The following is a 71,068-nucleotide window of genomic DNA, read 5'->3' on the forward strand; positions in this document are numbered from 1 at the left end:
TTCCCGCGCCGAGTAAAATTTGTGAAGTTACACAGGAATGCCCTTAAGGCCGTCGAAAATTCTTTGAAACTGGGCTCTAGGCAAATCGTAGAACAAAAATTATTGCTTATTGCATCCAACAATTCAAATAATTTTTAGCTGTCGCCCTGCTGTAGCGATCAACTTACAAACGTTTCAAACATTTCACAACGTGGTGTGGAACGCGCCAGGAGGCCCGTCCGGCGGGCAGCAGAGCGGCCCGTTGGGCGCCCGCGCAGGGCCAAGTGGCGCCAGCCACTTGTAATTTAATCATTGTAATTATTTTTGCTGGTTAAATGTTTAGTAATTAAATACCAAATTAGAGTTATTCACGCACCACGATTTATTTTCATCTATAGAAATGTACATGTTTCTTCTGATGAGCGGATTTTCCAGTAAGAGGCGGCGATCGTGATGTGCGCGCGTATTCTTTTACTTATTCATATGTACTTGCGTTTGATGTTTCTTTAATTCTGTTGGGGTCATGAAAAATGTTTTGCATATTTTGCACTCTCTCCCTTTGCATCTGGAGCTATGGTGTTGCCTTATATGTGCTGCCAACTCTATACCTGTCTTCTTCTTCATACCACAGAAGTGGTATTGTGCCGATTTCATTTGGAAAGGCATTTTCCCTATAATGGATAATAAAAGTTTAAAATATAATCAAAAATAAAAAAATAAAATACTGACACGAAGCTTCTTTGGGATTGTACTATTCCGTGTGTCTATTTGCCGCACTCTGAATACTTCTCTTTTACTGCATGATTTGCTACAATTTCCAGTTCAAATTTTTTGAATTCTTGGCTGAATTCAAAGCCGAAGTCTCGTCATGCTTTGCGTCAAAAATATTTCATACACAGAATAAATGAATTATAAAATAAATACATATTTAAAAGATGAATTCCATTTGATCACTTTAACCCTGTACGTGGGAAATATTTCTAGACTCAATAAAGCATTAGAAATGTCTCAATCTTTGAATCATAATTAAAGGATCTCATGCCAGTCATGACTGGGAATTTTTATTTTTGGGGAATCTTGAATGTACACGCAAAACAACTTTTTTTGTTTGATTATCTCTTCCTCTCTCTTAAATGAATTTTTCAAAAAATGGATTTATTTATGGCTAGAGAGTTGAAAAGTAATTTAATAATTTTATCTTGGAAAAAATATCGCATATAAAATAATATATTCTATCTCAATGGGTTTTATTTTACTTTTGGGATTTTTTCGCATTTTATGCATGCTTGCGCCAAATTTTTTTGATATTAAAAAATCCTTATATATTTTGATGCAATTATTTTTTAAAATTATATATTTGATCATCCAACATAAAATAGTGAAATGCATGTATCAGAAAAACGCCTCAACAAACAGTTTATTTTTGCAATGCAGTGTGGTTTCTTTTACGAACTACCCTGTAAAAAAACCTGATGATTTAAAAAATCAAATTAATTTATTCTTTTATTTCCGCCGAAATTCTTTTTGACCATTGCAACGCAAGTTTTGCTCTCAACCTTAATAATTTTCACCTTTCTGTACGACTTGTACGAGAGCCGAGCGCGCGTGGTGGTCGCGTTTCCATGGCGATGCGCAGCGGTGCGTGTTCGCGGCCGCGACCGCGGCGTCCAATGGGGGTGGCGCGCGGCCGCATTCCGCATTCAAAAGGCAGACAAGATGCGAAGATGACGATGAGCGGCGATGGCAGAGGTTCACGTGCTCGGTCAGATTCAGGGTGCCAGGCACTTTGAACGCAACTCGCTCTTCTGCAGATGGGAACTAAGGACGGGTATAACCATCAAGCAATTTTATTTCGGGAAGATTATATATTTGTGCGAAATAACGGCGTGTTTTTTTAATTGTGATCAGGGGTCGGCTGGAAAGTGGTGACCGGGCTGACAGAGGGCCAAACGCAGAGCGACACCCCTTCCTGTGGAAATAACTCGTGCGTCTGGGCCCACCCCATCGACCTGCACCTGCACACCAAGGGCCTTCAGGGTGAGTTATTAAAATTAAATAAAAAAATATTAAAAATGAAATTTGCTGAGTAGCATTTATCTAAATTATTTTTCTATTCATTAATTGTTTTTCAAGAGGGAAATTTACCGTCAGGATGAAATAAATGTTTTTTTTATTTACAAACAAATTATTTTGGTCAAAATTAATGTAATTAATTATTGTTTTCCGATTTTAAAAGGCAATAAAATTGAAAATAATACTCTTGATCGAAGAACAGGGTGATTTTAGTTAAAATTTTCTAGCATTTTGAATTTTCTCGAAACTGAAAACTGCAAAGCGGCCAATATTTAAGATTAAATTCAGAACCACAGGGTTGGGTAAGATTAAAAATATTTTTAGGAATAATTTTTAATGCACTGTTGGCAGTGTAAAGATAAGTTTTACTCTCAGTATAACAATTAATACATTTTGTTTATTGCTGGCTCTTAAATTGAACATTCTGATTTTCAGATTGGCCAAAACTGTTGTTTGAGGTGCACCAGGTGGACAAGTACGGGCGGAGCGAGCTGGCCGGCTACGGCTTTTGCAACATCCCTTCAACGCCGGGTCTCCACAATTTGGTCGTTCCAACTTGGAGACCGAGAGGTAATGAACAATAAATAATTTATAGTCACAAAATTACAATTTTGCTTACAAGAAAGGACCCAAAATGTTCTTAGAAATAATGTTAAAAAAATAATTATGTGTCATAAAAAAATATAGATTAATATTAAAACTCTTTTTGACCGATAAAAATTTGATCTGGAAAAATTTCCCGTACCTAAATTTATCACAGATGTCGTTTTTAAAATTTGATTTGTATTTTATGAATTAATATTGGTAAAAAATTTGAAATTGGCCCAAATAAAGCTTGATATTTTGTGACAACTATCCAAGAAAAAAATTAAATACTCTAACTGCGTAGCCGTTACATTTCTACTCGCGATTTGCTGATGGGAAATATCGGATAAAATCCCAATATTTTATTCAAATCTAGCAGTTTTTTTAGAAAAAATTGTTTTTTTTTATGGAAGCGAAGATATCATAAAAAACCAGAATTTCTGCTCAATTGGAAATTAAAGCATCTCACTGAAATTTTAAATAAAATCTCTTTCTTGATCATTTTAAACTAATTATTTTTAAATATGAAAAAATGTACGATTATTTAAAGACTCATCTTCACTCTCCAGGTTTAGATAATGAAATAAATAATTTTCCTTCCATTTTAAAATTAAGGATCACCGCGGGACCGATTCCGGCAGTTCTTCCTGGGCGGCAGCACGCAGCTGAGCGAGCCCGAGTTGGTTTGCAGCAGCGAGGACCGCTACCAACTGAGCACCGAGTCGACAGGCACCGTGCTGCTGCAACTCGCACTCGTGCTGCGCAATTTCAAGAGTCAGGGCGTCGAAATTTAAAAATGTGGCCAAGGGCCACTCTCCTCTTGCTGCTCGGCGCGTTGTCCGCCGGCCAAAACGTCACCGAATTGGACGACGAGATGGTCACCAACACCACTGCTGAGTATTACGAGGACGAGCTGGCGCAGAACGACACCCTCCTGCAGACGAGCACTGCTGCTGACAGCGAGGAAGTCGCGACGACAACTGCCAATGCGTCGACGGCGACGCCGGTCACGACGGCGGCGCCGACCACCACCACGCCGCCGCCTCTGTTCTTTCCGCAGAGGCTGCTCGCTGACTGGTACTGCACCTGCGATCTTCAGGTATGAAGTTCAACTGTTGTTCTAATTTTTTTTTAATTCTTTCAGATAAAACAGCCGTAATAAAATAAATATTTTTTATTTAAGCTAAAACGTTAAATAGCTTTTTGTTGCTTATTTTCATGCTAATAATATTACATTTTTAGAAGGTAAATACATTTTTTTCTATAAACTATTTCCTTCAATTGGAATTTTTCTATCAACAGATAAGTTATAATTTTCCAGAAATCTTTCCGTGCAAGCACAAGCAACCAGGGCTCGCAAAAAGCCGCATTTTTCTGGAAAAATACTGTCTTTTTGCGGGGTTTTTCTGCAATTTTCCCGAAACACAAGCATTTATATTTACAATCAAAAATTCACATTAGGGATTTTTACATTATCAGTGTAAAATAAGCCACTGCGGTTTCACCAAAAGACCGATAATTTTAATCAAGACTTTTTGGCGCGAAATGCGACACTCGGAAAACCATAAACTGGTGCTTTTAACAGAAGGTTTTTGCGCAAAAACCAGTGGTGCAATTTTGCGCATTGCAAAATTAAAATTAGTGAACCCTGCAAGCAACTGACTTCATTCATAGTTTAAAAAAGGATTGAAAAAATCGGGTTGGAAAACATTTCCCTCGATCCAGCACACTATTTACTAGATTAAATCATGAGTTTAAAATTCCGGTTCTGATTTTAAAAGCTACAAAATTAAAAAAGATGTGTTTTGGAGCCAAAATTTTGTACAAATCAATTTCATTTTAACAGCTAAAACGGCTGAAAATTGTCTAATCTCGAGATTAAATATTGGCTTTAGTAAAACAGTCAAATAATTTTAAGTTTTGGGGGGATTTCTTATTCAATTTGGACGTTTTTCGTTGCATTGTTATTAATACCAAATATAATTAACACGTCGCGCGTACCTCTGTTATTTTTGTTCAAGAAATGTTTATTTGAATTCCTTACCGTTTTGAAAATATAATTTTTCTTGGAGAACGTTAATATTTAGAGTTTTGAAAATAGTTCTACAACAGTATCAATTTTTATTAAAAACTGTAGAAAATATTTTGTAATTAAATAAAATACTTAATAGTTATTTAATTAGTTTTGTGACACATTTTAATTATTCAAATAATTTAAACCATCATATTCACGCGTTTTGAAATTTGCAAGGAAGAAAACTTAAAGAATCAGAAAATAATCTTTATAGATCTAAATAATTGTGCCTCAAATTTTAGAAATTGGAAAAAATATTTGATAAAAACCAGAATTTTTAAATTATTACATGAATTGTTGCTGTTTTCCACTGTCTTAGATAGTTTTGGTTGTAAAACAAGGTTGTAAATAGTATTAAAATAGTTTCAAATGCTTAAAATAATTTTTATCGTATGAATTAAATTCAATATTTTTGTTTTTCTTTATCTTGAATTAAAGTTAAGAACATAATACAAAAATATTTACACCTCTCAGATCGGCGTTTGCGACATTGACTGCTGCTGCGACCGCGATTGCTCCAAATTCGACCTGTCCGCCTTTCCGCGCTGCCAAAAATCATCAGATGCGACCAACAACGAGCAGTGCAACACAAACGGATTTCTCTGCATCTTCAAAGACAATTTGCCCGAGAGAAACTGGCTGCACAGCCCCAAGGTGATGAGACAAAAGATAATCCCCATGATAGCAAAAACCCTAATAATTTTGACTGCAGGTTGCTCTGACCCTGAAGGAGTTCGATTCCCTGGCGTCCCGGTATCAGAAACAGTGGTCCTGGAGGCATCCGCGCTTCACGCCTGCCAAGCCGCAGTTCGAGCCGGTGAAAAGGTACATGGCCGGCGACCTGATTTGGGTCACGAAGGACAACAGCACTCTGCAACCTTTTGGTAGGACGAGAAATTTTTAATTTAATTGTGTATTCTAGAGTATTAATTGTCAAATATAAACAATTTGTTATATTTAACTAAAACTATATTTAAATATTATATTTTTATTTTATTGATTGTATGAGTTTTTAAGTTAACATTAATTTTATTTTAATTTATTGCTCCTTAAAACAAAAATTATGCACACTAACAAAATTCTTAAGAATCGAATAAATTTTGCCGTGTGTACAGATTTAATTTATCAATAGAGGTTCCTCAGAAGTTGTATAAATATTATATATTTATTTGCAACATCATCCCCAAACGTTGCAATATTAAGGTAATTAAAAGGTTTTGGTGAATAATTCAAATTAAAATTGATCAAAAATGAAAAGAAAAACGATAAATTTAATAACGCTTTTTGCTAATATGCAATTATAATTTCATTTATACAATAATTATCCAGAGTCAAAGTGAGTAAATATTAAAACAATTATACGATCTATCGATTTATTGCATAAATAGTTTTATTGTCCTTTAGTTCAACATTTTAATCATTTTTAATTTAAATTGATTTTAAACATTACATACTTTTGCATATATTAACAAGAAAAGTTGTGGTGCAGTGTTGCCGCTTTTGGGCCGGAACTGCGTGGGTGAGAAGAGCGTGCGCTTCCTGCGCGAGGTGAGCGTGCGTTGCGTGGTGGGGCTGCGCCACCCGCTCGCCACCGGCGCCGCCTTCGACGCCCTGCGCCTGTTGGGCAACGTGTCGGCGCCCGTGGCCAATCAGAGCGCGCCCTGGCTGCCCCTGCGCCGCTTCCTCTGCCCCGTTGACGGCAATGAGAGCTGCGTCGAGAGCGGCGCCGCCACGCACGCCGCCCGAGTGGCGCTGCACGTGCATCACAACGGCACCAGCGGCATCGCCGCCGCGAAACTGCTCCTCTGGCCCGCTAAACAACATCAAGGACAGCTAAATACTTTGCTGGTAATTAATTAATGAGAGGAAAACCAAATAAAAATAAAAATAGCAGATTGATTATTATTACAAGATTTATTTTTAAAATTTGTCGAAGCTTGGCATTTTTTTAAATATTTTAATTGTCCCAAATTTAAATTGATTTACAAGGTGTCCTCGCAGTTAAGAAAAGATTAAATTTTTCAAATACTTTAAAAACTGATCAGAAAGATGTTCGTGGGGATAAAAAAATGAATATTTACAGATATTTCTTACTGCGTTGAATGCCTTCATGAAAGTCTTGTTCTGTTTTTTGGCAAAATTAATTGATTATTAAGGTTTTGTTTATTTCAGGTGAAATTTGGCCTGTTAAAAGGTGTTTTGAATCGATTATTAATGGGATATATTTGAAAGCAAAACAAACAAAAATCCCTCTGTGGGCTCCGTAATATGATCTATTTATTTAAATTAATATCAGAAGAATTAAATGCAGCTTCCTTGGTATGCTTATTGCGAGCTTTTATTTCCTCCTTATTTCTACAAAAGGGCTTTGCACTCTATTTTGGTTCATGAGCTAAAAATGAAACATGAGTTTTAATTAGAGTTTGTCACAAATTTACTAAATCAATTAAATTGAAAGCATCGCATAGACGATCAAGCGTTTTTTTAGCGATTTTTTTAAATAGCGTTTATAGATTAATTTTGTTTAATACTTTTATTTTATTTAGCCTTGGGTTTTACTTGAAATTATTTCATTATTTGGTATTTAATTTGCTTTAAACTAGCACTTTACTAATATTAAGTAACTTGTTTCATAATTTAAATAAATTGAAGGTTTCGGAATGTCATATTCCAAAAATCCTGAGCTTGAATCTGTAGGAAATATTATTATTTTTTTTAATTAAAAAACAAGTTTTTTCTCTTTTTTCGACAAGAAATTTATTTCCCTGCGTCAGTTGTTTGAATTAATTATTTTAGGCACATTCAAATCGTGTAACCAAGTCTCGGTGAATTATAATTGCGAGCCTGAGTAACTGTAATTGCGAATAAATAGGTTTGCAGGAACAGAAAATCTTGAACCTAGTCTCGGTGTTCATAAATAAACTTTTATTGTTTAAGGCTACAGTAATTATTAGACAGCTTCATTCTTTTGAAAGTTATAATTTGTGAAATATCGATCATTTTTATTTTATTTTAGGAAATGTATGCTTTCTAAAGTAATTATGCAGCTACAGAAATGCATTTCCCTTGTTTTTAATCAAAAGTAATTAACTGAAACAAAAATAAATGGTTTATTTAAATAAATTAAAAAAAACCAACAAAACTACTTTATCAAGGATGAATTAAAAAAAAAATAAAATCTCTTTTTCAGGAGTTTTCCGTTCGATTCTTCTGGCAGGGGAAGACGGAGGCGGCAGCAGCGCCTCGGAGGAGCGGTTCGCCAGGGTACCTGCCAGGTCGTCCTGTCATCGCTGGCGTGCTGAACGGCGAGAAGACGGCGGTGGCGTCACTGCGGCCGTTTCTGCTCGCGTCGGCCGACGAGAGCGGCGCATGTGGCGCCGCCACGGCTCTGCTCTTCGGCGAGGACGCAGTGCGGACGTGCGACCTGGCGCTGAACGCGTCGGCGGACGCGTGTCCGGCGCGCACGGTTTTGGGCACCCTGGCGCCGGGCGGCGGAGGCGCCGCGGCCCTGGTGGCGGCGTTCGGTGACGCCACGATCGACGCCGGCCTCGTCGACTGGCTCCCGGTGGCGGTGCGCGAGCGGCCTAGCGGCGCCGACGCGTGCGGCGCCTCGCCGCTGTCGCTCGGCGTCGACGTGCTGTGGGCCAAGGTTGGCGCCGCGCACGCTCCGCAGAACAAACTGGTTGGCGTGGCGCTGGCGTTCGGCGCCGCCCGCCCGCTCGCCGGCGCCGCCACCGTGCGGCTGACCACGAGCGTCACCTTCCGAGAGGTCACCGCCGGCCTCAAAGGTCATTTCGCGCCGCCGCCAAAGTACGAAATCCGCCTGCCAAACGACTTTTTCTACCCGCTCTTCGGCCCCGCCGTCGCCGCCGCTGCTCCACGGTGGACTCTCGATTTCACCCTTTCTGTGTTCAGTGTGACCGTCTGGCTTGTCTATTTTGTGCAGTAAAATTTTTCCTCTGATGCGTGGAAGCGAACGATAAGTGAAAATAAAAAAAAATAAAAAATGTAGTTTAATTGTATCTCTTTGCGCAACGAAATTTAAAAATAAACGACGAATTTTTCGAAACTGCGACTCTTGGAACCCAGATTTTAACTATCCTGATCTTGGAAAAAGCGCGTTTTCATAAATTAAACAAATCAGATTTTTAAAAAACCGTACACTTCTGTTTGACCCTTCATGATCTCTCGTTTAGGCCTGTGTGGCCGAGTTTCAGTACAAGAATGTAAATATTTGACATTGATTTTTAAGTTTCAAAAATTATTTAAATTTTCAAACCACCCAGTCCTTTTTATTTGTTTGTTCGCCAACGGGAGTGTAACCGCATTGTAAAATATATATGCAGATAGCATTAGTTCATGGATTGAAACACAATAAAAAAAATCATCGATTATTTGATAAACGCATGCATTTTGGTGTTTTTTTCACTTCACATCTGACAATTGCAGATTTTTCGCAATGTTCGTATTTAGACACCAAATTTGTAAAAAAAAAGAGTTCTACAGACGGGTGCAGTCAAGTATGAGTCACTTGATCTCGTTTACAAACGGACACACTGGACATCCGGGATCCTTGCATTGCTTCCAGTGTTTGAATAACAAGCGAGTTGGCTGATAGTGAGGCATATCGCGGAACTCGCCTTTCTCACACCTTTCCATGTGATTAAAATCATCTCTCATTGAATTGCAGCATAAGTGCTCGCACTGGAGTAGAAATAAATATTTTAGAAATGTTCCTGAAAAACCTATCTGATTTTACCAGCATCCATCGCTTTAACTGTCGAGCTCCGTCTCCACTGCTGATTTCAATTGCTCGGAGATAGCAAATGTAGCCTACAAGCGTCACCGCCTGGCGCTTGTGCAAAATTGACATTCTTGAAGGATCTTCTGGGTCTAGGATCATGTGTCCGAGATCGTCATACCTTCGTAGCGTATCTATCACGCAGGCTGAATCGATTTCTGCGGAATCATATTTAATATTCTTTCAAGAAGTAAAATTTTTATTCGTTAGTTAGTGATAAATTCTTTAATAACAAATTGTCGGTTTGCTTAAGACGATTAGTGCGTCAACACCAATTAGTTGCACGTTTAAATGCTAGTATTATAGTGTACATACCTTCAGGAACTTTTGTACGTTGGGTCGTGCGCATGGTCGAGTCAGCAATAGCAACACCGCCGACAGTAGAAGTGAGTTGAATGGTTGTGATCAATTCTAACATTCCTGTAAATATATTGTTTAAATTATCATCCATACACATTTTTACACCAGTTTTATAAGTTGTTCGAATTCGGCAACAGATGGCGCCGTAATAAATTTTAAGGCACTTTTCGCGATTTCAGACTTAATCCTGCTGCCAAGCATTCTTTACTTATTATATTTTCTTTTAAAGTGCTGAAAAACAAAATCGCCGTGGAATCGTGAAAAACTATTATTTGAAATATACAAACTGGACTGATTTTGGGTTTCAGCACTTCAAAAGAAAGCATATTTGGCAAGCCTGATTACAAATAATTGTATGACTGTAAGTGAAGAATATACTGCAGCCGAAGGATAATTGAGTCTGAAGTCCCAGCGGAAAGTGCCTTAAAATTAAATTTATTTCGAAAGTATACGGTGGCACCATCTGTTAGCGGCTTGATCCAACACTAAGGGCTTCTACAACTGGTGTAATAAGGAAATATATTTAAACAGCTGATAAATTAAATTAATTTCCAACATATATTAGCACACTCACCATCTATCTTTCGGCAAAAATTGTACGCTTCCATTGTTTGGCTATGGTAGTCTTTAAACTGTGAAAATGTGTTTAAACAAGCTAATTTTTTTTATTAAAAAACACTCACATCAGAGTTCGTGATTCGGCTAATATCAGAATTTTCCTCTGGAACTGGATCGCCGTGTTCACCAACAGCATTCTCCTCAGCCTCTAAAACAGGGCTCGAAGACTGCTGGTCACGCTGCAGGGATTCAATCGGACTCAGAGGTCCAGCTGCGACTTCGCCCGTTCCTTGAATAATATTTTTATATTACAAACATACAAAAATCGCTGCTGATAAGGACTCAGTGTCCCAGGACTTTCTGGGCGCAGCAGATTCGTGTCCAAGAGGTCATACTTTTTATAAGATCTATCATGCAGGACGGATTAAATTATCCTGCATTTATGCGGAATCAGTTTTTAGTTATTGTTAATTTATAAAATAATTTTTGTTATTATTTAATCCACGAGAGCTATAGTTGCCACTTACTTTCAGAATTTTCTGCTTCCAAGGCCATGTTCCTAAAGAATGTGTCAATGTCTTGGATGATGTCCTCGAAATCGTCCGCCTTTTCATTATTCTTTTTTAAGACTTCCTTCGAGCCGTCAAAGGACTGTATGAGTCCAGATAAAGCGGGTTCTACGTCTGAAAAAACTGTTATAATTTTTCATGTTGAAAAACCGTCATCCTGAAAAGAGTTTCATTCAACCGCATCAACAATTCTGATGCGAGATTTATATTTTCTACAACAAATGGCGCCAGAATACACTTTCTTAAAAATTTATTTTTAAGACATTTCCTCTGCGATTTTAGACTCTATGCATTTCCACTTTAAAATATTTTCTTTTGACGTGCTGAAAACCAAAATCATTCCAGCCATTTGCCGTAGAAACATTGGAAAAAATGTTACGTGTCAAAAACTAGTTTTTCAAATATTTACAGCGATCCCCAGTGGCCATCCACGTTGCCACCACGAAACCTCGTCCGTGGATTTTACGTGGATGAATTCCACGAACCTATTTTGCCATTTTTTCTAGTGCACTCGTTTGGAAATACTTTCCCTTTCGATATTTGACCATTTTTGAGCAGATTTAGTTTGAATTTTTGGGTTTTTAGGGCAAAATTAACGTCCGTGGAACTCACGTGGATATGATCCCCAATTTCCCAAATTGAGTTTTTGAAGCTCTTTTTGTGCCTAAATTATCGGTAAATGAATTAAGTGCTCCTCTAAAGCTATTTCATTTAATTTTTTCTTAATTTTTTTGTAAATTTTACTTCGTGGAAGGGTCTCCGTGGATGCTCCGTGGATGTTCCGCGGACGATCCACGGAACTCCGTGGATGCTCCGTGGAACTTACGTAGATGATCCCCAATTTCACCAGTCATGTTTTTCATTACTCTTTTGTGTCTAAATTATCAGTAAATGAATTTTAAGTGCTCATCCAAAACTAGTTTAGTTGATTTTTTTAAATTTTGTAAAATTCCCCATCGTGGAAAATTTTTCGTGGATGCTCCGTGGAACTCACGTGGATGATCCCCAATTTCCCTAAATCGTGTTTTTAATTCACTTTTTGTGTCTAAAAATTATCGGTAAATGAATTAAGTGCTCCTCCAAAGCTAGTTTATTTAATTTTTTATTATTTTTTAAAATTTTACTCCGTGGAAAAGTCTTCGTGGATGCTCCGTGGAACTCACGTGGATGATCCCCAATTTCCCAAAAGCATGTGTTTATAATCAATATATGTGTCTGAATAATAATCGGTAAATGAATTAAGTGCCTCTCCAAAACTATTTTATTTGATTTTTCTTTAAAATTTTGTGTAATTTCACTTCGTGGAAAGGTCTCCGTGGATGCTCCGTGGATGATCCGCGAATGATCCACGGAACTCTCTTAACGCAAAAATGAAAAATAGCATGTATTTGAAGCAAATTGTTCAGTTCATGAGCTGCCCCTTTTCGCTTTTTTAAATTCATTGGTCATGTCATTCTTGTTTAAATTTCTAAATTTTGGAAATTGGTTAAGTGTCCGTGGAGTTTTCGTGGATGAATCCCCGGACACTTAAAACATTTTTGGTTCGTTGGTATTTCCTATAGGTACGTTAAATTGTTAGTATTATTTAATAAACCATCATCAAAGTTAATTGCTAGCTCAGAAAACTCAATATTTCCAAATATATTCTGAAATCTACACTCGCCACCTCGCCAGAATAGCCGCAGCCGTGTTTCAAACTTTTGAAAAGCGCGCGCACTCTTACTGGCCGCAGCAAGCCAATGAGCGCTGCCGCTTGCCTGTTGCTGTTTGTTGACAGACGACCGCGAGCGCGCGGACGCGCGAGCCGAGCGCAACGAAAAAGCCGTTGGACGACGCCGCCGCGTAATTAATGTCAGTTTTCGGCCACAATTTCGCCACTAAGTCGACCAGCAATGTTCTTAAGTCGGTGATTGCAGTGAAATCCGAATCCTGTCCTGTTCAACCCTCCCAGCAAAGATGCCGCAAATCAAAGGTAAGGACTTGGAATTATTTATTTGTTACGTCATGTTCTCGCCGCTGTTTTAAAGTTCAACTACATAAATATAGTTAATTCAGTTGGTTTTAAGCCAATTTGTTCCGTTGTAATTAATTATCTGGCCGTGTTTTTTGCAGACCTGTGCCAGAGGCTGACTTTTTGTGTGACAACAATGCAACTCGAGCAAGCTGTGTCCTGAAACTTTGCGATCCCCACACACTATGTAATGTAATTATTGAAAGGATGTCTGGTTTGCAGCTGAAGTGCAAGATCAATACAAGCTAACAGGTACACCGACACCAAAATTATCATTTTACATATATTTACAATCATCCTCTCTATGTCTGTGTCTGTAGGCTTGTATACTCTGGCTGCGGCAGATCAGGCCGACGATGTCAAGACACGGTCATGGATGGGAAAAGCTTCCAGCACGATGGATTCCAGCCTGCACTGAACTTATGCTGCATTTTCCAGGTAATCAGTTAAATTTTTTGCGCAATAATGAACATGAATACTAACAATTTTAATTTATTTTTCAGTCTTAAATCTGCTGGTGCTATTTATGACTCGGATGGAATCGACGCGACTTCGGAGCTCAAAGACGAATAGCTTACATAATTATGTGACAGGACTTCTGATTGCTGGACCACAACTTTGACGAAGATTGAGTGGTTCATGTGTAATTTTGTTTTTAAGTGAGGCTATTTTTTAGCTAAATTGTTATATTTTATGTATAGAGAATTCATTTTAAGGCTGATAGCTATTGCATACACATACCTGTGTTCACTGTAATGTTGATATTAAAATTAAATTAAATTCCAAACATTATTTTAGTGAATACAGGTATGTGTGCAATAAATTTATGTTTAAGCTGACATTCATTCATTGAATTTTCTTTGCCAGAAACGTTTAGGCAGCTGGAAATTTTAAATTAAATATTTTTGATAGTCATTATAGGATTTAAATTTGCCATTTGTGTAAGCCTTCAGTGTTCGAAGTCGGCGTAGCCGTATATACTTCCAATTTAAATTCCCATTGACTTAAGTCAAGGATTTAATCATGCTATTTTATGGGTTTTAAATAATTTATTTTGATTCTGAGAACCTAAATCAGTTCAGCCAATCTCCGTAGAAACATGGAAATAATATTTTTATCAAATCTGACGTTTCGAAGGTGATTTGCTAGACTGACTTTTGCTTTTAGTACATCAAATCAAATCAATTAAAGGGTTTTGAATGCAGAGCGGTAAGATCGTGTGTCTTTATTTTCTCAGTCTTATTTTCTCAATTAAAAGAAACAGCTGGCACCATTTTTTGAGAGCATTATTACACTAAGGGGTTTTCGAAGCTTGTGAATGTTACAATTTTTAAGCTTTCTTAATTAATTGTCTTGTTTCTCATAACTTTATTGACACTACTGTAAATTGATAAAAATTCTCTGTATTGATCTATTGTTACTGTACATGTATTGTGTCATCTTTTTGTAATCAAAATTGTATAATAATAAATAAATGAATAAATTTAAAATAAATAAATGAATTTTATTTGCGATATTATTACCCAGAAAAATGAAACAATATCCACGAAAAATCCCCAGCGATTCCACGTAGCCGTTCCACGGGGAATCTCCATAGATCATCCCCGTGGAATCTTCATAGACTATCCCCGTGGAATCTTCATAGATCATCCACGTGGATACCACGTATTTCGGGCGGACAATTTCTACGGGGAATCCACGTGGATCATCCACGTGGTTTCCACGTGGGATCCGTGGATCATCCACGTAGGATCCCCGTGGAGTCCACGTGGAATGGCCACTGGGGATTGGCTTCACCGATTTTGATTTTCAGCACGTCAAAAGAATAAATATTGAGTGAAGAATGCACAGTGGCAGGATTGAGTCCGAAATCGCAGCGAAAGTTAATTAAAATTAAATATATTACGAGAGTATACGTTGGCGCCATCAGTTAGCGGCTTAATACAACAATAGGGGCTTACATAACAAGTTTAGTAGAATATATTTTAAAATTTTAAGATGGCTGATAAAAAAATTATTTTCCTATGAATTAGAACTTACCCTGCTGGCAATCATCATACATTCTCATTATTGTAATTGCTTCTGTACGGGGCAATTCAATCTGTGAAAATTAGTGTAAACACGCTATTTTTTTTAAAAGAAAAATTCTTACATCAGAGTTCATGATTCGGCTAATATCAGAATTGTCTTCTGAAACTGGATCGCCGTGTTCACCAACAGCATTCTCCTCAGTCTCTAAAACAGGGCTCGAAGACTGCTGGTCACGCTGCAGGGATTCAATCGGACTCAGAGGTCCGGCTGCGACTTCTACCATACCTTTAATAATAATATTTTTTACATTATATAAGCATAAAAACCGGACATACCTTTCGAGTTCTCCGTGCTCTCGTTTGTCCGTCTCAAAGGCGAACAAAAGGCACAGTCCTGTTCAGTGCATTCCATCCAGTGCGACAAATCCTTTTTGGAAGACAAGCAGAAACTCGTCTTGCAAAGTTTGTCCTTGGAGCAGATGAGCATGTGGTTCAGAAGATCCTTCATTTCCTTGCACTCGGGATAGTTGCACTGCAATAATTTTTCCTTAGTTTTGTGAACGCCAAAAAGATTTTCAAAATTTACCCCCTGCTGCGGACACTCCGTGTCTGCTCGAGCCAGTTGCTGGCCGCATTTTTGGGCATGTAGCAAAGCTTTCAATTCCGAACGCCGCTCTGCAGCCGACGGTGCTTCGTTTTCAGATTCGCCATGAGCTGGATCAACGTTAACAATTTCAAAGTAAGGACTCATCACGTCTGTAGTCGTATTTTTGCTGTTGGAATAAAATTATAATTGATTAGGAAACATTTCTAAAAATAAAAAATTACGACAGAGATTTCAGAATGCTATATAAATGATTCGCCTCTCTACCAGAATATTGGTTAAAGGTTTGTGGTGTTAACGAAGGCCTCTGCTCCCTATCTTTGCATTTCTGGAAAAATATTTCTGCTTCTACTGTGCAGATTCCTACATTCCATAATTTTTTAAATTGTTGCTGGACAATTGATATGCGTAGAATTTTCTCTAAGAATTTATCCCGAAAAAATGTAGAAATTTTCATCAATGTTTGCAATTACATACTAAAATAATAATTTTAAAACTTTTTTGTTCAAAATTTGTATGTGTTTTTACAGCCTTTTAACGGAAACAAATTTCCTCAGCGCGCGGAGTGTATGCTTTTGCTGGAATTATGAAAATAAATCCTTGGATCGCAAGACAAAAATAATGAATTTAATTGAAAGAAACAAAAATTAGAATCAAATTAAAAATTTGTAATATACACATTATGTGTAAATTGTTTAATTGGTTTAAAAATAAAGGCAAATTAAAAAATAATTAATCTAATTACCTAAATTGAGCGAAAGAACGAATTATTCACCTCGATTCTCAACGCTCAGTCTTTTACTGCGGCTTGTTGGCCAGAATGTCATGCGCTCGGAGTTTTTGGAATGAAAGATATTTGCTGCTGAGCGGACTCGACGCAGCGGAATGAGACACAAATTTTCCTTCAATGTTATCAACAGATAAAAATATTTTCTATAAATATGAACGCACCTTTGTATTACAGTATTTTAATTCCTATAACGTAATTTATATTTAAATTTTTATTTGTAATATATCAGTAAAAGTAAAAAAGTAAAATAATTTTCATTCAAAAATAAGATAGATAATTATTTTCCTTGCTTCAAAATCATGATACAAATATTCATCCGATTTCAAACCTGCATAGCAATTAACCACAACAATTCGGCTGAAATAAATTTTGGTTTGAAGCATTTATTTAAATTAAATTGTTGGAAAATGCACAAATATTAAGATTGAATTATCTGACATCGCAGCGCAAGTATATATGCGGAAAATTTAAATTACTGGTGGCGCCATGTGTTGGCGGCTCCAAGCATTTTAAACCACGTAAAAATGATTTAGTGGTTCGGAATTTTGAGTTATGAGATTTCTATTGAGATTTTAACTTAAATTAAAATCAGTGCAATCTTTTTAGGAAATTTTTATTTAACTCTAGTAATTTCTAAGTCATTTTTTAATTTTATCTCAATGCTTCATTGTCAAATAAGCGGTTTTTATTGAACACAAAAAAGGGGAATATTTTAACCAGGTCAGGTGAATCTTCCGCTCATGGAAAACGCTGTAGTTTAAAGTTAAGCGTATGCTAACTCTCCTATATTTCGCAATGCCATCGCTTCTAGAACAAATTTGCGTTAAATTCAAATTAAACGAAATATCTCCCCACCTTTGTACCTTTGAGTCATTTACGAAAGACATCCGCATCAGGTCTTTGTCCTGATAAAGAATTTTCAAAGTCTTCCGCTCCAAGATGCACTAAATTTTCAAATGCAATCAAGCGTTTTTCAAATCTCAAGAGTTGTTTTTCAAATTCATCCAAGTTTGCAATGGGAATTCTAGGCGCCATATCATTCACAATCATTTGATAAAGATGTTGTTGAAGCGGGATGGCTAAAATAATGAATAAAAATTTAATTTATAACATTTTAATATATTAAATAAAAAAATTAACTAACGGATATTTTTAACAGCGATGCAGGAACGAATGTCTTTGAATACTTCGTGCACCGAGAGATTGCGCAAAGATATGCCCAATGTCAGATTATTTTTCTGCCTTATCAACCCCAACTGTCCATCCTTGCATGAACTCGGTTTCATGATAGTTTTCCCTGTAAAAATAATCATTTTTTTTAATTCTTGTTCAATAACAATTTTCAGTTTTTGAATTTCCTAACTGTTCCCTGACAAAAAAAAAATCTCTTCAGCTAATTGCCGGGGAAACGTAAAAATAATTATTTGTAAAATCAAAATTTTTTTACAGCGATTGACTGGATTATTTTTTTATTTCAGCACATTAAAAATAAATTAATTTAAGTTTGAACGAGCATACAAGCAAGATTTGTTAAGTCTGAAATTATAAAGTAAGTTCCTTAAAACCGGTGATGCTATTTACTGGCGGCTATTTGAAATTTGAACACCTTTTGAGGCTGCGGCTGGTTCAACAGATTAAGCCGAAAATTTATGCTGGCGGCTTTTGGCGGCTGCGACAATACATGACCAAAATTTAGCCGCCTGGCGTGACGCAGATAAATATAAATAAGAGTGAAGAGGCCATGCGGTTTCACTGTTTGGACAATTATTTCCATACTTCAAATAAATGTTTTTAAGCTCTTAAATAAAAAATATCTTCTATAAAAAGGACTCTAAAATTAATATATTTACAGCAACAAACAAACAGTTTAACACATCTCTGTTTAAAAAAAGCTCTGCTGCGTGTCCTACTCACCTCAACAAACGAAAATTGAAGAAAATCCAAAATTCTATCTTGCACCTGGCGCACCGCGTGGGCGAATGCTTCTCCTTGCACGCACTGCTGATTTGCTGATTCGGTTGTTGACATCGTTAGCGTCACTCGGCGCTCAGGGAGCAATGACCGGCGGGGGAGGAGATTGATGCGATGACCTTGCACACATGAAGGGGTTGGCGGGAAATTTTACCTGTGTGCTTTGTGCTTTGTGGGAGTTTAAATGTTGCTTAACCGCATATACACGATTTTTTTTACTAAATAATTCTCTTGGGTTTGTAATTAAATTGTTCCTTTAATTGAATTAAAATTTTCTGTAGACGCGGAATGAAAAGTCATCTTTCTTAAATAATAAATAATACATTTTAACGGATATTAAAAAAGTACTCGTTATAATATTTACAAATGAAAATTGACATTTTCGCTTAAAAAGCAAAATAATTTCAGACTTATTGAATTGATTCATGTATTTGATTTAAAACAAGAAAAATGATAGTGGTACAGCCGTTAATAGAACGTAAACTGGGAATTTATTATTTGTTGTGTTTTGAAACTGTACACTTGGTGGTATTTCTAAAATGGGTTGCCGGGAAATTAAATTTTTTTATTCTATTTTTGTAAATTAAAAGCCACCTAGTTATTAGGAATTTTTTATACTTTTGCCATGGATCCTATATTAGGTTAATCAAAAATTATTAATTGCATGGTCTCGAAGGAAACATTTTGGTATTTTTATTCAAAAATAGAACAAATAAAATAATGAAAAATACAATAAGCTGTACGTTTCTTTAAAATATTAATTTTCATGCAGACTCGAGGTCCTGCACATTAAGCAAGATGACGCCATTGTTCTCCATCCTTTTGAAAAGACTTTTGTACGGCTCCACGTACTTCTCGTCAACCAGCACTTTCCTCTTGGGCTTTTTGAACCTGTTACATCCGACAAAAAAATCAATTTTCAACTCCGATTAACTTTAATTGGAAAATTAACCCTTTGAGTAGCAGCGAGGAGAGGACGACAGAGACGGAGCTGAGGGCCATCGCCGCCGAGGCCATCCACGGCTGCAGGAGGAGGCCGTACGCCGAGAAGACGCCGGCGGCGATCGGGATGCCGATCAGGTTGTACACGCTGGCGAACACGAAGTTGATCCAAATACGCCGCACGGTCACCCGGGACAGCTTCAGGAAGGTATTAATGTCCAGGAGGTCGTCCTAAATAAGAGCAAAAGAATTAAATTTTAAAAAAATAAACTTCAGAAATTAGCAAAAAATAATTTCTACAAAAAAATTTGCCAAAAATGAGCCCTCTCTCATTTCGGAGCTTAATTTATTTAAATTAAATTTTCTGGAAAGGGTAAATTTTACCCTCATGAGGACAACGTCCGCCGCTTCCATGGCGACGTCGGTGCCGCTGGCGATGGTGATTCCCACGTCTGCCTGGGTCAGCGCCGGCGAGTCGTTGACGCCATCGCCAATCATCGCTACCTTTTTGCCATTTGCCTGCAGCTCCCGAATTTTTGCAACCTTTAAAAATTACCAGAGGAAATTTTTATTTAAAAAAATTAATACACAGCAGGGGAGCAAAGATAGAATTATTTTAGATATTTTTTGCACCTTTTGGGAGGGCAGCACTTCAGCTATGACCTCCGTGATGCCCGCCTGCCGAGCTACGGAGTTGGCGGTGCGCACGTTGTCGCCAGTCAGGAGGATCACCTCGATGCCCTTTTTCTTCAAAGTATGCACGGCCAAATGCGACTCGGGCTTAATCCTGTCCGACACGCACACCACAGCCACTACTGAACCTTTTAATTAAATAAAAAATTGTTTAGAAACTTTCATTTTTTTTTTTAATTACTTACAAATTAAATTGAACTACTCAACAAATTAAAATTTCAATGCTCTGCATGCTATTCTAAACACCCTTTTTTAAAATAGAAATAAATTTGTACACTTAATATGCGCAAACCATTAATTAAAGTGATTAATTTTAAATGCAAAAGTGACATACGCTGAATTCATTTCTAAAAATAATTTGAATAGGCTTCAATTAAATTTTAATTGGATATACCATTTATTGCGAGAAGAACTGAAATGCGGCCGCTGTGCTCCTCTTTGGTCATTTTTTCGTCGACGTCGTCGGTGATGACGATGTCGTTGAGCATCATCCACTCGCGGTTGCCGACGTGCACCTCGTACGAGTCCCCTCCGTCCCTGAACACGGTCTCAAACAACTGGTCAATGAACTCGGATTGAATGGACGAACTCAGATAAATCACATCCGCACCGGCCACCCTCCTACAGTGTCAAAAAATAACTCAATTTTTAATAAAATCAGTTTTTAAAAAATAACCTGTCGGAACTCAACGATTTTAGATAGGAAAGCTTGGGCGAAATTCTTCTGGCTAAGTTCTCGATGTCCGAGACAACGCACTTAAGACCCTGACCAGGCTGGATCACGAATTCCTCTGCCAGACCAATGTGCCCGCCCTCGTCGATCAGTTCTCGGGTGTAATTCGTGATTGCTGTTTGCCAAAATTTTAAATAAATAATTTTACAACTTGACATTACGCTAAAATAGATGAAGGATTATCTCAACCATTAATTTATTGATTTATTTATCTGTATAACAGTTCTCAGGTCGCGCGACCTGAGGAAGGTAGGTGACAGGCAAGGGGGACAAATCTTCGCCGACTAATATCGCAAAATGTACTGATTAAATAAAGCTCTCGGAGCTAATCTCAGGTCAGGGTGCCCTGAAAAAGGTAATTAGGGTATCGCAGGTAAATTTCCAATGAAACACCTGTTGGGTGAGGGGTTGTGTTCGACGATCCGATGAGCGGGTGGATTTTAATAAAAATAAAACCATTTTTTCCTTTGCACATCATTCGCGTTTCGCGAAGAGAAAAAAAATAATTTAATTTTTCTATGGGCGCGAAACATTTAAAAATTGGTTTCCAGTCCGGCGGAGGTCTTTTGCGTGCGATTGAGTCGGCAAAACTCTTTAAGTTTGGAAAAAATGGCGATTTTTTTATTTCCCACGAGAAAAAGGTGGCAAAAATCACGTTTTTCAAAGATCAAAAACCTATTTCTCCTAGGATTTTGATTAGATATCGGCTAGTATTTGGTCTCAAAATATTTCCAGATAAATTTTGTGTTGATTAATTCTTGGGATTGTCTAATTGACGACCGGAAGTCGGAATTAATTTTTTTTTAATTTTGACCTTTTCGAAAATTCCTCCAAACGATTTATAACCAAAATACATATTGTCATAAATTTATTTATCGATAATTCATTCAGCACTCAGGACTCTCACAATTTATATATAACTATAAAAAATTTAATAATTAATAATATTTTGGCACAGAATTATGGATAAATCAAGAAGATAAATTTTGAAATAGATATATTTATAAAATTGCTTGAGTTTTAATTAATCTAAATAAACAAAACGGATATACCTTTTCCTATTGGATGTTCGCTGCCGCTTTCAGCAATTCCCAGAATTGCGACAATATGTGCAAAGGACAGAATCGACTCCTTGGTGCGCAGATAAATTGCAGACACGACGGCCTTACCCTCAGTTATGGTGCCAGTTTTGTCAAACACAATCGTGTCAATCTAAAATTCAAATAGAAATTATAATTTAATTTTAATTAAGAGCTGGATTATTTCTACCTGGTTTCTATAAATTACGCAATTTAAATTAAATTGATAGATCAATTTCCCCCAACAGAAATTTCATTTTAGAAAAAGATTTCATTTTTGTAAGTGCACCTTGTGGGCCTTTTCGAGCGTCTCGGCGCCTTTGACCAGGATGCCGTTCTGGGCACCAACGCCCGTGCTGACCATGACGGCGGTCGGCGTGGCCAGGCCCAGGGCGCAGGGACACGCGATGGCCAGCACGCTCAGCGCGCACTGGAACGCGAACTGCACCACGTCCTCCTTGTCAGACAACTGCAGTCAAAATAATTAGATAAAAAATTATAACAAGTTTATTCAGATTGAAATTAATTATACCTTGATTGGCAGGTAGGAAATGTCGATGAAGCCGGCGACAATCCAGCCGACCAGGGTGGCCAGGGAGACGAACAGCACGAAGGGAATGAAAAAAGCCGCGATGTTGTCTGCAATCTTCTGGATCGGCGCCTTCGAGGTCTGCGCGTCCTCGACCAACTGCACGATTTGCGACAGCATCGTCATCTCGCCCGTGTGCGTCGCCCGCATCAACAGCAGCCCGTTCTCGTTAATCGACCCTCCAATCACCATCGAGCCTAAAATAGCAAATTTTAATTACAAAAAAATAAATAAAATCGCTTATTTTAATTTATTTTATTCATTTTAGGTGATTCTTGTTCTATATTTATCTGCATTTTATAGATTTAACAAATATATAGGGCCGCATAATTATAAACAAAATATTTTCCAATTAAAATGATATATTATAAGGTAAAAAGGACAAAATAATAAAAAAATTCGACCTTTTGACTTGGCGACCGGCATGGACTCGCCGGTGATGAGCGACTCGTCGACCCTGGAGTTGCCGAGCAGCACCTTGCCGTCGACGGGCACCTTCTCGCCAGGGAGCACCTTCAGGACGTCGCCGGCCACGATGAAGTCGACGTACATCATCCTCTCTGACGTCACCTCCGCGTTCGGACCCAGGGTTATGAGATGGGCCTCACGAGGCGCCATCGAGAGCAGTTTTGAAAGGGCCTCGGACGTTTTCCCCTAGAACAAAATCGGAAAATTAAGAAAAAGATGTAAAATAGTCTCCCAGTAGGAGACATGAACGCACGGAGCGCGCAAGACCAAAAAATATATTTCGTCCGCTTATCTCATTTTAATAATTCGCAGAATATGAATTAACAGGGAAATTGGAGTAATACTTTAATATGATGAAGATAGGCCACGACATGCATTATTTATTGATATGAAAGAATTAAAAAATGAAACAAATTATATTAATTGAATTTTAGGATTAAAAAAAATTAATTAAAAGTATCAAAGCGTAATTGGAGTTAAATTTTATTAATTATTTTTGCTCACCTTTGCAATACTTTCCAGCCATCGTCCGAGCGACACGAAGATGAAGAGCATGGGTGGCACGTCGAAGAAGGTCATCGACCTGGTGTGTCCTGCGGTGGCCATGGACAGGATGACCACCACCACCGAGTAGGTGTAGGAAATCGACGTGGCCATGGTTATCAGCACGTCCATGTTGGTCAGTCCGTGTCTCAGGGCGAGCCAGGCACGCGAGTAGAAACGCCGCCCTCCAAAATACTAAAAAAATGGCACACTCAATTTTGTGTTTTGTTTAAAAATTAAAGTTTAATCATCGAATGGACATGATTTAATAAGTAATTATATAGATTTAGGATCTTTTTTGGCTGTGAATATTTTTAATTTTTGTCACCTGGACAGGAGTGGAGAGCAAAAAGAGCAGCAGGTTCTCCGTGGACAGGCCAGGGAAAACGATTTCGTCTCCGTCACCATGGTCAGCCACCCACATGAAGTACATCATCACCAGAATGGTCGGCACGCCGAAAAATACGCAGAGCAGAAAGGTTTTGCGCCACTTGGCCGACTCCTGAATTAAATAAATTCCCAATAAATAAAAAAGACCCGTTGAGAAAATACACTTATATAATAGTTTTTATTTTAAAAGTACCATTTGCTGGCAATAAATCTGCTTGGCGGACTTGACGATGGGCTCGACTGAGAAGCCTTCAGCCTCGAGCGCGTTGACGATTTGCCTGGCCGAGCAAGAGTCCAGACTGAATTCAAAGGTGCCCACCCTTGTGTCAGGGTCGAAAGCCGCTTTTGAAACTCCTGGCAGGGTCAGCACGCGGCTCTCGATCACGTCAAACGAACACGATGCATTCCCCATCAATGATATCTGAATTATAAAACTCTCTCTTGATTTTGTGAATTTAAAAAAAAGTATTTTATATTTTTAGCTACTCTTCATCGACTTCAAATTAATTAAATCAAAAGAAATGTGGACGTGGAGTACCATGAGCTCGAGAGAGGCCCTCTTTTTTCCTGCCTTGGCGTCCACCGTCGCCCTGTAGCCAATTGTAGAGATGACCTCGGCGATTTCCTCTGGGCTCACCAGTCTAGGGTCGTAAACAATCTCGGCCCGCCCGGACAGAAGCGCCACCAGGGCTTTGTCCACGCCTGCAGCACATGTTATTTGTAGTATAATTAGAAAAAAAATACTGAAGTAAAACGGGATTTTATTTAAATTTTATTTGAAAAAACAATAAGGACCAAAATGTATTTAAAATAAATTTCTATATAAACACGCGTTAGAAATGATTATACCTCTCACTACACACCGAGCAAGCATAGCATTTAATTTACATTAAACATTTCATTTTAAATGTAAAAAGTATTTATATTATTAAAAATACAAAAAAAATAATTACCAGTGCATAGAGGTATTTTTTTATTTTCTGCTAAAAACATACAAAAATTTTGCTGCAATTTATATAATTTTAATTTTTTTGATTATTTTCAAATTAAATAGAATTAATCAATTAATGAAAATATTGATGCTCATTATTTATAAAAGCCGTTTTATGAGTTAAAAAATAAAAATAAATTTTTACGCTTCACTTAATGGAATAACACGAGTAAAAGTTAGTTGTAAAGCTGCCTTGTCAGTTCAAATTTTAATCCATTATACCAGTTACATAAATAAAAAATAAAAAAATTGGCAGTTTTCTTTCTGCCACATAAAAAATTAAGATTTAAACAATTATTCAACCACGACGATGGTGCGAATTAAATTTTCAGAGAGAGAAATAAACGGGATTTTATTGAATTTTCTTTGAAAAAACAATAAGAAGGACCAACTTAATATAATTATAATTAAGTTTTAGTTACAAAACAATTGAAATTTAATGCAGTTTCCTTTCATTCCTCTATGCATAGTGCGTGGTTGATTAAATTTCTGTAAAAATACGAAAAATGGCATTGCTCTAGCTCTATTTACTGATGAAGCTTCATTATTACACATGGAATTAAACAATATCGATTGCTTTGGTGCTACCCTGACGCCAGGATTCTAATTCTTACCTTGTCTGAGGGTCTCGTCTTACCTCGGGAGTGATCCCCCGCATGTTCCAAGGGAAAAATCAACCGATATTGTAAATATTTTTTAATGTCCAATTAAAACAAAATACTATTTTTCAATTTTTGACTCTTTATGTATCTCAAAAATCCAAGAGTTTAAATTTCCTGAAAATTTACAGGCATTCTAAATATCCTTAGGGCGACACTATTTAAAAATAAAAAAGCTCGAAATTTATCATTTAATGTAAAAATTGCTCAAATCAAATAAAAATAATTGCTAAAAAAGCTGTTGGCTGTCTAATAAAGACAGAGATTAATGTTCTTGCTTAATTAAAACAATTTAGGAAGAGGCTCAGTTACCAATAAAACGGCAACACATTTTCCCGTTAAACTAGGTTATTTCAACATCTGCATTGCACCCTTACAAGATCTTAAAAAAAAATGCTGAACAAAAATTTCAAAATGGCAAATGACGAATTAATCTCTTGTGTAGACACCAAAATTATTAATAAATAAAATAATTGCTGGTGTATATTTAGCATAAAGCCAATAATTATCTAAATTTCTTGATCTCCTTTTTATTATTATTGAATCAAAAACCAGATTTACAAGCAAGACACGATTTAAAAATGAACACGTACCATGACACCTTTTTACATGATTTTCGATGGCCGCGACGCAGGAGGCGCAGGTCATGCCCTCGACGCGCAGGAAGCACTTGTCCATCTCACAGACCGGACAGTCAGACAACTGGGGCGAGACTGCGATTGATTTTGCTCTGTAAATGCCGCTCCCAAGAGCAAACAATTTGCACATTCCTCAATGGCAAGCCGAGCCAAACAAATGCAATAACAAAGATAAAGGCTACGGTTTCAATCAACACACATCGGCAGCTCATTTTTACAAGGTTAGCATTTATTCTTGACGCCGCACACACTGGACATAAAAATCGTCTCTCATTTCTTGGATGAGTCAAAGTCTGAGAAGATAATGATGGCCTCTTCATGGTTCTCAATATTTTTATTTCTTTGCTGAGCCAAAGCCCGAGAAGCCCATAATGGCTGCCATGTCCGGGTCCACATCTTCGTCCTCCTCGAGCTTGCGTTTCCGTTCCTTCCTCTTCTCCTTTCGGTATTCTTTCAGCTTCTCCTCCTAAGGATGGTATTTATTTTTAGTCAGGGGACACTCAGTCCTCGATCACTATTAAAAAATTATATTTACATGTTGAATAAATAATATTTATTTTATTTAAGTGTTCAGCCAGCAAAGATGAATGGGGCTGCCCACTAAAGTCCGATAATTCGTTCCTGTCGCGTGAAAACGGTCCATCTCTTATCGTCGCATTTGTAAATAATGGTCCAGGGCCATTTATGCAGACGGTAATATTGGCCCTTTTCTGATAATTAATTTTCCTTGTTCATACATGAGCTAGACACCCATCTCAGGAATTTTATGTAAATAATTGTCGGAAATCACTGACGAGCTAATTTTGCCGATTAAAATAATGGCCCTAGACCTGGACGGTAAAAAATTGGCCGTTTTTCCGTGGCACAAAGGAATAAAATCTTTAATGGTGTAAACCGCCTGATCGAGATGTGTATAGAACAAATAATAAAATTAATCTGCAGGCAAGAAAACTTTCGGACAAATCAATTTAAGCATCTAAAAATACCCTTAATGACATTTACCGTGAATTAAAAGCGAAATTTAAAAAAAAACCTGATTATGAGACAAAAGACAGTGTTCCTAAATTAATTTCTCACCTCCTCTCCGAGTTCTTTCAATTTCTGTTCAATGTCATACTCCTTTTTCTTCTCCTCCTTCTTCTTTTTCAACAACTCCAATCGACTTTTCACTTGGTCCACCGTCGACCGCTCAACCTTCATGGACATTCCCAAATTGCGCTGATCTAAATCTCGATTTTAGTACCTAAATCATCAAATTTTGATGTAAAACCTACGTTTTTTGCCGTTGATGTGGTCCAAAAAGTTGATAGAGTCCTTCACCACACAGTCGCAAACATTGCAGTAGTAACTGTTTCAGGTTAATTATTAAATTTCAATATTTGAATAATTTTTTTAGTTAAAACTAACCCTCCCGTTTGGGACGCTGGGGTGTTTTTGGTGATGACGACGCTCTTGCCCAGTTTGGATTCGAGGTCTACTTTATACTCTCTCCTCTTCAAAAGGGCCCGGTGCACTGGCTGGTTAAGTTTATCATTTTCCTCGGCGGTGATTTCTTCCCGAAGGCGTTCCAAGGCCAATCTTTCGTACTCATCGCGGTCCCACTTTCGTCTATGGTCGTCGGGCCGCATCTAAAATTCATTTTCAAATATTAGCCAAAGGAAAGAGGAACATGAAACGCCTGCTAATTCTTGGAGAGCACGTTTAGAGCAGTTTTAAAATTGATTTTAACACTTACCGATGCAGAAGAACCACTCCCACTGCCTCCAGCACCGTGTTGAGACATTTTTATGAATATTTGGACAATTTAGGCTCGAGAATAAGCTCAAACGAGCCCTTATTAGCAACCAGAAAGCGAGTTGGAAGTAGCTAAAATCGTCAAAATTCGGTCACCGTCCATTAACAAACAAACACCCACTACATAATGCAAAACAGTCAGTCAACACGACAACAAAGAATGGAAAGTGGGGAGGGGATTTACAAGCTAGCCAACCGTAACAAGTTAGTCTCTTTTGAGAGACAACAAAAACACCAGAACTTTCAACACGGCGATTTTTTACCCAATCACAAAAAAACATTATAAAATTCGCTGATTATTTTTAATTAACATGATAATATTATCACTGTTTTCCCCCTATACTGTTTACTGTTAGATTTCATGAGGATGATTGCGGAATAATATGCGAAGATTCTAGATTGATACAAAGTGGGAAAACCCCATCTTATTGGCCAGCATACTGTGACGTAATTGGAGGCTGCGCCAATGAGCAACTATCATCGTGGGAATGAGAATCTTGCAAAAATCGCACTTTAAATATGGCCGTCCGAATCCCGAGTGGGTGTGCCGTTCTGAATGTTGTGACTACATAGTTATCAAAAAATTTACTGATTGTGCTGTGGAACCGACAAAGTGGAGCTGTAATATAATTTTCCTGTTTCCGGTAAGTCTCCAGTGATGAATTCGTGATTGTTGTTTGAAGGGCCGAAATTGTGGGACAGCGAAATCAGCTGACAATGAGTCGAAAAATAAACAATCTGTTTTCCCGCTGCAGGCTTTGATTTCGTCCAGCCGAGATGAACTGGCTGCGAAACAGCCCCATCAGGGTGTCTCTGAGGGGCAGGGGCACCACCTCGTCGCCGCCTAAGGAGTGCGACCCGGCAGCCTGCTTCGACAGCTTCAAACACCACTGGCAACAGGCGCAGAACATCATCAATAAAATACAGGTTTAGAATTTTTACAGCTGAAATATTTATTATAAAATTAACAGAAGTTTCCATGTTCTTAATTTAAAACAATATAAATCCTTATTTTCCACGCAGGGTGGCACGGAGGGTGCGACGCAGGATGACATTCTCTCCGTGGTGAACAACCTGGACCAAATGCAGACCCTTCTAGTGCTTGAGCTGAAGCGTGGCGGGCGCGAGGAGCGAGCCTGTCTCGACTTCCTGCTCAGCCAAAGCATTTTGGACCAACTGCTGACCTCGAGTTCGCTGACCGGCCTGTACAGTAACATCCTGCGCCTCGAGCAGCTCAAGGTTTACGAGATGCTGTTGACGCACGCGCCGCAGCAGCAGCTCCTGCTCACCCAGGAGCCCTTCCTGCGGCCCCTGCTGCGGCTGCTCACCTCCTGCATCAACGAGTGCTTCCCCGCCGACATCGAGAAGCGGCTGATTTTGCTGCTCAATCAGCTCTGTGTCTGCCTCACGCATAATCCCGAATACCTAGACCTCTTTTTCACGGAGAGCACCGGCCCGGGCAGGTGAGGAAAACAGGATTTTTAACCATGCACAGTCGGAATTTTTTAGAATGGGTAAAAACTGGAGCATTTTATTTAATTGATGAAGAATCATGTAAAATCGTAAATTAATTAATACAAAATCTGGTATTGACCTGTTCAAAATCAAAACAGTAAATTTTATCAAAAGCTCAATACAGTTAACTTAAACGGCCTTTGTTTTGTTTTCGTGACAGTTGAAAATTAATTTAAAAGCTTGATTTTCCCCCATAAATCAGCCATTCTTTTAATATTATAAAAATTAACCGTTATAGGTGAGATTAAAATTTTCCTTAATGAAGTATTTTGACAAATCGCAGTATTTCAGATACAAATTTGACTGGCTGGTGAAAATGATAAATTTTGTGTAGTTAATGTCTCATTTTTAACCAGTGGAATATTTCCAGGTTTGTGATATTCTCTTTGCTGGTGCCGTATGTGCATCGAGAAGGAGGTGTTGGGCACCAAGCCAGAGACGCAATGCTCCTGTGCATGGGTCTGTCCAAGAAAAACGAAGCGCTCGCCTCCTACATTGCTGACAAGTCCAATGTCTGTCCGGTATGTAATTCTTTAAAAGACGGTTTATAATTGGTTCATGTCCTTGTTGTTACCAATTTTTATTTTTATTTCGATTGGAATTGGGTTAACGGCGTAGATAACGTGATTTTAATGCCTTTACTTCCTTGATAAAAAGATTAAATTACCTATATATGCTGAATAAATATTTTTGATCTAATTCTATAACAAATAAACCTTTTTTTCTTCAGGTGTTGGCGACTGGCCTGAGCGGCTTGTACTCGCGGCTACCGCGGAAGCTGCTGATTGAGTCTGAAGAATGGCACTGCTTCACGCCGGACGACGTGATCGAGCTGCCTGAGCTGACACATTTCCTTGCCTCGCTCGAGTTCTGCAATGCAGTGGTCCAAGTGGCTCATCCGCTGGTGCAGGCGCAAATGCTCGAGTTTGTGCACCACGGCTTCCTGGTGCCGGTTGTCGGGCCCGCCCTGTTGCAGGTGCGTACCTTCCGCAGCCGTCCAAGGCCAGACAGACTCGTTTTTAACTGCTGTAGCAGCTCGTTTTTACTAAAAATTGATATTAATAACCAAATTGGATGGGTTTAGCAATATTCAACTGAAATAATCGATAGTTTTCTACTTTTTGAAAGGAAATTTTTGACTGATTGGTTCTCAAATTAAAATGTATTTCTATAAAAACGCCGTTTTAAGTGGAGTGATAGTGAATATTTATTTTAAAAGTGATAATTCTGACCTGGTTACACCCTATTTTTTAGCAAAGGAAATTAATTGCTTCCGGGGTGAGAAAAATTATGAAAATTTAATAGTGAAAAAATAAAAATTAGTACTTTTTAGTCTTGAATTTTTTTCTTAAATTGCAGATTTTCAAAGGTGGTCTGTGTTTGGCCTCATTAAAATTCAGCAGTTGATAGTAGCGTCAAAAACTGCCTATATTCAGAAAGCTGAATAAATTTCCAGTTTTTTCCCAATAAGCAAATTTTTCTAAAAAGTCGTCTGAAAATTTTGAACCTTAAATTATTTTTGGGAAAAATCGAATACCCAAATTTAATTTAATTAATTCGACTATCATTCCTCTTTAAACGATATAGGTACTAAAATCAGAAAATTTAAATAACTGTCAAGGTAAAAAAAACAAGACTCAGATATTGTTTTGACATGATAACTCTTCTCAAATTGATTTTTATGGCAGGAAATGCGGATAATTTGTCCCATCCCTATAATGTAATTCTGATTCTGATTCTCTGCGTTTGTGTGCCGTAAGGACTCGGAAGCCTTCTCAATAGCCAGTTCAGATCCTACCGTCCAGAGGGTTAGTCTGCATGGATGGTGTTTTCGGCATGGTTTTGACCCCAGTTTTCGCTTCCATTGCAAATTCCTGCCCCGTAATCCCTGAGTGTACAGTACTGAACCGGTGCATGGCTCATTTCTTCGGTCACTTACGCTGGAGTCACGGTTTCCACGGCTGATTTTAATCATGTAAATTGATAAGAAAAAAATGAATTAGGTCAGGATCTATTGGATTTTGCAGCCTTGGAACTACAGTTTTATTATTTTCTTTCCAAACCCTTTCCCTCTAATTGGATTTCGCTGTTTATATTACGCTAGAGGTAGAGGTCTGCTTCAGGTTTTGCAAGGCAAGGCGGTTGAGACCTCTGGCTAGAAGCATGGAAATAATGCAAGGTCCTTGTTTCTGTGGGTTTCATTGTGTACATAATACAATTTTTACACCCCATCAAACCTACAATTATTTTGATCGCTTTTCTAAATTGGATCGCACGACTTGCAGAATATGGTGGAGGAGTTGGTCACGTCCACCGCCTACCTGGAGCTCTTTCTTCGAAGCATTTCCGAGCCGGGCCTGCTGAAGGTGTTCCTTCGATTCATCGTGGTTGACCATTACGACGGCGAACGCGTCATTGACAAGCTCATCTCCAGGCTCGCCGGCAAAACACAGGTACAAATAAATTAAATTGTCAATTTGTTCTATGTAATTTTTATTTTAAATGCATTACAAATTAGTGAAAGAGCGGGGGTGATTTTAGGACGAAAAAACAGTTGGTAAAGTGCCAAAAGGTTCGCGACAAGTGGCCCTGGAACTGGAACCGACCTCAGGGTGGGGTACCCTGAAAAATGTGTTGTTGGTGGAAGTCAAAATGGGTCGAAAAATACGCTAAAAACGCATCATTTCTCGTCTACATGGGATGAAGAGTTTCTTGAAATTTTTATTGATTTGAGTTTTTCAAAAATTCGGACCTTTGAAAAATCGTGGTAATTCGAAAAATGCTCCGAGTTTGGAAAACCACACACGGGAGGACGTGCCCCACCAAGGAGCATCGACTGGCGCAGGAATTAGACACTTTTCCCATTTAAAGACGATTAAAAATAAAAGATTCAATTGAAGCCAAAATTAAAATAAGTAGCAGCACAAATTTTTGAGAAAAGTGGTTGAAAAGTTTGCATGCTTTTCAAATGGTGAGGACTGTCTCCTTACTTGAAATCCTATTTTATATCACAACAAAGAGTTTTCCTAAAATGTTACATGTTCTGTTGGACAGATCTCGACGACAAGAATCGAAATCTGCCAAGAAAATTAAAAAAATGAACAAGTTCCTTTTTTATTATGGAAATTTTCCATTTTCGCCCTTTATCAATCCTCGAATTGAATTAAAATATTTGTCTTTCCTCAATTTTTAGTTGTGCATGGTGACAATTTCGCTGTTCAACACACTAATCGGTCTGCACTGCGAGGACGTGATGCTGGAGCTGGTGTTCAAGTACCTGACGTGCTGCTCGCACGTGATGCTGTCGCAACGCAAGCGAATCAAGGACATGGACGTCTACTGCCGCAGCGCCGAGCGCCTGTTGGCGTTGTCAGTGGCAGTGCCGCGGCGCCGCAAGACCAACTCCTCTTCCTCCTCGTCGGGAGGCTCGCTCTCGAGTCAGTCGAGCCAGTCTCTGCGGCACGTGAGTTTGCACGGCGACTTCGGCGCCTATTTGGCAACTGCGCGCGCTTCCATTGCGGCCACCTGGCTGGCGTGCGGCGCCTGGACGCACGCGTACGACGGCGAGAGTCCGCCGCCGCGCGCCGCACTCGTCCTGCCCACCGACTCGAACCGCAACCTCGCCCAAAAGGCCACCGAGGAGAGTTTGGCTTCGGTCAGCAGCGGATACCACAGCCTCCAGCCTGATTCCGAGGTCAGAGAGGACAGTCCCCTAGTCACTAATAGGTCGTCGGCACCCTCTTTTCACTCCACGCCTGACATAGGTGCGTTTAATTGGACTTTTCAACAAGTTTTGTATTTTTTGGTCTTGACACTGGCGCCTCATGCATGAGAATATGAAAAATTTAGTAGAAAATCCAACTTTTCCAGCGTGTTAAATTATTAACGAAGCTTGGATTGTTTCAGGCCCTTTCCTGGACCTGCTGCTTAGACAATTAGAAAACATGATGACCAACAGTGTGTACCTGAACCTGCAGCTGACAGGGCTGATTTCAAGGCTGGCCGCGTTTTCGCAACCCTTGCTGCTGTCGCTGCTCCTCAACCACTCCCTTGTCTTCCAGCCGAGCGTCCGCTCGCTCTTCCAGGTACTCTTAAATTCTAAAATGAAAATAACAGAATCTTTGATTAAAACTTTAACTTTGTGTAGAATTCCTAGAAAAATGTTTATAAAAATAAAATAGGACAAGAATTTCTGCTTATATTTCCATCTGGCGAAGCTCCAAAGTAATTTTTCAACTGATTTTTAACAATTTATTAAGTTGCTTTGTAAATTTACTTTCTTTTTTGTTAGTTTTCCCGAACCTTGTAAAATACCTGAAATTTTCTTTTGTTCTGCTTTTTTCTTTATTAATGTTGTATAAGCCCTTAGTGTTCGAAGCCGCCAACAGATGGCGCGACCGTGTACTTTAGTTTTTAATTTTAAGGCACTTTTCGCTGCGATTTTAGACTTAATCTTGCTACTGTGCATTCTTCACGTAAAATAATTTCTTTTGACGTGCTGAAAACCAAAATTGGTCCAGCCAATCGTCGTAGAATCGTGAAAAACTGTGTTTAAAATTTATTAAATCTTTTCCCACGTTTCTATGGCGAATGGCTGGACTGATTTTGGTTGTCAGCACGTCAAAATAAAGAAAATGAAGAGAAGAATGCACATTGGCAGGATTGAAATTGAAATCGCAGCGGAAGTGACTTTAAAATTAATTTTAATACCAAAGTATACGGTGGCGCCACCTGTGGGCGGCTTTGTACACTAATGGCTCGATAAGGATGTGTAATTTAACGGTGCCGATTTCAGGTGTTGGGTTCGTTGAAGCAGCGACTAGACGCGTACTTAAACATGCACGACAACGTGGAAGAACTGCTGCTCGAGGCGAGACTCTTTCTTGTCTGTCGAGAAGAGACCCTAGCCAACGCCAAGAGACACCCCCACGAGCCTGCCGCCTCCACGTACGCCCCCAGCACCAACGGGACCAGCAGGAGAGGCACCTCTATTGCTGATTCTTCTTTCAAAGGCTAGCAAAAAAATACAAAACCACTTTGAATGGTTTTTAATAATCGATTTTAGGAGAGGCAAAAAGACTGAGCATTTCCTCTGCACTGTCGGTGCTGAAAAGGGCGACGCAGGGTGCGTTTTCCCCTGTTCGAGAGCAGCCTGCCATTGAGTACAGCGTCAATGGTTTCAGGTAACAAACAGAACGTTTATTAAAAAAATATTTAGGAGGCTTAAAATAGAAATTTTTTAAACTTTTCTCAATAAATCACTGATTAATTGCAGGTTTTCAACGTTTAAAAAATCAGTGATAATTCGGTAACAAAATTGCCTAAACTCCTAATTTCCTTTCCTCAATTAATCATTCCCTCTGATTATTGTGTTGCAGGCTGGCAAAGAGGGCGGAAAACAGCGAGTTGAAGAATGTTGTTCTTTGTGCTGTGCTTTTCGACGAGTGGCTCAAAGAACTAGCAGCTTTGGCTCTCGAGCATGTTGCCAGCCACCAAGCAGTTCCTCCGCCTGAAAAATAATATTGTCTTCCCAGGGTTCTGAATGAGAAAATTGAAAGGGTTTCCATCTTAAAAGCAGAGGGGTGAATGCTGACTTTGGTGAGACTGCATCAATTTATTACGTTTTAGCCATTTTGTTTGGAAGTCTATCAAAGAGTTCGCATTCAGAGTGTTAGGAAAGTGTGATAATTTTTAGTCTTTTATTTTTGAAAAATATATTCCGGACCAGCTGGTTTTAGTAATTTTTAAAATTTATTTTCTTCGTTCATTTTTCTGTCTTGTCGGCTTTGATGAAATTTATTTTAAACAATGACTGGAAACTGAAACTTGTTTTTTTTTTAATTTCTCTATAAAATTTTATTTAAATCTTTTACCATTATGTTTCAATTGATGAACAAAAATTTAAAACGTTTGGGCATTCATTCACTTCTTGCTTAGTACGGAGAATAGAAATTTCAAATTTTTTAATTCGGAATCCTGAATATTTTACTAAGTCACCCTGCTTAAAGTATTAATTAACATGTGCCATCTAATAATGTTAAAGAGCTATTTATCTGTTAATTTTACTACGTCAAAGTATTTTAATACTTAGTTGAAAGCAATAGGACTGTTTGTTACAAGGATGCAATCGATGAAATAAAATGTCTGTGAATCAGAATTTAATTTGTATTTGATTTATTACTGTATAAAACCAATCAAATATTTTATAAAATGAACACCCTAATTTAATTAACCTGGAATAAATGCACTTCCCCTTAATAACTTGATTCGATGACTGTCAAATGAAACAATTTGATGCTGTAGAAGAGCAGAGAATCTCAACATAATATCAAGCATGTATAATTAGAATAGACAAAACACGTATTGGGTATTCGCATTCATATTTATTATACTGTAGATTGTATAATTATGTTCACGTCTGCTAAGAGAAAATATTAAAATAATCTAATTAAAAAATTAATGAGATTTTAATATGTTTTTATGGTATTGTTGCCGCGCACCGTACGTCATAAAATTAAAATGTTCTTAAAAAAATAAATATTTAAAAATTTCCGCCATAAAAATGCAGATTTAGAAATGCTGATGTTTTTTCTTCAAAAAATCGTTGATGCTTATATAAGAAATCTGTTCACCAGGTGACACTAATGGACATAAAGGACATAAAGCATCCTTGCATTCCCTCCAGTGATAAAATAATCGGCGAGTAGCCGGACAAAAAGGCTTTTCACAGGATTTGCCTTTCTCACAAATTTTCATGTGGCCGAAATTAATTTTCATGATGTTGCAGGCCGGGTGGGTGCACTAGAGAATCCAAATGAAAAAAAAAATACCACTGCGCTCGCGTTCTAAGTTTTATAGTTACCATCTGTAGAGCTGTTTCAGTTCTTTGGCAATAGCTCAAATAGCCAATCAGTGTAAACGCCAGTTGCTGGTTTACGCGAGAAATAGTTATTCCATCATTTTCTGAGCCCAGAATCAAGTCCAAGAAACCTTTCTTGCTTAGGATTTCAATCATGCAGAAATCCTTGCAACTGTTTCGTATTGCTGAAATGTAAGATTTTTTCTGATAAATTATTTTTGCTATGAAAATAAACCTTGACAGAGGGTGTTTCCAGGAGAGATTTGAGATTTTTCGACTGCACATCGTGGCAAAGTCGAGAAATCTTTCAGAATATTTGCAATTTGATCCTGTGGAAGCCACCATGGCGCTCAGAAACGATAGTTTATTGGGGTTTCATGACCACCCTGATGCTTTCAAAGGGTCAACTTGCACATATTCTGAAAGATCTTGACATGGCTGTTCGAACGGTGTGCAGATCTTGCAGAATAAACCAATACAGAGCCCGTCAACACATTTGTCGCTCGAGGGCTGCTACCTTCTGATGTTAACTAAAACTTCACACACTTGCGAGGGTACTTTAAGTTTGTAAACTATTTGTGATACAACATTTATTATTTGATCGTGAATTTAAGTTAAAAAACCAAAAAGGAAACACCCGACAGTTCCATCCCTCCACCAATTAAATTTAATTTGACTTTTAGCGTTATAATGGGATAAAAAAAAATCGTTGAGTGCATGGAAATTTATTTTGTTTTTACCATTTCTCTCTTCAATGGTGCATTGGCTGTACATCCTCTTCGTTATCTCAAGGTTTAATTCAAACTGCGCAAAATGAAACAATTAATGAATTATTCGATCCAGTCTCCAAATTAGAATGTGCTTACACAGTGGTGCCAGAATTTGTGTAATTCAAAAGTGGCATAATCTTTCGCCTCTTGATGAAACTCCCAGAATTGGCAATCGTAAAGGGAGTTTAGCGTTTCGTCATTCATAGGCTGATTGGGATGCGGGATGGAAATGACATTAGTCGAGGATAAAGCCCTTGAATTGTCTTGAGGAACCGCAACAGCTCCACAGTCAAGCGAGCTGTCCGCTTCTTTTAAAACACTTGTCGGCGCATTTGGTTTTTGTGTCGACTCAGTTGCCTCAGCTGTGACAAAAAAATTGTCAAAACTTTAATTATAAAATCAGAATTGTGAATTTTTGACAATTTCTTGATCAAAAATATATAAATATTTAAACTAATTTATTAAAAATAAATTGTTGGAGTTTTATGGTTTGTTTTAGACTGCCTCCAAGCCTATTCAGGTACACTTAAATATCTAGTATTTTGAAAATTAATATGGAATTTTCTGGAACAATTCCCTAATTTGTTCTGAGGCAGTTTTTCAGCAACATTTGGCATTTTTGTCAACTGCCAATCGCAATTTTGCTATTTACAAATTTTAAAAATAAAATCAGGCATACTTTCCGAGTTGTATTTCCTCAAAGGCGAGCAAACGGGACAGTTTCGTTCAGTACATTCGTGCCAGTGCTTTAAAATTTGTTTGGAAGACGCGCAAAGGGACGCCTGACAAGATCTGCCTTCTAAGCACATGATCATGTGATTCACAAGGCTTTTCACCTTACAGCAATCCGGGAAGGGACACTAAAAAATATGAATTATTTAATGAGTTGAAGATAAAAATCTGTAAAAATCAGTCTCACCTCTTGTTGGGGGCAATTTTGGGCATGTAGCAAACAAAATAGGTGCTGTATAACCTGCCTAGTAACCTCGTCATTGCTGTAATTTGGGCTTTGCTGGGGCTCCTCCAATCTTGGGATTTTGGGGGCACTCATCTTCTCGGCAATCTAATAGTATAATTATTGGATTAGTGCGTGTGCTCACAAAAATTAGATCTCAAATTAGAGCCCGACTTTAAACACCATAATATTATCGATTTTTTTTTAACAAATATTTTTCTTTTCAACAAGAAAGAAATACTGTCGTCTGCTAAATTAAGGTGGCAATTCCATGAATGTCATTTTGTAAAGCAGCAATCAATTAAAAAATTAAAACTTGCCTTTTTGTTGAGCAATGCACAATTTTTCCGCTACCGCAAGACGCAATTCTCTCTAAATGTTTGCTCTCGTATTCTTGACGTAGTTTAAAAATTTCTGACATTCATAAAATACTTTTGGCGAGGATTGTTGGCCCCCATTAATAATAATAATAATACTTGCTTAACACGGAGACTAGAAATTTTTAATTTCTTATTCGGAATCCTGAATATTTTACTAAGTCACCCTGCTTAAAGTATTAATTAACATGTGCCATCTAATAATGTTAAAGAGCTATTATTTATCTGTTAATTTTATTACGTAAAAGTATTTTAATACTTAGTTGAAAGCAATAGGACAGTTTGTTACAAGGATGCAATCACTGAAATAAAATGTCTGAATCAGAATTTAATTTGTGTTTGATTTTTTACCGCATAAAACCAATCAAATGTTTTATAAAATGAACACCCTAATTTCATTAAACTGGAATAAATGCACTTCCCCTTAATAACTTGATTTGACTATCAAATTTAATTTGTTAGCTGAACACTAATGTGAGTAAAGAGACAATTTGATGCTGTAGAAGGGCAGAGATCGAATACCAACACATCAAGCATGTATAATTAGAATAGACAAAAAACACGTATTGGGTATTCGCATTCATATTTATTATACTGTAGATTGTATAATTATGTTCACATCCGCTAAGAGAAAAATTTAAAATTCTCTCATTAAAAAATTAATGAGATTTTAATATATTTTATGGTATTGTTGTGCGTCATAAAATGAAAATGTTCTTAAAAAAAATAAATATTTAAAATTTTTCCGCCATAAAAAAGCAGATTTAAAAATGCTGATGTTTTTTTTTCTTCAAAAAATCGTTGATGCTTATATAAGAAATCTGTTCACAAGGTGATACTAATGGAATAAAGGACATAAAGCATGTTTGCATTGTTTCCAGTGATAAAATAATCGGCGAGTAGCCGAACAAAAAGGATTTTCACAGGATTTGCCTTTCTCACAAATTTTCATGTGGTCGAAATTAATTTTCATGATGTTGCAGGCCGGGTGGGTGCACTAGAGAATAAAAATGTTTTAACACTGTGCTCATTCCAAGATTTATAGTTACCATCTGTTGAGCTGTTTCAGTTCTTTGGCAATAGTTATAGTTCAAATAGCCAATCAGTGTAAACGCCAGTTGCTGGTTTACAAGAGAAATAGTTATTCCATCATTTTCTGAGCCCAGAATCAAGTCCAAGAAACCTTTCTTGCTTAGGATTTCAATCATGCAGAAATCCTTGCAACTGTTTCGTATTGCTGAAAAGTAAGATTTTTCCGAATTATTTTTATTGTTTGCTATGAAAATAAACCTTGACAGGGTGTTTCCAGGAGAGATTTGATATCTTCTGAGCAGTTATTTGCCAGATTGGAGGTCGATTGGACGCGATTTTTCAGCGTTGAAATTTTTAGATGGCAGTCATATTTGCTTAAAGTGCTTGTTAATAGATGGTGAAATTCCAAATTTGAAGCTCGGGAATGGGGGCGTTCCCTATTTTTTCGGTATCTCAAAAATACCCGAAAAACGAATTGTGTTAATGAATTCTAAACTGCAACTCTTGACTGCGTTGAGGTATCACCTTGAAATTTTCACTGCCCAACCTAGTTTTTGATCTTGAACAACCTTTGCATTTACAAAAAAATCGCAGGTCCAAGGTCAAGGTCACCTTTTGCGACCTTTTTTTGAAAATTAAAAATTAAGGGATGATAGCCCCCTACGATTTTGTTGGGGTTCAGGGCTGAAATGTAGCCCGTGAAATTCTGCACAAGCACACCAAGTTTCATAGGTGCAATCGCGATAGTTTTGCTGCAATTCGAATTTGAAGTATGAAAAACTGCTCGAGGCCGCTTTACCGCGCATGCACTCAGAGCGGCGAGTTCGCCTTTCGTTCGTAAAGTTGATGTTTTTCGCATTTCACTTGCTAAGAAATACCAGGAGGGCTTAGGGTAGACCAAGGAAGTTTCAAATCGACCTTCAGGGTCGGTCCCTGACGTGACCCTGAGATACAAAATTTCGAAAATTTCCGATTTCATCGAAATTGGTGTCTTTTCATAGGTTTTCACCGATTTACAGCTCAAATATACAGCCAAAACTGCGGAATAACAATCCTGAAACCGGTTCTTGAAATAATTGTGGTAGCAATTAATACAGACGTGATGTGAGAAATGGTCAAAATTTTGAAATCTTAAATTTATGAAAATATACTTCTATTTTGCACACATGAAGTTCATAATGACCTGCGATTTTTTTGTAAATGCAAAGGTTGTTCAAGATCAAAAACTAGGTTGGGCAGTGAAAATTTCAAGGTGATACCTCAACGCAGTCAAGAGTTGCAGTTTAGAATTCATTAACACAATTCGTTTTTTGGGTATTTTTGAGATACCGAAAAAATAGGGAACGCCCCCATTCCCGAGCTTCAAATTTGGAATTTCACCATCTATTAACAAGCACTTTAAGCAAATATGACTGCCATCTAAAAATTTCAACGCTGAAAAATCGCGTTCAATCGACCTCCAATCTCGCAAATAACTGCTCTTCTGCATTTTTTCGACCGCACATCGTGGCAAAGTCGAGAAATCTTTCAGGATATTTGCAATTTGATCCTCTGGAAGCCACCATGGCGCTCAGAAACGATAGTTTATTGGGGTTTCCTGACCACCCTGATGCTTTCAAAGGGTCAACTTGCACATATTCTGAAAGATCTTGACTTGGCCGTTTGAACGGTGTGCAGATCTTGCAGAATAAACCAATACAGAGCCCGTCAACACATTTGTCGCTCGAGGGCTGCTACCTTCTGATGTTAACTAAAACTTCACACACTTTGCGAGGGTACTTTAAGTGTGTAAACTATTTGTGATATAACATTTATTATTTGATCGTGAATTTAAGTTAAAAAAAAGGAAACACCCGACAGTTCCATCCCTTCACCAATTAAATTTAAATTGATTTTTATAGCGTTAATGCGATACAAAATCACTAAGTGCATGGAAATAGACAAAGCTAGGAAATTTATTTTGTTTTTACCATTTCTCTCTTCAATGGTGCATTGGCTGAACATCATCTTCGTTTTCTCATGGTTAAATTCAAACTGCGCAAAATGAAACAATTAATGAATTATTCGAACCAGTCTCCAAATTAGAAAGTGCTTACACAGTGGTGCCAGAATCCGTGTAATTCAAAAGTGGCAGAATCTTTTGCCTCATTCATAGGCTGCTTGTGATGCGGGATGGAAATGACATTGGTCGAGGATAAAGCCCTTGAATTGTCTTGAGGAACCGCACCAGCTCCACAGTCAAGCGAACTGTCCGCTTCTTTTAAAACACTTGTCGGCGCATTTGGTCTTTGTGTCGACTCAGTTGCCTCAGCTGTGACAAAAAATTCAAATTTTTAATTATAAAATCAGAGCTGTGAATTTTTGACAATTTCTTGATCAAAAATAGATTGAAACTAATTAATTAAAAAATAAATTGTTGGAGTTTTATGGTTGGTTTTAAACTGCCTCCAAGCCTATTCAGGTACTCTTAAATGTCTAGTATTTTGAAAATTAATATGGCATTTTCTGGAACAATTCCCTAATTTGTTCTGAGGCAGTTTTTCAGCAACATTTGGCATTTTTGTCAACTGATAATCGCAATTTTGTTATTTACAAATTTTAAAAATAAAATCATAGGCATACTCTCCGAGTTGTCTTTCCTGAAAGGCGAGCAAAATGGGCAGTCTTGTTGAGTACATTCGTGCCAGTGCTTTAAAATGTTTTTGGATGACAAGCAAAGAGACGTCTGACAAGATTTTCCTTCGAAGCACATGGCAATGTGCTTGATAATATTTTTCACCCTCCAGCAGCCCGGGTAGGGACACTAAAATAATAATTATTTAATGAGTTCAAGATAAAAATCTGTCTCACCTCTTGGTGGCAATTTTGGGCATGTAGCAAACTAAATAGGTGCTGCCTAATCTGCTTGATAACCTCTTCATTACTGTAATTTGGGCTTTGGGGCTCCTCCAATCTTGGAATTTTGGGGGCACTCATCTTCTTGACAATCTAATAGTATACTTATTGGATTAGTGTGTCTGCTCACAAAAATTAGATCTCAAATTAGAGCCCAGAACTTTAAACACCATAATATTATCGTTTTTTAACAAATATGTTTCTTTTTAACAAGAAAGAAATACTGTCGTCTGCTAAATTAAGGTGGCAATTCCATGAATGTCATTTTGTAAAGCAGCAATCAATTAAAAAATTAAAACTTGCCTATTTGTTGAGCAATGCACAATTTTTCCGCTACCGCAAGACGCAATTCTCTCTAAATGCTCGCTCTCGTATTCTTGACGTAGTTTAAAAATTTTTGGCATTCATAAGATACTCTAGATACGAATTTTTGCTCCTTACAACAAGGATACTATCTACCACCAAAGAAGACGGATGCCAGCCGTTTCAAACACAAAATAAAAACGATTTTATTCGTTTTTTTGGTCGTTTTTAGTTCTGATCTTTTATTATACAGGTCACAAACGTGATGAGTAGCTCCCCTAAAATTCCTAGAGTGGAGGAGCCCCAAAGCCCAAATTACAGTAATGAAGAGGTTATCAAGCAGATTAGGCAGCACCTATTTTGTTTGCTACATGCCCAAAATTGCCACCAAGAGGTGAGACAGATTTTTATCTTGAACTCATTAAATAATTATTATTTTAGTGTCCCTACCCGGACTGCTGGAAGGTGAAAAATATTATCAAGCACATTGCCATGTGCTTCGAAGGAAAATCTTGTCAGACGTCTCTTTGCTTGTCATCCAAAAACATTTTAAAGCACTACTGGCAAGAATGTACTCAACAAGACTGTCCAGTTTGCTCGCCTTTTAGGAAAGACAACTCGGAAAGTAAGCTTGATTTTATTTCTTGAAAACAAAAATAGTGCATAAAATATTGTGATTTTTAAAGATGTGGCAGATCGGTCGGCACAAAAGCCAAATTCCAGCAGTGTTGAGGAGACGCTGCAAGCCACTGTAGACCCTCAGGACTCAACCCTGGACAAACCAGGGGCTTCCACAGCAGGAGAGGGAGCGACTGGAGACACTGGAGCATCGTCTAACGTCAAAGATCCGGTCCAGCCTTCGAGCACTGCCAGCACTGACGGCTTTAGTATTTTTGATTATGCTCTAGATGAGGACCCCAATATTGGTACCAGATGCAAATTACCTGATTTACATAGAATCTGGCACAAATCTGTAAGCGCACTATCGATATTATTGCAGAATTTGATGTTGATTATTTATTTCACAGTTTAAAGAGTACCATTTAGAAGCAAGGAAAATTTACAAAATGAAAAATCAGCCTGGTAAGCGTACCTCAGTATCTTATCATCCCCCTTGGTGTAATCTAAATCATATAAAGCGTGCTTTAAATTTCTCACGCCGAACCAAAGTCTATATATTGGTCAAAGGCATCTTTGTAAATCTCGGTTTCTAATTAAATTTTTAGAAACTCAGGATTTGGGAATTTTAAAATTTTTGCACAACTTTTGTGTTTAATTTAAGTGAATATTTCAAAAGTGGTGTAATTTTTAAGAAAATCCACTTCGAAACTGAAACAATACCGAATTTTTAGACATTTTTTCGTGTTTTAATTTTTAAAATATGTTATCAACTCCAAATCTTGGGTTCTTACCATTCAGAATTTAAAAAACGGACCAGTTGAAGTGTTTAGGGGCTGTTCACCCCGTCCCTTTCAACCCCCTGCTATGAATTTTTATTGCAAAAATTATGTATTATACTTAAAGCGCGCTCAAAAATTTTTAATTATCCAAAATTCACTCTAAATTACCACCCCCTACCTTATTTCGAATCTAAAACCAAAACAACTCTCCGAATTTTAAAATAAATTTAATATAAAGCGATTTATGTGTCCATATTAAATAATAGTTTGATGCATCACGCATAAAATTATAATTTTTCAGCAGGAGTATACGATCCATCATGCGTGATAGAAACCTTAAGAAAGAGTGATGCCCTGAACACGATCTTTGGTCGAGGTAATTGTTTAGGATTGAGTAGTTTAAACCAGCAACTGGTGTTGGCACTAATTAGCTATTTGTGCTATCGCCGAGGGACTGAAACCCAGCAGGTAAAAGAGACCTTACAATTATTAGGATTACTTGAAGAGCATAATTATTATGACGAATCTGTTTTTTTTTCTCTTTAAGTGCACCCACACGAGCTGCATATTGAATAAAATTAATTTGAGGCACGTGGATAGGTGTGAGGACGGCAAATCGTGTACCAAACCCCACTGCCGGGCAACTCGCGATTTAATTGAGCACTGGAAGCGATGCTTGGATTCAAACTGCCCTGTGTGTCTGTTTGTCAAGAAGATCAATATGCAATTAAAAGACTGTTAAAAAACACTTTCAAATTTGTACCTTAAAAAGAAATACGATTACAAAAACACGATGCTTTTTAATCTATTCCATGATAAAAAAAAATGTTGCTCTGCCAACAATTTTTTATTACGTTTTATAATTTAAATTTTGATTTTGTTGAAAAATATTAAAAAAAAATCACAAAGAAACTTTAGCCTTTGGCTGGTCTTATGACAAGGCAGGATTAACAATTTTTATTCTGAATTAAAGAAATTAATTCGAATTTTCTTTTAATTAAAATAATGTTGCATATTTTTTAAATTGAGGAATTCATCATATTTATATCAAGAGATTTTAAAACTTTAAAGAAAAAAATTCTTCCCATCCAACGCCTGGCGGGAGAGTAACAAACACGTACGCATTTGGTTAATGAGCCGCAGTCAAGGGCTGCGCTGACAATGAGAGCAGATTGAGACAGCGATTCGAGACAACGCGACCTGCCAGATTGAGGTAAATCGGTCAGATTTTCAGCCTTTGAGGTCACACAAGTTACTTTTTTTATAAAAGAAGCGAATAGAAAATTCCCAAGGAGGAATGACGCGCGTTTTAAATTTTTTACAATGTTTAACCTGCGATGATTATTCATGCTGGCATGAAAATGTCAACAATTTGTTCTGTGAGCATATCCTGGATATGCAACACTGATCAACGAGGAGGGAATTTTTGAAATTCTAGAGTTTCTGAATATGTGATTTTTCCCCCAAATGCGATAGATATTCTTATTCAGCTGACAGAGGTACTCGCTATTATTCTCTCTTCTGTAAATCTCGGTTTTTGCTGCGTGCAGCATTAAGAAAATATTTTTTTAATTGTTATTCAATATTTCAACACATATTTTTGGGCTTTTTCAGAGTAGGACACACACCATCTTGTATGTTTTCAGATAAAATCAGCGCCTTCGTCGTGGCCTTAACATGTTTCAATGTCAACTGATACAACCGAAATATGGCTTTGAAATTATTGAATCGCATAGGCGGCATTTGAAGGCTTTGCTGCACGCCAAAACATGCGGTCACCGACCTACTCAACTAGAAGGTCGATTCCGGCAGCTGGAGGTTGATTTTTGGTTTTAAACTATTCGTTAAATAAAAAAAAATCAAATATTTCAGTGTTCCTATCCAGACTGCAAGAGAATGAAGTATCTTTTGGACCACATGCTCATCTGCTGGGATGGCGAAGCATGCCAGACGCCTCTCTGCTCGGACTCTAAACAAATGTTATCGCACTGGACGCAATGTACCCAGGAGACCTACTGCCATTTGTGTTCGCCTTTACTGCAAATTAACCCGATGAACCAGAACGGTACGTATCTTTGTACATTTTGACACATAAAATCACAATGTTATAAGCTGTAGAATTTCTGCCGAATATTGGAGAGAGCAGAGAAGCGCCTGAATACAGTCAGAAAGAGACTGTTGCCTCGACTATCTCTGCGGTGCAAATCACGACTGGTGCGTCCATCCAGCTACTCCAGTGTGGACCAGCCGGATTTTAACTCTGTTCCCACTTTTCCTCATCCAGATCCAGATCCAGACCCAGACAGCCGAATCCAGCCTATTGAAAACGTGGGTTGAGACGTTTCATTTTATTTCGAAAAGCAATTTATTATTCTTGGCATGGCGGGTCTTCAATTTAAATTTGGTGGAGGTGTTGCCCTAGTGGTCTCGTGTTTAACCTCAGAATGTTATTTCAAAAATTGGCATTTTTTTGCCAATTTTTATTCAGTAGACCAACTTCGAAGATCACTAAAATCGGGCCAAAAATTAAAATTATCCTGCACTCTGAATTCTATAAAGAATTAAAAATACAAAATATTCAAAATATGGTCTACATAATTTGAAACAAATATAAAAACATTGCAAAACACAGCTTTATTTGCTATCCATATTATCGGGATTAATTTAAAAAAAAATTAATTTAATATGTTAAAGACCGTCTTCGTTGATGAAGCTTCTGAGTATATATCAATCGATTCTTGAGGGTAGAATTAAGCAAAATGGATACTTTTCCGACTAAAAAGTGCAGCGCAACGTACGAAATTTTTTCCCGCCAAAACAATATGAATGTGAGAAGTGCGCATGCGTCAGAGCTGGTTTGGGAACTTTGCTGCGAGATAACCTGTACGAATGACTTCTTTGTCAGTTCCAGCCCGCTCTGACGCATGCGCACTTCTCACATTCATATTGTTTTGGCGGGAAAAAATTTCGCATGTCGCGCTAGGCTTTTTGGTCGGAAAAATTCGAATTTACCTAAGAATCGATTGGTGCGCTCAGAAACGTCGTCAAAGCAAACACGGTCTTTTTAATTCAAATTTGTTTTTTCAAAATATAGGAACATATATAGCGACCCTACCATTCCCTCAACTGATTCAGCGCCTGACTCTCTGCAGGGTTCCCCTCTGACAATAGCGCAGAGCAATCTAGAACGTAAGCCATATTTAATTCTTCGATCGCACCCTTATATTTTTATACTGGGCAGCTCCAATCAATCAGTCGACACAGGAGCCAAATGCAATTGACATGAGCGACGTCACCAAAGATCTTCAGTGCTTATTAACCTTAGACGTGCCTGGACCAACGAACCTGGCCTCAAGCAGCTATTAATCGCGAAAATGAATCAGGACCCGTCACATTTTCTTATCTAGTGTCTCCACCCAAACTGCAGCCTAGTAATTCAGAAATTTTACCACTTGGAGGGAGAGTGTGAAGATTTCTGTGAACCGTAATTCAACACTGAAAGCAATGCGAGAGTAGTTTATGTCCAGTATGTACCATCGTCGACTTGACTACTCACTCATAAGAGGGTTATATTCCCCTTTTAATGAGTAAATAAATACTTATACGAATATTTCCAACGCACTTCTATAAAATGCTTTTTCATTGTCTATTCCATCATAAAAACTGATTTTCTGCCACCATTTGAAAACGATTTTATTCTCATGTGGGATTTTGCTTCGCTCATGGATTAAAAATATTTTGTTTAAGTTCATTCAAGTGAAACTAACTGGCAAAAATGAGGACTGCTTCAAGCTCAATTGTCATGAAAAAAAAACACGAGCGAATGGGGGAAAATTTCCTCTGCCCAGTTTAAGTCAACGGGTGGTATAATTACGCGAAAAAGGAATATCTTTGCAGAGAGATTTTGCGCGGAAAAAAAATAGAAAAAAACGTAAAAACGATTCGAAAATAAAAATTAATTTTTGGCTGACGAAGAATATTTTTTATTTTTAGTTTAACTTTCCTTTTAATTGTTCATATCTTCAAGAAATTCTTAAATTTTGAATTATTTATTTATTGCATTTGAGGAACTTTCCAAACTTAGGTCAGGGAAGGGGATAAATTTTGTGTCTCTAATTTCTGGATTACTCTGCTGCGCACCTTCAAAACTAGAGGAGAACATTTTTCTCCCTTCCAACGCTGGACAAAAACGAAATGCATTATTCGGTCCTCATAACCCTCAGTTAGCGGCCGAGAACAAACTGCGACAGAGCCAAGGAGACGATTTTCGCCTACCACCTGCCAGATTGAGGTGAATATACGTAATTTTATTAGTTTTTTCCCGCCTTTGAAGTCGCATAATTGACTTTTTGTAGAAAAACAAATTATTTTAAGTGAATTTTATTATCAATTGGCTTTTAAGTTATTGTGCCCAAATGAATACCAAAAATTCCCTTTGATTTAATTTAACTCTTTTTAATATGTTTAACTTGTGATTTTTATGGGTTTAAAATCTTGAAAAAATCCATTTTGTTATAAAAAGTATTTTTATAGCTCGGTAAAAAATGCAGCACTGATCACCGAAAGTAAAGAATTCTATAAATTCTAGAATGAAACAAAGTAATGATCAGAACGGTGGAATACCAAGAAATATTTTGAGAATTTTCACAAATGCGAGAGAGGCTAGGACTAACACGTCGTGCAACAATAATCGAAATACAGATAGAGGAAAATAATTTAAATTCTCACACGCATTTCGGTTTGTTTTGTGTTGAAAAATTTTGCTGGCATTATTTTTAATTAATTTTCCAATTCTTTGTCCGAGCAGCACAACATTTCATCGACTTGCAATCAATATGTCTGAAATTCAGCCGACGCCAGCCATATTTTCTATCATTCAGACAATTAAAATGCAGCAGCTGCATTTGAAAGCATTGCTGCATGCCCAAAAATGCACTCATAAAAAGCCTAAAGCAAATATTAGGCACTGGCAGGAGATAAGGACGGAGGTAAAATATTTGCAAAAACCCATGATTATATTTTAAACTAATTAAATAAATTACTACAGTGCCCTTATACAGAATGCGCGAAAATGAAGGAAGTTCTGGACCACACGCTCCTGTGCACGACCATAATTTCTTGCAAAGTCGATTTATGCTGGTCATCGAAAGATCTTTTGTCGCACTGGTTCAAATGCTCTGATCTGGACTGTTTCTTATGTGCGCCTTGCAGGCCGACCGACAAGAGCAAAGTGCATCCGAATGGTACGTCGATTTCTTTTAAATCATTTAGGATGTATGAAAAAATGTTATATTAACCAAATTAATTTTAATCTGGTAAAGTCTGGAGGCATTCCGATACACGATTTCTATAACAATAAACATTATTTGTTTAAAATATTAAATTGGTAAAAATTGCAATTCCAGCTGAAGGATGTTTTCCAAATACTAAGCCGCTAGATGCTGGTGAATTGGCGCTTATTGAAGCCATTCCTGAACAAGTCGAGTCTCCCACGGATGGTAGCCTTGAATTGAATGAAATGAGAAGCTATTACGTAAGCACTATTTTTTAAAATTTGCTTGCTTTGATTTAGTGTTGATTTTTTGCACAGATTGCGTTCATCCACGAAACAGCAAGAGTGATTTACGAAAAGGAAAAGGAATCTAGTAAGTTAATTAATTTGTTCGTCAGAAATATTTAAATTGTTCAAAACATTATATTGCTGACATAAGAAAAATGCGTTATGCCATATATTTAAATATTTATTAGTCTTCCCTAAAGTTCAAAAAAATTTTCAGAAAAGCTAAAACTACCAGCGGAATCAGTCAATCCATACTGCGTGATAGAAGCCGTGACGAATGCTCATCTCGGGCAAATGATTTTTGGCCCAGCATCCGAAGAAGAAGAAGAAGAAGGAATGAGTCTCCTTCAACAGCAACAGACGTTGACACTCATTGGTTATCAGGGTCTTCGCCGAGAGAATAAAACAAACACTGAAAATCGATGTATGGTAATTATTAAGAACACAAAATTAAGAATTTATAGGAAGATTTTAAAACTTTTATTTTTCTCCTCTAGTGCTCCCACCCAAGCTGCACTTCATTGATATCTGATTTCGGCCATGTGGATACATGCAAAAAAGATTGTGATTGGCCTTGGTGCCAGCCTATTTCCATGTTAGTTGACCACTGGAAGAAATGCAAGAGTTTGGATGCCGATTGTCCAGTGTGTTCGATCGTCAGTTTGACTGTCCCCAATGGAGAATCGACTTGATCGTAATTGAAAACCTCCTCTGTATATATTGCTGGATGTCTTTTAATGACTTTTACCAAAAATATTTAATAAATGTGAGAAAATAAATTAGCACGAATGCATGCGTCGCCTCTTACTTAGTGCATAACAAACATGATAGATGTTTTAATTGTGGTCCATCCCCTGGTAAGAAGACATCGCGTATCGAAAAAAAATAAAAGAAACGCAACGAAATCTGTAGGCAACTAATTTCACATAATAGCAGTGGAAATTTCCGAGCTTCTTATTTACGACAAAATTGCTCAACCGCGTTAAGTAATCCACCATGAACCCACAATGGATTTCATTCCAAATAACCAAACGCGCTATTTTTAAGGATATACTCTACAATAAGAAGTAATCTCCTCGAGAACCAAGACGTGTTTACTACCGAAATTCCACAGCCTCTTATGTGACAAAAGGTTTCTTAAATAATAACGTAATCCTTTTGGTTGTTAAGCAATCTAAAGAACTTAATCCTCGCGCGAGCACCTGCTTGTTACGTATTTTGGTCACAATTGTTGTGAGCCCACTGCACCCTTACGCTCACCTGGCATACCTGTGCATTATATTCTATCGGGTTACACTTCCACTTGCCACTATATAACGTTCGACAAAATATCCCTCTGGTCACTTGAGAGTTTTTTCTTCCACGAGTGTGGCAGACGTCCGCAGACTTAACATCGCTAGTTTGGCAGAGTGAGTGGTGAGACAATTTATCATTGAGCTTAATTTCTTGTCAATTTATTAATTCCGATTCAATCGTTTACTCCGTTCTATTTGTATTTTAATTAATTCAATAGTGTTCCCAAAAAATAAGTTATTTTGAGCGAAACATTTCATTTTAAACACACACAATATAATTTCTGCTGTATCGTTGAAGTTCCTGTTTACAATATAATTTAGTTTGTTAAATATACATTTCATTGATTTATCCTATAGTAATTAAAGAAACTACGCGATCTTAAGCCGCTCGTCTAAAATTCATATTTTATCTCAATTAAATTTAATTTTCTAAATTAATAAATTAAATATTAATAATATTTAAATTCATTTCATGTTCTGAGAATCAATTCTTTTAACGTAAATTTGAAATTTTCCATTTCCAACTTTGGAATCTAATTAAAGTTGGTGGTGTTAGAAATAATCTTGAAAGGGCACGGCTTCACCAGGAGGGTAACTACTGGGGCCCGAATTAAAATGCCTGGGTACGCAAAGGTTTTGCAACGTAATTCTAGATAAAAGGCAAATTCTTGAATAATTAATCGGCTAGATTACTCCTGACTAAGTTGCAATTGACATTCGCCATAATCGAATCACAAAGGAAATTTTGGTACACGCTGCGGCGGATCTGCACTGAAAACCTTCCAAACCTGTTGATCCTCGTTGGTGACGTCTGAATCATCCAATATTACGGTGGATACAGAGACATGGGTCCGGAATGCAATTTGCGTTGTTCCAAGACTTCCAAACTGCGACACTCATGTACCAGCTCCAGACAACTTTTCGCCACTTTTCAGTCGCATCGCTTGTTCCCCGATGCTACACACCTATTGGTAATTAATTCTTAATAAAAAAAGCTTCAATTTCATTTCCCAAAATGTCAATCGTCGAGCTATCTCCTTATTGAAAATCAGGGTTTTTTTTATTCGCCAGGAGGGATTAATTTTTTTCTTTGCAAAAATCTTGTCTTGCACATTGTGAGTAATTTTTAATTGAGTTTTAACCGTTTCAGTTAACATGGGAAAAAAGTTGGAACCACAGTGAGCTGGAATTGAAGTCTCTGCTCCAATTCACCAAAATCGAGTGTTTGATTCTGCATTACATTCCGTAATCGGAGATTTTCCAGCGCTCCTTGACTACCTACGGACGCAATTTGCGTCTATGTTCTCACAGTTTTGACCTTTTCAGCCGGGAAATTGTTCAGATTTTGCCCGAAACTTTAGAATCTATTCATGACGAGCCACACCAGACCAGAAACCAATCCAGTTTTTCGCTGAATTGAAGAATCTCGACATATATTGCTACGCACAGATAGTAAGTAAATATTTTTAAATATACTATTTTAATTAGGGCTGTGGACTTGTCAGGGTTTTACCTGATCAATATTATTGTTATCCAAAGGGGAGAGTGGAGGGAAAGTTTCAGGTGCTTCCCTCACGGAGGGAAGCGCTCGCTCTCACACACTCGGGACGCGACTCTCCTGCCGACGGCGGGCGGACCGGCCAAGATCGTCGGGTAACAGGACTTTAGATATGATCGGTAGCTTTTTATATATTATAGTTAACGGGACCCTCTATTAAGAATGGATTTATCATATATACAATATCAAAATTTGTCCTTGCCATGAGAGTGCTTATTTATTTGTTAAAATTTCTCACGATCGAAAATGTTGGTAAAGTTGAGTTATAAAATAATGTTTTAGTCAAAACAGCTATTTTAAATGCAACAGTAATTTGTTTTCAGACGCAGGACGCTGTTCTCTTATTTGCTCTAAAATATTTAGACACTATTTCGATTTTGTCAAATTTAGAGCAAAACATTTTCCTTTGCACACGTTTTCAAATTATTCACAGGGTTCATACTACAGAAATTTGGTGGTAATTCAAGATGAATAAATGAGCAAATTAAATTTGTTTAAAATTGAATTTAAAAAGTTTTGCATTTTGTTACCATTTTTAAAAAATTTGGAGAGTTACGTAGCTTAATTTTGACAGAAAAAATATAATTGCTGTCGTCCAATTAGTAGGGGAAAAAGTTGAAAAACATCTTACCCATATTCCGAAAAAAACCCTATAAAAATCACGTACAGACATAATTTTAATCTCTAATAAGTCACTTAAATCTCAGGACAGCAAATTTCACAAGTATTTCATCTGATGATGCAAATAAAAATGATCAAATTAATCTCAAACTAGCAATTGAATCTAGCCAAATATTTTATTCTAATTAATTCCATTTACAGGGTGTCTGTGTTGAGCTTTCCTGTCGGCGCCAAAATCGAGAAGCTGTACCTGAACGGAAATTTAAGGATGATAAAAGACGCGCAAAAATTGTCAACGTTGATCACGGAGAGAAAGATCTTCCAGCATCAGAAACGCTTGAGGTGATCTGCTGCCCTTGTGGTGATTTTGAAACAAACCTTGACTGGCTACGAGACAATCTTTGAATTTTTGAATGACTGCATCGCGTTTCTCCCCAAGCTGCACACGGTTGATTATGACTTCGAGTACAATATGTCCCAGTTAGTCAGGGAAATCAAGGAACAAGGATTTGGCGAACTCCCTCTTTCACCGAAACAGCGTTTGAGTGTTGCGCAACTCAAAATGTTTGGACAAGAGGACCTTTTTCAGTTCCTCTGTCTCCCTGGTTTGGACAAATCCAAGGTCTACAGTTGGACGTCTTTCAGCGGCAAATGAGAAAGTGGAAAAGGGGCAAATATTGTATTCAATTTCATTCTGAGAAAAAAAATAATAAAATTGTAATTAAAAATATGATTTTTTTAACTTTATTCCTTTCACCGACAAAATTTTGCCTGGTTGCCGTTTTAATTTCTGAAAAATCAGATCCAAATGTTGGATTGGAATCAAGCAGGGAGCAAAAAATCATGATTATAATTTAATTTAATTTTATGAGAAATTTGTTACTTTGTAGCGATGATTTTAATCCTGGTCTATCACGAACAAAAGGGTCAAAAGTTCTAATTGCCTCCATTTTCTAGTTAATTTTGTTTCCTTTTATAAATGAAATATCCATTTTTTCATTCTATACACCAAAAAGTTGCTTTTTATTATCCACGTTGTAATAAGTAAAATTATTGGGGAAAAAAAATATTTTAAAAAACGACGAGAAAACACTGTGCACGATCGGTTTTTAATTTAAAATAATCATCAAATGGTCAGCAGCATTACATATTAGACAGGACACGTTGTTTAATTTTCTCTAAATCATTTCATTATTAATGTGACGATCACTTTTGTGTTGTTAGTTAACAGCGGGAGCCAGAAGTGCGATGAAATTGGTTCCCAGTGCGCAGATCCAAGATGGCGTCTGAATGTGGGAAGCAAAAAGCTCCCTTTGGATTGCCGTACGAGTGTCAAGAGTTTGTTTTTATGATCCGAAAAACACAATTAGTTCAAGTAATGCAAATTACGTCCCAATATTGACACGGAAACTTGCTTCTTTTCGCGCATTTTCATGTGCAGACCGTTTTTTCACGCCATACTCCACCGGACGCCATATCTGCGCGTCGCACGAATCTGGACCCCGCTGTTAGTAAAGACTTGAATGAAAATTTTTGTCATTCGCTGCGCTACATTCGCACGAAAAATTCTCTCCTTCCTACCGACGTACGCATATTTGGCCAAAAGCCACAGTAAGGGACCGAAAGCTGCTTGTGATTGAGATTCAAGGCAAGAAATCTTTCCGATTAAGGTAAATTCAAATACATTTCTTTGTGTTAATAGCCTGGGTCAAGTGCACAATTGACTGACTTTAAAAGCCTGATGCACAGAATTAACTTTCTTGTAAAATATGATTAGCAATAATTAATTAATTTGAAGATTAAATTTTTTATTTTGATCTGAATATGTGTGTTACATGGAACTCAGGATAAATTTAACCATTTATTATCTCGTTGGACTTTTTAATTACTGCTTGGTGCAAATGCAACACGCATTTTTTGGATAAATAATTCATTTTCGATAATTCCGTAGTGCTGGAATCTGAGCAATGAAGGCAAAAATTCTGTAAAAATATTCGAGATATTCAACAAATGTGACAAGAACGCGCACATAGCTTTTACGCGCATAGAATAGATGAATAAAAAAAATTACAATTCGATTTCTGGAACTGTTGAGGTGGATAAAAAGTACTCTAAAATCTCTTAATTGATCTGGTTAATTAATTATTATTTATATTTATATTCCAGCAGCACTATAAAAACACTCCTGCGCAATGCGTCGGCACTCCCCTGAACCTGCCTCAGCTAAAAGAGGTTTATATTGTTATGCCACGAGTCAGCATTTGATATCTTTGCTGCATGCCTGGAAATGTAGGCACAATGAGACTCAAAACCAAAGTTGGATGCCCGCACCGGAGGTAAAATTTGGAAGACTTTGTTTTCAACTAAATAAGAATATTTTTATAGTGTCCCTATCCCGACTGCAAGGAAATGAAGGATCTTTTGAATCATATTCTTATCTGCACGCAAGGCTATTCTTGCGAGAAGTATTTCTGTGTGACATCTAAAATACTTTTATCACACTGGAAGAAGTGCAGCGACCAGCACTGTCCCTTATGCTCGCCTTCAAGGCAGATGAAGTACCTGCATGGTATTTATAACAAGTTGCAGAAAATCTAAATCTCGCATCAGAATTGTTGATGCGGTTGAATGAAACTCTTTTCAGGAGGACGCTTTTTCAACATGAAAAATTATAACATTTTTTTCAGAGGTAGAACCCGCTTTATCTGGACTCTACAAGACCCTTGACTGCGTGAGGGAAGCCCTTAAAAGGAATAATGAAAAGGCGGACAATCTCGAGAGCAAATTTCAGGACACCATCCGAAACATTGAAACATTGGTTAAGAGCATGGCCTGGGATGCAGAAAATTCTGAAAGTAAGTGGCAACTATTGCTCGTGGATTCTTGCGAGACGTATTTCGGCGCGTCATCTAAAATGATTTTATCGCACTGGATGAAGTGCACCGAGCAGAACTGTCCCTTATGCTCGCCTTCAAGGCAGATGGAGAACCTGCATGGTATTTATAACAAGGTGCAGAAAATCTAAATCTCGCATCAGCATTGTTGATGCGGTTGACTCAAAACGTTCAACGAAACTCTTTTCAGGAGGACGGTTTTTCAATATGAAAAATTAAAACATTTTGTTTTCAGAGGTAGAACCCGCTTTATCTGGACTCAACAAGACCCTTGACGGCGTGAAGAAAGCCTTTAAAAGGAATAATGAAGAGGCGGACAGTCTCAAGAGCAAATTTCAGGACACTTTCCGAAACATTGAAACATTGGTTAAGAGCATGGTCTGGGATGCAGAAAATTCTGAAAGTAAGTGACAACTATAGCTCGGGGATTAAATAATAACAAAAATAATTTTATAAATTTACAAAAACTAAAAACCGATTCCGCATATATGCAGGAACATTCAATCCGTCCTGCATGATAGATATTTTAAAAAAGTATGACCTCGTGGACACGAATCTGCTTCGCCCAGAAAGTCCTGGGACACTGAGTCCTTATCAGCAGCGATTTTTGTATGTTTGTAATATAAAAATATTATTCAAGGAACGGGCGAAGTCGCAGCTGGACCTCTGAGTCCGATTGAATCCCTGCAGCGTTACCAGCAGTCTTCGAGCCCTGTTTTAGAGACTGAGGAGAATTCTGTTGGTGAACACGGCGATCCAGTTCCAGAGGAAAATTCTGATATTAGCCTAATCACGAACTCTGATGTAAGTTTTTTTCTTTTAAAAAAATAGCGCGTTTACACTAATTTTCACAGATTGAATTGCCCCGTACAGAAGCAATTACAATAATGAGAACGTATGATGATTGCCAGCAGGGTAAGTTCTAATTCATAGGAAAATAATTTTTTTTATCAGCCATCTTAAAATTTTAAAATATATTCTACTAAACTTGTTATATAAGCCCCTAGTGTTGTATTAAGCCGCTAACAGATGGCGCCAACGTATACTCTCGTAATATATTTAATTTTAATTGACTTTCGCTGCGATTTCGGACTCAATCCTGCCACTGTGCATTCTTCACTCAATATTTATTCCTTTGACGTGCTGAAAATCAAAATCGGTGAAGCCAATCGCTGTAGAATTGTGTAAAACTTTTTTTTAAATAACGTAAAAAATATTCCAACGTTTCCACGGCAATGGCTGGACTGATTTTGGTTTTCAGCACGTCAAAAGAAAATATTTTAAAGTGGAAATGCACAGAGTCTAAAATCGCAGCGGAAATGTCTTAAAAATTAATTTTTAAGAAAGTGTATGGTGGCGCCATTTGTTGCAGAAAATATAAATCTCGCATCAGAATTGTTGATGCGGTTCAATGAAACTCTTTTCAGGATGACGGTTTTTCAATATGAAAAATTATAACATTTTTTTTCAGAAGTAGAACCCGCTTTATCTGGACTCATCAAGTCCATTGACGGCTTGAAGGAAGTCTTAAAAAAGAATAATGAAAAGGCGGACGATTTCGAGGACATCATCCAAGACATTGACACATTCTTTAGGAACATGGCCTTGGACGCAGAAAATTCTGAAAGTAAGTGGCAACTATAGCTCTCGTGGATTAAATAATAACAAAAATTATTTTATAAAATAACAATAACTAAAAACCAATTCCGCATAAATGCAGGATAATCAATCCGTCCAGCATGATAGATCTTTTAAGAAAGTATGACCTCGTGGACACGAATCTGCTGCGCCCAGAAAGTCCTGGGACACTGAGTCCTTATCAGAAGCGATTTTTGTATGTTTGTAATATAAAAATATTATTAAAGGAACGGGCGAAGTCGCAGCCGGACCTCTGAGTCTGATTGAATCCCTGCAGCGTGACCAGCAGTCTTCGAGCCCTGTTTTAGAGACTGAGGAGATTGCTGTTGGTGAACACGGCGATCCAGTTTCAGAAGACAATTCTGATATTAGCCTAACCTTGAACTCTGATGTAAGTTTTTTTTCTATTAAAAAATTAACGTGTTTAAACTTAAATTTTCACAGATTGAATTGCGCCATACACTAGCAATGAGAACGTATGATGATAACCAACAGGGTAAGTGCTACAATATATAGGAAATTAATTTAATTTATCAGCTGTCTTAAAAATTAAAATATATCTCCTATTATAAAAGCCCCTAGTGTTGGATTAAGCCGCTAACAGATGGCGCCTACGTATACTCTCGTAATATATTTAATTTTAATTAACTTTCGCTGCGATTTCGGACTCAATCTTGCCACTGTGCTTTCTTCACTTAATATTTATTCTTTTGACGTGCTGAAAACCAAAATCGGTTAAGCCAATCGCTGTAAATATTTGAAAAACTAGTTTTTGACACGTAACATTTTTTCCAATGTTTCTACGGCAAATGGCTGGAATGATTTTGGTTTTCAGCACATCAAAAGAAAATATTTTAAAGTGAAAATGCACAGAAGAAGGATTGAGTCTGAAATCGCAGCGGAAATGCCTTAAAAATAAATTTTTAAGAAAGTGTATTCTGGCGCCATTTGTTGTAGAAAATATAAATCTCGCATCAGAATTGTTGCTGCGGTTGAATGAAACTCTTTTCAGGAGGACGCTATTTCAACATGAAAAATTATAACATTTTTTTTCTGAGGTAGAACCCGATTTATCTGGACTCATCAAGTCCCTTGACGGCTTGAAGGAAGTCTTAAAAAAGAATAAGGAAAAGGCGGACGATATCGAGATCAAAATTCAGGACACCATCCCAGACATTGAAACATTCTTTAGGAACATGGCCTTGGAAGCAGAAAATTCTGAAAGTAAGTGGCAACTATAGCTCTCGTGGATTAAATAATAACAAAAATTATTTTATAAATTAACAATAACTAAAAACTGATTCCGCATATATGCAGGAACATTCAATCCGTCCTGCATGATAGATCTTAAAAAAAAGTATGACCTCGTGGACACGAATCTGCTGCGCCCAGAAAGTCCTGGGACACTGAAACAGGATAAAGCACTGTTGTTGATTGGCTTTTTGTGGCACCGCCGACAGACTGGCAACAACGAAGCAAACGAGACACAAAATAAGGTATAAAAATAATCTACAAAACATTTACAAAACCCGTAATTATTTATTTTCTTATGTACAGTGTTCCCATGTGAGCTGCAGTGTTTTGAAAAAGAATTTTAATCACGTGGCAACGTGTGATAAAGGCAATATCTGTGAGGTGCCTCAATGCGCGTCTACTCGCGAAATAGTTGATCATTGGGATCAAACCCGGGATCTGGACTGCGTAGTCTGTAAGTTTGCGGCGCACGTCTATGAGATTTTCTCAACCTAAGCATCCATTCTGATACTCGTGTCTTTTTACAACGATTTTTACTGTATATAGCTATAGATTTTAGAGATTCAAAGCAAGCTTTATCTTACTGCAAAATATGCAAAATCCGTCAAATTTTAACCAAATCAAATGTAACGGATTTTTTTAACAGTGTGTAGTTTCTTCAAGGATATTTTTGTATCCTTCTGACAAATCCAGTTGTGATTTAGAAATTTGCCTTTCTTAGTTAATAGGGTACTGTATGACTGTCTAAAAATAAACTCTCGTGAGACAGGATAAAAAATGTTATTTATTTTAAATTAAGAAAGACCAAGAAAAAATATTCCAATTAGTGTATTTTTTACCAACAGGGTTAGAATTCACAGTAAGGAATTAAGCAACCTAGAATCTTTGCTCAATTAATTTCACTAGAAAAAGAAGAAATAACTAGCGTGCACATGATTGCTGATTTATTTTATTTTTCGCTTCAAAAACTAAGTGAAAATTCATTCCCTCCCCATTCAATTTAATAAACTGAGCAGGATTTTGAATTTTTACCCTCCACATAAATTTATTTCATTTTAATTCTGTAAAACAAAGGTGCGTTCATATTTCTACAAAATATTTTTATCTTTTGATAATATTGAAGGACAATTTGTGTCTCATTCCGCTGCGTCAAGTCACTCAACAGAAACTATCTTTCATTCCAAAAACCCCGAGCGCTTGATATTCTGGTCAACAGGCTGCAGTAAAGGACCAATAAACGTTAATAAGGCAAATTATTCGTTTCTTCGGTTGATATAGGTAATTACATTCATTATTTTTGTAATTTTCTTCTATTTTTAGACCTGTTAAATTAAAACAATATTTACAAATGTGCGGGAGCCAGATGTGCGATGAAATTGGTTCCCAGTGCGCAGATCCAAGATGGCGTCTGAATGTGGGAAACAAAAAGCTCTCTTTGATTTGCCAAACAAGGGTCAAGAGTTTGTTTTTACGATCCAAAGACTCAATTAGTACAAGTAATGCAAATTGATCCCAATATTGACACGGAAACTTGCTTCTTTTCGCGCATTTTTACGTGAACATACTCAACCGGACGCCATTTCTGCGCGTCGCACGAATCTAAACCCCGCTGTTAATAAAGACTTGAATGGAAATTTTTGTCAATCGCTGCGCTACATTCGCACGAAAAATTCTCTCCTTCCTACCGACGTACGCATATTTGGCCAAAAGCCACAGTAAGGGATCGAAAGCTGCTTGTGATTGAGATTCAAGGCAAGAAATCTTTCCGATTAAGGTAAATTCAAATCCATTTCTTTGTGTTAATAGCCTGGGTCAAGTGCACAATTGACTGACTTTAAAAGCCTGATGCACAGAATTAACTTTCATGTAAAATATGATTAGTAATAATTAATTAATTTGAAGATTAAATTTTTTATTTTGATCTGAATATGTGTGTTACATGGAACTCAGGATAAATTTAACCATTTATTATCTCGTTGGACTTTTTAATTACTGCTTGGTGCAAATGCAACACGCATTTTTTGGATAAATAATTCATTTTCGATAATTCCGTAGTGCTGGAATCTGAGCAATGAAGGCAAAAATTCTGTAAAAATATTCGAGATATTCAACAAATGTGACAAGAACGCGCACATAGCTTTTACGCGCATAGAATAGATGAATAAAAAAAATTACAATTCGATTTCTGGAACTGTTGAGGTGGATAAAAAGTACTCTAAAATCTCTTAATTGATCTGGTTAATTAATTATTATTTATATTTAAATTCCAGCAGCACTATAAAAACACTCCTGCGCAATGCGTCGGCATTCCCCTGAACCTGCCTCAGCTAAAAGAGGTTTATATTGTTATGCCACGAGTCAGCATTTGATATCTTTGCTGCATGCCTGGAAATGTAGGCACAATGAGACTCAAAACCAAAGTTGGATGCCCGCACCGGAGGTAAAATTTGGAAGACTTTGTTTTCAACTAAATAAGAATATTTTTATAGTGTCCCTATCCCGACTGCAAGGAAATGAAGGATCTTTTGAATCATATTCTTATCTGCACGCAAGGCTATTCTTGCGAGAAGTATTTCTGTGTGACATCTAAAATACTTTTATCACACTGGAAGAAGTGCAGCGACCAGCACTGTCCCTTATGCTCGCCTTCAAGGCAGATGAAGTACCTGCATGGTATTTATAACAAGTTGCAGAAAATCTAAATCTCGCATCAGAATTGTTGATGCGGTTGAATGAAACTCTTTTCAGGAGGACGCTTTTTCAACATGAAAAATTATAACATTTTTTTCAGAGGTAGAACCCGCTTTATCTGGACTCTACAAGACCCTTGACTGCGTGAGGGAACCCCTTAAAAGGAATAATGAAGAGGCGGACAATCTCGAGAGCAAATTTCAGGACACCATCCGAAACATTGAAACATTGGTTAAGAGCATGGCCTGGGATGCAGAAAATTCTGAAAGTAAGTGGCAACTATTGCTCGTGGATTCTTGCGAGACGTATTTCGGCGCGTCATCTAAAATGATTTTATCGCACTGGATGAAGTGCACCGAGCAGAACTGTCCCTTATGCTCGCCTTCAAGGCAGATGGAGAACCTGCATGGTATTTATAACAAGGTGCAGAAAATCTAAATCTCGCATCAGCATTGTTGATGCGGTTGACTCAAAACGTTCAACGAAACTCTTTTCAGGAGGACGGTTTTTCAATATGAAAAATTAAAACATTTTGTTTTCAGAGGTAGAACCCGCTTTATCTGGACTCAACAAGACCCTTGACGGCGTGAAGAAAGCCTTTAAAAGGAATAATGAAGAGGCGGACAGTCTCAAGAGCAAATTTCAGGACACTTTCCGAAACATTGAAACATTGGTTAAGAGCATGGTCTGGGATGCAGAAAATTCTGAAAGTAAGTGACAACTATAGCTCGGGGATTAAATAATAACAAAAATAATTTTATAAATTTACAAAAACTAAAAACCGATTCCGCATATATGCAGGAACATTCAATCCGTCCTGCATGATAGATATTTTAAAAAAGTATGACCTCGTGGACACGAATCTGCTTCGCCCAGAAAGTCCTGGGACACTGAGTCCTTATCAGCAGCGATTTTTGTATGTTTGTAATATAAAAATATTATTCAAGGAACGGGCGAAGTCGCAGCTGGACCTCTGAGTCCGATTGAATCCCTGCAGCGTTACCAGCAGTCTTCGAGCCCTGTTTTAGAGGCTGAGGAGAATGCTGTTGGTGAACACGGCGATCCAGTTCCAGAGGAAAATTCTGATATTAGCCTAATCACGAACTCTGATGTAAGTTTTTTTCTTTTAAAAAAATAGCGCGTTTACACTAATTTTCACAGATTGAATTGCCCCGTACAGAAGCAATTACAATAATGAGAACGTATGATGATTGCCAGCAGGGTAAGTTCTAATTCATAGGAAAATAATTTTTTTTATCAGCCATCTTAAAATTTTAAAATATATTCTACTAAACTTGTTATATAAGCCCCTAGTGTTGTATTAAGCCGCTAACAGATGGCGCCAACGTATACTCTCGTAATATATTTAATTTTAATTAACTTTCGCTGCGATTTCGGACTCAATCCTGCCACTGTGCATTCTTCACTCAATATTTATTCCTTTGACGTGCTGAAAATCAAAATCGGTGAAGCCAATCGCTGTAGAATTGTGTAAAACTTTTTTTTAAATAACGTAAAAAATATTCCAACGTTTCCACGGCAATGGCTGGACTGATTTTGGTTTTCAGCACGTCAAAAGAAAATATTTTAAAGTGGAAATGCACAGAGTCTAAAATCGCAGCGGAAATGTCTTAAAAATTAATTTTTAAGAAAGTGTATGGTGGCGCCATTTGTTGTAGAAAATATAAATCTCGCATCAGAATTGTTGATGCGGTTCAATGAAACTCTTTTCAGGATGACGGTTTTTCAATATGAAAAATTATAACATTTTTTTCAGAAGTAGAACCCGCTTTATCTGGACTCATCAAGTCCATTGACGGCTTGAAGGAAGTCTTAAAAAAGAATAATGAAAAGGCGGACGATTTCGAGGACATCATCCAAGACATTGACACATTCTTTAGGAACATGGCCTTGGACGCAGAAAATTCTGAAAGTAAGTGGCAACTATAGCTCTCGTGGATTAAATAATAACAAAAATTATTTTATAAATTAACAATAACTAAAAACCAATTCCGCATAAATGCAGGATAATCAATCCGTCCAGCATGATAGATCTTTTAAGAAAGTATGACCTCGTGGACACGAATCTGCTGCGCCCAGAAAGTCCTGGGACACTGAGTCCTTATCAGCAGCGATTTTTGTATGTTTGTAATATAAAAATATTATTAAAGGAACGGGCGAAGTCGCAGCCGGACCTCTGAGTCTGATTGAATCCCTGCAGCGTGACCAGCAGTCTTCGAGCCCTGTTTTAGAGACTGAGGAGAATTCTGTCGGTGAACACGGCGATCCAGTTTCAGAAGACAATTCTGATATTAGCCTAACCTTGAACTCTGATGTAAGTTTTTTTTCTATTAAAAAATTAACGTGTTTAAACTTAAATTTTCACAGATTGAATTGCGCCATACACTAGCAATGAGAACGTATGATGATAACCAACAGGGTAAGTGCTACAATATATAGGAAATTAATTTAATTTATCAGCTGTCTTAAAAATTAAAATATATCTCCTATTATAAAAGCCCCTAGTGTTGGATTAAGCCGCTAACAGATGGCGCCTACGTATACTCTCGTAATATATTTAATTTTAATTAACTTTCGCTGCGATTTCGGACTCAATCTTGCCACTGTGCATTCTTCACTTAATATTTATTCTTTTGACGTGCTGAAAACCAAAATCGGTTAAGCCAATCGCTGTAAATATTTGAAAAACTAGTTTTTGACACGTAACATTTTTTCCAATGTTTCTACGGCAAATGGCTGGAATGATTTTGGTTTTCAGCACATCAAAAGAAAATATTTTAAAGTGAAAATGCACAGAAGAAGGATTGAGTCTGAAATCGCAGCGGAAATGCCTTAAAAATAAATTTTTAAGAAAGTGTATTCTGGCGCCATTTGTTGTAGAAAATATAAATCTCGCATCAGAATTGTTGCTGCGGTTGAATGAAACTCTTTTCAGGAGGACGCTATTTCAACATGAAAAATTATAACATTTTTTTTCTGAGGTAGAACCCGATTTATCTGGACTCATCAAGTCCCTTGACGGCTTGAAGGAAGTCTTAAAAAAGAATAAGGAAAAGGCGGACGATATCGAGATCAAAATTCAGGACACCATCCCAGACATTGAAACATTCTTTAGGAACATGGCCTTGGAAGCAGAAAATTCTGAAAGTAAGTGGCAACTATAGCTCTCGTGGATTAAATAATAACAAAAATTATTTTATAAATTAACAATAACTAAAAACTGATTCCGCATATATGCAGGAACATTCAATCCGTCCTGCATGATAGATCTTAAAAAAAAGTATGACCTCGTGGACACGAATCTGCTGCGCCCAGAAAGTCCTGGGACACTGAAACAGGATAAAGCACTGTTGTTGATTGGCTTTTTGTGGCACCGCCGACAGACTGGCAACAACGAAGCAAACGAGACACAAAATAAGGTATAAAAATAATCTACAAAACATTTACAAAACCCGTAATTATTTATTTTCTTATGTACAGTGTTCCCATGTGAGCTGCAGTGTTTTGAAAAAGAATTTTAATCACGTGGCAACGTGTGATAAAGGCAATATCTGTGAGGTGCCTCAATGCGCGTCTACTCGCGAAATAGTTGATCATTGGGATCAAACCCGGGATCTGGACTGCGTAGTCTGTAAGTTTGCGGCGCACGTCTATGAGATTTTCTCAACCTAAGCATCCATTCTGATACTCGTGTCTTTTTACAACGATTTTTACTGTATATAGCTATAGATTTTAGAGATTCAAAGTAAGCTTTATCTTACTGCAAAATATGCAAAATCCGTCAAATTTTAACCAAATCAAATGTAACGGATTTTTTTAACAGTGTGTAGTTTCTTCAAGGATATTTTTGTATCCTTCTGACAAATCCAGTTGTGATTTAGAAATTTGCCTTTCTTAGTTAATAGGGTACTGTATGACTGTCTAAAAATAAACTCTCGTGAGACAGGATAAAAAATGTTATTTATTTTAAATTAAGAAAGACCAAGAAAAAATATTCCAATTAGTGTATTTTTTACCAACAGGGTTAGAATTCACAGTAAGGAATTAAGCAACCTAGAATCTTTGCTCAATTAATTTCACTAGAAAAAGAAGAAATAACTAGCGTGCACATGATTGCTGATTTATTTTATTTTTCGCTTCAAAAACTAAGTGAAAATTCATTCCCTCCCCATTCAATTTAATAAACTGAGCAGGATTTTGAATTTTTACCCTCCACATAAATTTATTTCATTTTAATTCTGTAAAACAAAGGTGCGTTCATATTTCTACAAAATATTTTTATCTTTTGATAATATTGAAGGACAATTTGTGTCTCATTCCGCTGCGTCAAGTCACTCAACAGAAACTATCTTTCATTCCAAAAACCCCGAGCGCTTGATATTCTGGTCAACAGGCTGCAGTAAAGGACCAATAAACGTTAATAAGGCAAATTATTCGTTTCTTCGGTTGATATAGGTAATTACATTCATTATTTTTGTAATTTTCTTCTATTTTTAGACCTGTTAAATTAAAACAATATTTACAAATGTGCGGGAGCCAGATGTGCGATGAAATTGGTTCCCAGTGCGCAGATCCAAGATGGCGTCTGAATGTGGGAAGCAAAAAGCTCTCTTTGATTTGTCAAACAAGGGTCAAGAGTTTGTTTTTACGATCCAAAGACTCAATTAGTACAAGTAATGCAAATTGATCCCAATATTGACACGGAAAATTGCTTCTTTTCGCGCATTTTCACGTGAACATACTCCACCGGACGCCATATCTGCGCATCGCACGAATCTAAGCCCCGCTGTTAATAAAGACTTGAATGGAAATTTTTGTCAATCGCTGCGCTACATTCGCACGAAAAATTCTCTCCTTCCTACCGACGTACGCATATTTGGCCAAAGCCACAGTAAGGGACCGAAAGCTGCTTGTGATTGACATTCAAGGCAAGAAATCTTTCCGATTAAGGTAAAATTCAAATCTATTTCTTTGTGTTAATAGCCTGGGTCAAGTGCACAATTGACTGACTTTAAAAGCCTGATGCACAGAATTAACTTTCTTGTAAAATATGATTAGTAATAATTAATTAATTTGAAGATTAAATTTTTTATTTTGATCTGAATATGTGTGTTACATGGAACTCAGGATAAATTTAACCATTTATTATCTCGTTGGATTTTTCAATACTGCTTGGTTCAAATGCAACACGCATTTTTTGGATAAATAATTCATTTTCGATAATTCCATAGTGCTGGAATCTGAGCAATGAAGGCAAAAATTCTGTAAAAATATTCGAGATATTCCACAAATGTGACAAGAACGCGCACATAGCTTTTACGCGCATAGAATAGATGAATAAAAAAAATTACAAATCGATTTCTGGAACTGTTGAGGAGGATAAAAAGTACTCTAAAATTTCTTAATTGATCTGGTTAATTAATTATTATTTATATTTAAATTCCAGCAGCACTATAAAAACACTCCTGCGCAATGCGTCGGCATTCCCCTGAACCTGCCTCAGCTAAAAGAGGTGCATATTGTTATGCTACGAGTCAGCATTTGATAACTTTGCTGCATGCCTGGAAATGTAGGCACAATGAGACTCAAGACCAAATCGGGATGCCCGCACCGGAGGTAAAATTTGGAAGACTTTATTTTCAACTAAATAATAATATTTTTATAGTGTCCCTATCCCGACTGCAAGGAAATGCAGGATCTTTTGAACCATATTCTTATCTGCACGGAAGGCTATTCTTGCGAGAAGTATTTCTGTGTGACATCTAGAATACTTTTATCACACTGGATGAAGTGCACCGAGCAGAAATGTCCCTTATGCTCTCCTTCAAGGGAAATGGAGAACCTGCATGGTATTTATAACAAGTTGCAGAAAATCTAAATCTCGCATCAGAATTGCTGATGCGGTTGAATGAAACTCTTTTCAGGAGGACACTTTTTCAATATGAAAAATTATAACATTTTTTTTCTGAGGTAGAACCCGCTTTATCTGTACTCAACAAGACCCTTGACTGCGTGAGGGAAGCCCTTAAAAGGAATAATGAAGAGGCGGACAATCTCGAGAGCAAATATCAGGACACCATCCGAGACATTGAAACATTGGTTAAGAGCATGGCCTTGGATGTAGAAAATTTTGAAAGTAAGTGACAACTATAGCTCGTGGATTCTTGCGAGACGTATTTCTGCGCGTCATCTAAAATGATTTTATCGCACTGGATGAAGTGCACCGAGCAGAACTGTCCCTTATGCTCGCCTTCAAGGCAGATGGAGAACCTGCATGGTATTTATAACAAGGTGCAGAAAATCTAAATCTCGCATCAGCATTGTTGATGCGGTTGACTCAAAACGTTCAACGAAACTCTTTTCAGGAGGACGGTTTTTCAATATGAAAAATTAAAACATTTTGTTTTCAGAGGTAGAACCCGCTTTATCTGGACTCATCAAGTCCATTGACAACTTGAAGAAAGCCTTTAAAAGGAATAATGAAGAGGCGGACAGTCTCAAGAGCAAATATCAGGACACCATCCAGGGAATTGAAAAATTGGTTAAGAGCATGGCCTTGGAAGCAGAAAATTCTGAAAGTAAGTGACAACTATAGCTCGTGGATTAAATAATAACAAAAATTATTTTATAAATTTACAAAAACTAAAAACCGATTCCGCATATATGCAGGAACATTCAATCCGTCCTGCATGATAGATATTATAAAAAAGTATGACCTCGTGGACACGAATCTGCTTCGCCCAGAAAGTCCTGGGACACTGAGTCCTTATCAGCAACGATTTTTGTCTGTTTGTAATATAAAAATATTATTAAAGGAACGGGCGAAGTCGCAGCTGGACCTCTGAATCCGATTGAATCCCTGCAGCGTGACCAGCAGTCTTCGAGCCCTGTTTTAGAGACTGAGGAGAATGCTGTTGGTGAACACGGCGATCCAGTTTCAGAAGACAATTCTGATATTAGCCTAACCTTGAACTCTGATGTAAGTTTTTTTCTATTAAAAAAAACGTGTTTAAACTTAAATTTTCACAGATTGAATTGCGCCATACACTAGCAATGAGAACGTATGATGATAACCAACAGGGTAAGTGCTACAATATATAGGAAATTAATTTAATTTATCAGCTGTCTTAAAAATTAAAATATATCTCCTATTATAAAAGCCCCTAGTGTTGGATTAAGCCGCTAACAGATGGCGCCTACGTATACTCGTAATAAATTTAAATTTAAGGTATTTTCGCTGCAATTTCGGACTCAATCTTGACACTGTGCTTTCTTCTCTTAATACCTATTCTTTTGACGTGCTGAAAACCAAAATCGGTTAAGCCAATCGCTGTAAATATTTGAAAAACTAGTTTTTGACACGTAACATTTTTTCCAATGTTTCTACGGCAAATGGCTGGAATGATTTTGGTTTTCAGCACATCAAAAAAAATATTTTAAAGTCAAAATGCACAGAAGAAGGATTGAGTCTGAAATCGCAGCGGAAAAATGCCTTAAAATAAATTTTTAAGAAAGTGTATGGTGGCGCCATTTGTTGTAGAAAATATAAATCTCGCATCAGAATTGTTGATGCGGTTCAATGAAACTCTTTACAGGATGACGGTTTTTCTATATGAAAAATTATAACATTTTTTTCTGACGTAGAACCTGCTTTATCTGGACTCATCAAGTCCCTTGACGGCTTGAAGGAAGTCTTAAAAAAGAATAATAAAAAGGCGGACGATTTCGAGATCAAAATTCAGGACACCATCCCAGACATTGACACATTCTTTAGGAACATGGCCTTGGAAGCAGAAAATTTTGAAAGTAAGTGGCAACTATAGCTCTCGTGGATTAAATAATAACAAAAATTATTTTATAAATTAACAATATCTAAAAACCGATTCCGCATATATGCAGGAACATACAATCCGTGCTGCATGATAGATCTTAAAAAAAAGTATGACCTCTTGGACACGAATCTGCTGCGCCCAGAAAGTCCTGGGACACTGTCGACACTGAGTTCTTCTCAACAGGATAATGCACTATTGTTGATTGGCTTTTTGTGGCACCGCCGACAGACTGGCAACAACGAAGCAAACGAGACACAAAATAAGGTATAAAAATAATCTGAAAAACATTTACAAAACCCGTGATTATTTATTTTCTTAGTCACAGTGTTCCCATGTGAGCTGCAGTGTTTTGAAAAAGAATTTTAATCACGTGGCAACGTGTGATAAAGGCAATATCTGTGAGGTGCCTCAATGCGCGTCTACTCGCGAAATAGTTGATCATTGGGATCAATGCAGAGATCAGGACTGCTTGGTCTGTACGTTTGCGGTGCACGTCTATGAGATTTTCTCAACCTAAGCATCCACTCTGATACTCGTGACTTTTTACAACGATTTTTACTGTATATAGCTATAGATTTTAGAGATTCAAAGCAAGCTTTATCTTACTGCAAAATATGCAAAATCCGTCAAATTTTAACCAAATCAAATGTAACGGATTTTTTTAACAGTGTGTAGTTTCTTCCAGGATATTTTTGTATCCTTCTGGCAAATCCAGTTGTGATTTTGGAATATGCCTTTCTTAGTTAATAGGGTACTGTATGACTGTCTAAAAATAAACTCTCGTGAGACAGGATAAAAAATGTTATTTATTTTAAATTAAGAAAGACCAAGAAATATTCCAATTAGTGTATTATTTACCAACAGGGTTAGAATTCACAGTAAGGAATTAAGCAATCTTTGCTCATTTAATTTCACTACAAAAAGAAGAAATAACTATAGCGTGCACATGATTGCTGATTTATTGTATTTTTCGCTTCAAAAACTAAGTGAAAATTCATACCCTCCCCATTCAATTTAATAAACTGAGCAGGATTTTTAATTTTTATCCTCCAAATAAATTTTTTCATTTAAATTCTGTTGTAAAATCAAAGGTGCGTAGTGCGTACATATTTATAAAAAATATTTTTATCTTTTGATAATATTGAAGGAAAATTTGTGTCTCATTCCGCTGCGTCGAGTCGGCTCAGCAGCAAATATTTTTCATTCCAAAAACTCCGAGCGCATGACATTCTGGCCAACAAGCCGCAGTAAAGGACTGAGCGTTGAGAACTGAGGCGAATAATTCGTTCTTTCGCTCAATTTAGGTAATCAGATTAATTATTTTTTAATTTGCCTTTACTTTTAAACCAATTAAAAAATTTACACATAATGTGTATATTACAAATTTTTAATTTGATTCTAATTTTTGTTTCTATCAAGTAAATTCATTATTTTTGTCTTGCGATCCAAGGATTTATTTTCATAATTCCAGCAAAAGCATACACTCCGCGCGCTGAGGAAATTTGTTTTCGTTAAAAGGCTGTAAAACACATACAAATTTTGAACAAAAAAGTTTTAAAATTATTTTTTTAGTATGTAATTGCCAACATTGATGAAAATTTCTACATTTTTTCGGGATAAATTCTTAGAGAAAATTCTACGTATATCAATTGTCCAGCAACAATTTAAAAAATT

General features: G+C 37.3%; 5 protein-coding genes and 1 long non-coding RNA gene across 8 annotated transcripts; 4 read left to right on the forward strand and 2 right to left on the reverse strand.

The window, feature by feature from the left end:
* The first annotated feature begins 1,690 nt into the window (after positions 1-1,690).
* Positions 1,691-3,431, forward strand: LOC135935841 (B9 domain-containing protein 2-like). Its single transcript, XM_065478405.1, has 4 exons — positions 1,691-1,807; positions 1,888-2,016; positions 2,488-2,622; positions 3,253-3,431. Exons 1-4 carry the CDS (start codon positions 1,720-1,722, stop codon positions 3,429-3,431), a joined length of 531 nt encoding a protein of 176 aa, XP_065334477.1. The 5' UTR covers positions 1,691-1,719.
* A 2-nt stretch (positions 3,432-3,433) lies between these two features.
* On the forward strand, positions 3,434-9,093 carry tctn (tectonic). Its single transcript, XM_065478404.1, has 5 exons — positions 3,434-3,736; positions 5,186-5,365; positions 5,424-5,595; positions 6,201-6,559; positions 7,902-9,093. The coding sequence occupies exons 1-5, from the start codon at positions 3,434-3,436 to the stop codon at positions 8,658-8,660; spliced, it is 1,773 nt and encodes a 590-aa protein (XP_065334476.1). The 3' UTR covers positions 8,661-9,093.
* Positions 9,094-11,661: 2,568 nt separating this feature from the next.
* Positions 11,662-14,791, forward strand: LOC135936057 (uncharacterized). The gene is made up of 4 exons (XR_010574282.1): positions 11,662-12,971; positions 13,112-13,262; positions 13,331-13,448; positions 13,514-14,791. It is a non-coding gene; the product is annotated as an uncharacterized LOC135936057 (long non-coding RNA).
* Positions 14,792-19,169: 4,378 nt separating this feature from the next.
* LOC135935520 (copper-transporting ATPase 1-like) lies at positions 19,170-26,260 on the reverse strand. Its single transcript, XM_065477921.1, has 15 exons — positions 26,086-26,260; positions 24,381-24,544; positions 24,036-24,263; positions 23,781-23,954; positions 23,414-23,647; positions 22,846-23,095; positions 22,385-22,638; positions 22,142-22,321; positions 21,826-21,985; positions 20,717-20,888; positions 20,435-20,661; positions 19,981-20,168; positions 19,732-19,890; positions 19,358-19,578; positions 19,170-19,296 (listed from the first exon to the last, which is right to left on the reverse strand). Exons 1-15 carry the CDS (start codon positions 26,258-26,260, stop codon positions 19,170-19,172), a joined length of 2,913 nt encoding a protein of 970 aa, XP_065333993.1.
* A 78-nt stretch (positions 26,261-26,338) lies between these two features.
* Positions 26,339-28,038, reverse strand: LOC135935519 (zinc finger matrin-type protein 2). The gene is made up of 5 exons (XM_065477920.1): positions 27,866-28,038; positions 27,538-27,758; positions 27,405-27,478; positions 27,208-27,353; positions 26,339-26,596 (listed from the first exon to the last, which is right to left on the reverse strand). Exons 1-5 carry the CDS (start codon positions 27,911-27,913, stop codon positions 26,465-26,467), a joined length of 621 nt encoding a protein of 206 aa, XP_065333992.1. The 5' UTR covers positions 27,914-28,038; the 3' UTR covers positions 26,339-26,464.
* A 379-nt stretch (positions 28,039-28,417) lies between these two features.
* LOC135935518 (FHIP family protein GK23746) lies at positions 28,418-35,596 on the forward strand. Of its 3 annotated transcripts, none has more exons than XM_065477917.1 (12): positions 28,418-28,568; positions 28,680-28,851; positions 28,948-29,387; positions 29,810-29,960; positions 30,170-30,415; positions 31,200-31,247; positions 31,725-31,892; positions 32,633-33,203; positions 33,331-33,524; positions 34,235-34,451; positions 34,505-34,622; positions 34,818-35,596. In XM_065477917.1, the coding sequence occupies exons 2-12, from the start codon at positions 28,702-28,704 to the stop codon at positions 34,957-34,959; spliced, it is 2,445 nt and encodes an 814-aa protein (XP_065333989.1). In that variant the 5' UTR covers positions 28,418-28,568; positions 28,680-28,701; the 3' UTR covers positions 34,960-35,596. The 3 variants fall into 3 exon arrangements, with proteins under 3 accessions (XP_065333989.1, XP_065333991.1, XP_065333990.1); XM_065477918.1 differs by having other exon boundaries at positions 28,420-28,568; positions 33,346-33,524; XM_065477919.1 differs by lacking the exon at positions 31,200-31,247 and having other exon boundaries at positions 28,419-28,568.
* The last annotated feature ends 35,472 nt before the right edge of the window (positions 35,597-71,068 follow it).

This window comes from Cloeon dipterum, chromosome 2, assembly GCF_949628265.1.
Source record: "Cloeon dipterum chromosome 2, ieCloDipt1.1, whole genome shotgun sequence".
NCBI classification, from domain to species: Eukaryota; Metazoa; Arthropoda; class Insecta; order Ephemeroptera; family Baetidae; genus Cloeon; species Cloeon dipterum.

Coding starts and splice junctions, on each gene's coding strand:
- LOC135935841 (XM_065478405.1), top strand. CDS start 1,720: ATGGCAGAGGTTCACGTGCTCGGTCAGATTCAGGGTGCCAGGCACTTT. Junction 1,808..1,887: donor CAGATGGGAACTAAGGACGG/GTATAACCATCA, acceptor AATTGTGATCAG/GGGTCGGCTGGAAAGTGGTG. Junction 2,017..2,487: donor GCACACCAAGGGCCTTCAGG/GTGAGTTATTAA, acceptor TCTGATTTTCAG/ATTGGCCAAAACTGTTGTTT.
- tctn (XM_065478404.1), top strand. CDS start 3,434: ATGTGGCCAAGGGCCACTCTCCTCTTGCTGCTCGGCGCGTTGTCCGCC. Junction 5,366..5,423: donor ACTGGCTGCACAGCCCCAAG/GTGATGAGACAA, acceptor TTTTGACTGCAG/GTTGCTCTGACCCTGAAGGA. Junction 5,596..6,200: donor CAGCACTCTGCAACCTTTTG/GTAGGACGAGAA, acceptor GTTGTGGTGCAG/TGTTGCCGCTTTTGGGCCGG.
- LOC135935520 (XM_065477921.1), bottom strand. CDS start 26,260: ATGTGCAAATTGTTTGCTCTTGGGAGCGGCATTTACAGAGCAAAATCA. Junction 24,545..26,085: donor TCATGTAAAAAGGTGTCATG/GTACGTGTTCAT, acceptor CATGTGCTGCAG/GCGTGGACAAAGCCCTGGTG. Junction 20,169..20,434: donor AGTTCTTCTCGCAATAAATG/GTATATCCAATT, acceptor TTTAATTAAAAG/GTTCAGTAGTGGCTGTGGTG.
- LOC135935519 (XM_065477920.1), bottom strand. CDS start 27,913: ATGTCTCAACACGGTGCTGGAGGCAGTGGGAGTGGTTCTTCTGCATCG. Junction 27,759..27,865: donor GGAGTGGTTCTTCTGCATCG/GTAAGTGTTAAA, acceptor AATGAATTTTAG/ATGCGGCCCGACGACCATAG. Junction 27,354..27,404: donor CCACATCAACGGCAAAAAAC/GTAGGTTTTACA, acceptor ATCGAGATTTAG/ATCAGCGCAATTTGGGAATG.
- LOC135935518 (XM_065477917.1), top strand. CDS start 28,702: ATGAACTGGCTGCGAAACAGCCCCATCAGGGTGTCTCTGAGGGGCAGG. Junction 30,416..31,199: donor TCGGGCCCGCCCTGTTGCAG/GTGCGTACCTTC, acceptor GTGTGCCGTAAG/GACTCGGAAGCCTTCTCAAT. Junction 33,204..33,330: donor TCACTCCACGCCTGACATAG/GTGCGTTTAATT, acceptor TTATTAACGAAG/CTTGGATTGTTTCAGGCCCT.